General features: G+C 35.8%; 2 protein-coding genes across 3 annotated transcripts; both read right to left on the bottom strand.

Annotated features, from left to right (window-relative positions):
- Positions 1-3,294: 3,294 nt before the first annotated feature.
- rergla (RERG/RAS-like a) lies at positions 3,295-7,678 on the bottom strand. 2 transcript variants are annotated; one of them, XM_058773536.1, is made up of 5 exons: positions 7,272-7,678; positions 7,027-7,083; positions 6,600-6,673; positions 4,906-5,054; positions 3,295-4,333 (listed from the first exon to the last, which is right to left on the bottom strand). In XM_058773536.1, the coding sequence occupies exons 1-5, from the start codon at positions 7,321-7,323 to the stop codon at positions 4,048-4,050; spliced, it is 618 nt and encodes a 205-aa protein (XP_058629519.1). In that variant the 5' UTR covers positions 7,324-7,678; the 3' UTR covers positions 3,295-4,047. The 2 variants fall into 2 exon arrangements, with proteins under 2 accessions (XP_058629519.1, XP_058629518.1); XM_058773535.1 differs by having other exon boundaries at positions 3,295-4,336; positions 7,272-7,665.
- A 14,021-nt stretch (positions 7,679-21,699) lies between these two features.
- Positions 21,700-67,850, bottom strand: arhgef39 (Rho guanine nucleotide exchange factor (GEF) 39). Its single transcript, XM_058774092.1, is given in 11 exon segments — positions 21,700-22,532; positions 22,760-22,881; positions 23,944-24,070; positions 27,330-27,418; positions 34,965-35,194; positions 37,831-37,959; positions 40,707-40,769; positions 54,823-54,961; positions 58,577-58,697; positions 66,631-66,725; positions 67,455-67,850. Coding segments are annotated over 11 exon segments (1,305 nt in total). The 5' UTR covers positions 67,605-67,850; the 3' UTR covers positions 21,700-22,492.
- Between the last annotated feature and the right edge of the window lie 4,239 nt (positions 67,851-72,089).

Here is a 72,089-nt window from a genome sequence, read left to right as displayed (position 1 = left end):
ACATCAGTGTAGCCTAATATTTGTCACACTGTACAACAATAATTACTGTTTTTGCATTATTGTAAGGGGTAGGTTTAGGGTTGGGTAGGTGTAGACATTAAAAAAACTAAATCTGATAGGTAGAAATTGTAATTTATTGTTAGCTTCCGGTTTTTGCTGCATCCCTTCTAGCCACAAACAAATTACCTGGTTTTGTTCAACAATATTAAGATACTCTCAGTAGTTAAAATGTTGAAAAAATTAATGTTACTTTTTGAAAAATATGTTTAAAATGTTACACACTTACATGAGATGAAGATTAGTCATATTTGTAGCATAAAAAAAAGCTGCTATTACCAGAAACTGGTCGCCTTATGGGGCAGCCATTTTGAGATCACATGACCAGCTGAATACTACTAACTTTATTTCAGTAACACTCCTGTTATTGAACACTTTTGATTGCAGAACGAATCAATCATGTATATGAATATATGAAGTGAAAACATAAAAATGTAAATACATATATTTACATGTATTTAAACAAAAAATACTGAGTACTCCTTTAATTTACTGATTCAAAACTAACTATAGGCTATTAGCAAGAACAGTACATTTTCACTTTTTAAAGTGTAATATCATGAGAAACATAGACTAGAAACAGAAGTAGAGAATACTGTATGGCACAGGAATGAACCCCATCTTGAAGATGGAGAATGTGATTTTATAATTAAATATTTAAGACCCATTCACATCAAGAACAATAACTATAACGATAATAATATCATTTAAAAAAATCTATCTGAGGAATAAGAGTCCAAATCACAGCTAATGAACAATAAAAACATTGACAGCCAATCAGAATCCAAAGAGTGTTATCGTGAATGTGCCTTTAAGATTGTGCTTTGATGAGGCAAATATGAGAATCACTTTTATATCAGCACACCTGCTGCCAGCGAGTCGTCCGCTATGGAGGTAAAAGACAGTACTTCTATCTGTGATGGGTACACGGTCTGTTGCAGTTAGGTAATTTTGCGTGCCGACCCGGACTGTGATTTGTGTTGGTCAGGTGTTGAGGATCGGCTGGAGATCAGCGTTTGCCAAGAGCACTTGAAGCGGGATCACACGCGCGAGTTCACATCTGTGGCTTGAACAGCAAATCTCTCATAACCGGTCGCTTGATTCCCAGCAACACCTCTTTCTTTTGATGTTTCTGCTGCTCATCCTTCCACATGTTTGCACATGTAAACACACACCATTCATCCACTCCATGGCCTCTCCTCCACCTGTACCAGATGCTTTCAGTGCTGCTTTACTGGGTGAATGACAATACGAGAACATGGCGTGGTAAACAATATTATTCATAACGTCACAAATTTAAAAGAGCTTAAGGTGGGAGTTATGACAGCAGGTTTCTTTTCTTTTCTCCTTGTAGATAGTACAACAAAGAAAAATCAGAGTATTAAAGATGATCTAAAATGAGCTGCATTGTTAGATCTGAAAGCTGCGATTTACAAAGAAAAACCGAGGTGAGTTGATGCAATGCTTATCAAATTTGACGATTTGATGAAAAATTTCTATCAAACTTACATAGTCCTAACCTTACCCCTTATTTCAAAAAGTGAATACAGTGTTAAATTAGCTATTTAAATTTATAGCATTAAGCTAGTATATAGCCTACAAAATCAGGTGCTAAAAAAGAACCTGCGAATGTTTCAACACAGAAGGTAATGTGAGGTATTTCTGTACAACTAGTGACAGGTAGCAGAATGGTGTAAATAAAGACTTACAAACTAATTTTAAGCATTTCCCTCCTCAACTGTTTTTTGAATAAACAGGTTCCCTCATCCTAACTTGCACCATTGCCTATGTTGGGCCTAATTGAGCTACTCAAACAAACCCATTGCAATTCCTTTTGGTGTCACTAGGGGCGCTAAAATGGCGTCCATCTGCTGTATTACAGACTGGATACATTTGCCTCTGAAGGTCACTTCGGAGTGAGAACAATTATGGTTGCCATATTTTCAAACCAAAGTGCTCAAAAGTAAGCTTGACTTGAAAGTGCTTGAAAGTAAGTATTTTAAAACGTACAACAGATGAATACTACAAGTTTAACGCAAACTGTAACACTAAATTCTGATTGCTTGACAGGCCCAACAAAGCTGTCCGACTTGAAGAAAATAACGATAAGTTGAAAAACATGTTTAGATATTAATAGGAAGAAAGAACCATGGTTCATCTCCCCAAACGAAGAGGGAGTTTGCAAAACATGAGCTAAAAGTGAAATTCCCAGCATGTTTAGCTGTTCAAGAGTGTTTATCCAGGAATCAATACGTGATGACAAGACCCTCATCAGAAAGCACCTCGTGTTTCATATCTTCTTTTGAATCGATGCTGTACAAACAGCCATCTGCTCCTCTCCCCTATGTTGATAAAGGGGTTTCTCGTTAACGGCTTCTGCAGGTATGAGAACTAGAGAGACCCAATCCACAGTCTGGCTCTCAAATATTACTCAGCATAACTTGCTGTTGTTGGAAACCGTCATGCTGGATGTTGACCAGACTTCCAAAGGTTCAACAAAAGACACAAATAGCTTATTAACCATGGTTTTATTGTAGTAAAAGTGTAGTAACAATGTTTTTTTGGCGTATTGATTACCATTTGTATAACCACAGTTTTACTACAAATACCATTGTTAAACTATGGTTAGTGTAGCAAAATCATGGTTAATTTGTGGTTACCATGGTTTAACTATAGTAACCATGGTGTTTTTGGTTTAATTTGTAGTAAAACCATGGTTAATTTTCGTAAGGGTTGTCTTTGGCCTTGTCTTTCACCAAAACAATAAGTTTTGACCTATTGCCAGTGTGAGGAATGAACCAGACTGATATTTTACACCATCAATTTGCTACCTTTTTATAGTTTTAATAGTAAAAGTAAATGGTAGTGTGCAAGCATTCCATTAAAAAAGTAATTTCAGAAAGTAACTTGCAGTTTGTACAATATATCATGTACTATGCATCTGGTAATTTGTAAAACAAATTAGAACCAGCTAAATGACTCATCGTACGTTTTATTGGTGCTTTCCAAAACCTCAGTCTGTTCGTCATTATCTCTTCACTGTAATGTCAACTTGCTACCTGAAGCCATTCTGTTTCGTAACATTAAAGATAACGCCATTCTGGTGAACATTGCAGAAAAACTATTCAATACTGCATACCTATCACTTATTTTCTGGTCAGGCCAGTTGTTTCCCAATTTTGACTAAACGAATACCTTTAGATGTCCATGCCTACAAAAATGAAAAGATGCTTGGTCAAAATTGTCACATTTTAATGGACAGATGTTTTTGTTTTACAGGAATTTGAAGATATTTCAAAACCCATATATGTCATGACACGTCATTGCTTACGTCATACATGTAGAAAGTGATTAAATTACATCAAACAGAGAGTTTCTTATACTGCACAAACAAATTTTAAGTGAAACAAAAGAAACATTTGATCTGTGTACAAGCAAACCGATATTTCACAACCTCAGGGTTGACTTTGACTTGGCAGTTTCGCAAGTCCTCAATCTGAAATATCACCTTAGTGGTTTTTTAAATTTGACATTTAAACATCCTAAGAAGTGATTAAAGAAACATTTAAGGCAAAAAGCAGAGATGTGCAGCTATACACGGATTAGGATATTGTAATTTGCATTAATAAAATTAAACCCATTTTAAATGTTTTCCACCATGACATTAAATGTTGACAACTGACACATTATTTCATTGCCACAATGCAACGTCATTCTCATTAGTAATGAGAAATTATGAGGTAAATGTCATGAAAATATTGTTGCAATGCAAAATGGTTCTAAAACAGGCTTCATTTTCTTGAAGCCAAGAAAGTTTTTGTTTTCTTTTGACTTTAGGGTGAAAAATGTCCATGTTCTTGATAGGTTTCATGAGATTCACTCGGTAATGGCCAAGACAAGGCATTAACAATAAGCAGTGAGGAACTTCAGTATATAAACAAATTTGACGCATCTCAAACGCCAGTCCTGTAGCTATTGTCCAAGTTCATTTTAAACAGATTTCCGTCGTTTTCCGAAGACGTTATTGATGAGTTTGGCCATGGATTTCGAACCGCTAGGACGACGGCGGCGCTCCTTTGCCTTGCCTCCCAGACTGGCATTGCGCACGATCTTAGAGAACATGAGCACCACCTCCTGGTAGTGTTCAGCAGCAGACAACTCGTAAAACTGACATCGGGCCTCAGACGCCAACTTCTGGCCTTCTTCCCTGTCCACTTCCCGCATGTGGCACAAGTCTTGCTTATTGCCCACCAGGAAAATCACGGAGTCTGCGTCCCTGCTGTCACAAGGGTAAAAACATCACTGAAGATGTGTCACTATTTTCTACTTGCTAAAATATAGCTTTATCAGATATCTAAATTCCTTTGAATGCTATTTTTAATGCTTATCAGATTAAGATAAGCTTAATTTGAGTGGCTGATGTTCCTTTATGCATTTGGCTCTGTCTGGCAATGCTTAATTTACTATAACCAAAGTAAAAGGAGCAGAAAGAAAAGCCTGAAAGCATATAAATGATGAATACACAAATAAATGTCAATGTGAATAATCAATATTCCACTTATTTCTGCTATGAAGTGAATTTACCTCAAATGCATCTACTTAATCATTGAAATTTTCTCAATAGCCAAGGCTAAACTAAAAATAGATGTTTTTCAGTGAATCTCTGAGTCACCAGCCCATCAACACTGCCCACATACTCAATTCAACAATTCTCCTTAATGTGAACTGAAGCTGGTGAATTATGGACACCCACATAAGAGCAACACTCATATATGGACAGAAATAGACACATCTTCTGCTGCCTGAGGGTGTTGTTGTGAACAGCATGTACTCAAGAGTGGCCGCTACCTTTTAGATCCTCCCAGGTGAAGCTCTCGGATCAGGTGCACTATGGCTTTGGCCGTGAGGAAGGAGGTACGATCGCTGATGTCGTAAACGACCACAAAGCCATCGGCCCAGTGGATCTGCTCATTGAGTGTGGACTTCCCCTCGCATGGCTGCACAAAGAAATCACACATCCAAATATGTTTTACACAATGAATATAGTCCATAATCTATAATAACGCTTCCTCCGGTAAAAACGTCTATCCCCTGTTGTCCTCTCACATCAAAATCCACCAATATATTTCTTTAAAACTGTTTTGGAGTGTTTTTGCTTTTAAACGGTACTTGATCTGTGCATATTTCTCACCTGATTCAGAAAAGACAACTTTTTCACAGGAAATTGCAATATTATAGAGAGGAAGCAACGGTTTAAAGTTAAAAAGAGTCTTAATGATGGATTGGTTTCCTACAAACATGCAGCTTTTCACTTCACGAGACATTAATTGATGGACTGGGGTGTTATTGTGCATTTATTGCAGTGTTTTTATCAGCTATTTGGACTCTCATTCTGACGGCACCCATTGGTGAACAAGTGATGTAATGCTAAATTTCTCCAAGTCTGTTCCAATAAAGAAACAAACTCCTCTACATCTTGCATGGCAAGGTGGGTACATTTTCAGCAAATGTTCAATTTTGGGTGAATATTCCTTTAAATCCTCCAAAAATGGGCCCCATGCTGTTTTTAAAGAAAACCAGGGACAAGACCAAATCATTTTTCCTAGTAATCTACATTTATGCCACAAATACTGTCGATTAAGCTTAGCTTATATTAAACCAGCAATATGATTAAATGGGATTGTGAGGAAAACCAGGATAATCAACTGGACCCCCAAGAGGCACAGATGGTATCCAATCACATAATGGGCAACAGATTGATAATAATTGATTTTATCCAAGAGTAAAACACACTCATCCTCCAAGACTGTATTTACCTCATTGTAACCACATTAACAATATATATATATATATATATATATATATATATATATATATATATATACATATATATATACATATATATATATATATATATATATATATATATATATATATATATATATATATAAGGCTCAGGAAGGGAAAAAAAAAGTATTTTAAAATGCGCACTTTATCTCATATTACCTCACTCTTGTGTGGTTATATAAGGGTTATTTCCAAATAATAATATAAGTGTTCAGGGTTAATATAGCCTTACAGTCCTGAGCAGGGCTGACTGGTGCATTATATACTGCTAGCGGTGTCTGGAGCTTGCGGAAAGATTATATAAGGCAGCGAGACCTACAACTCTGCAATACTCATTAACGCCAGTAAAACAGATGATACTGGCTTTCTTCTGGATACACACTAATAGTTAGTAGGGTTAACCCTTTTTGCTTTTGATGATGCCAAGGTCTCTGGAAAATGTCTAAACTAGTCAAGTCTACGAATTGGTCTGCTTACAGTAAAATCCATATACATATACTACAACAGACATAAGCAATGAAATTCAGTCTACATGTATAAACAGGCAAAGGTTAAGTAATCTTAAAGAAAGATCATTGGAATATGTACAGTTAGTCATGCTCACTTTAGCCCACTAAACCATATGGTGCTTTATGAAGGTACTGCCTTGATTACTACTACATTAGTATAATTACAGTTGCATATTATCCACATACCTGTGAACATGGGTCATACAGTTCGAGATTAAGCTGTCTTCCATCAATAGACATGCGCTTTCTGTAGATGCACTCTGTAAAGGCAAGAACAGATCACATCAGATACAAAAAAATTCCTGCACATACAGTAAACTGATTCACTGGCAGCTGTGTGTAGCCTACTTGGCACTGCACCCATTAGTGCCATTGCCCTTGTAGAGCATATTGCTGGGTGGTCTCACAGACATCCAGATATTAAAACAAGCAGTCAAAATTTCACAAAAGCAGATTATTGAACTTTTCAGAGACTGATTTTGCAAACAAACATGTGGTTACCCACCATATACCTCATCAGTCCTGCACACTTCTCCAACCCTATAAATAGACCCTCTCTGAACAACAATAGTAAAAATGCAGCAATATGAAAACAATATCACAAATAGCCTACCTGATGATGACGCATATTCTCCAATAAATCGCCTGGTTAGAAAGCGAACAATAAGTGCTGCAAACGTAGAGAAGAAAACAAAATATGAAGCATACTCTTTTTTTGTAATTTGCGCTGCATGCATTGATAAAATACGGATATTTATCGTTTTGTTTTTTTTAAATATAGGCTAGTACAAAAATGCATAAATATGAATAGGCCTATATATACATATATTTAGATACAAAGTATAAAAATAGACATACCTGATTTCCCGACACCCTCGGATCCCAGAACTGCAACTTTTATGTCATTCATTATGATTCGTAGAAACGCTTCAAGTTCGCGAAGGAATGAAACTCAAACGCGTCGACTGTGTTTAACGCATGCACCACATTTCAGTTGCTGTGCGGGACGCTTTTAAAAACAGTGGAGACTGAAAGCAAGAACGGACTGATGCATCCTCTGGTCGTTCAGAGCCGTGTTGATCAGGTGTTTGTCAGACAGACTCTGTCTCTCTAACTCTGCTCTCAGCTCGAGCATTCACAGGATACTGACGTCGCGGTGACGCAAACTGTAGCTGGAGCCAAAACATCGCAGGATCTGAGTGTATGTGGACGGCTGAAAGAGGCTGCGCTTTGTTGCCAGTTTGCTGTACCATTTGATTCATGGTTGTAGCTACTCACCATTTTGTTCTTGTCTGAAATATGCGGCAACCATTATGCTATACTATTATGAAAAAATAAACACATCCCATAAACATTGAAAAGGCTATATACAACAACAAAAATCACTTTTAAATAATAATGAATGCACACTCAACAAACAGTAAGAGTGGTCACACTTTATATTAGGTGGCCTTAACTGCTATGTACTTACATCAAAAAATAAGTACAATGTACTTATTGTGTTCATATTGTATTGCAAAACACTTTTGCTGCTATTAAGGTGGGATACAGGTAAGGTTAGGGGCAGGTTTGGTGGTATGGGTAGGTTTAAGGGTGGGTTAAGGTGTGAGGGATGGGTCAACAGTGTAATTATAAATGTAATTACAGAAATTAATTACAGATGTAATAACATATAGGTATTTTTAAATGTAAGTACAATGTAAAAACATGTGTGTACACAATAAGTGCATTGTACCAAATTATTAATTTAAATGCAAGTACATAGTAGTTAATGCCACCTAATATAAAGTGGGACCGTAAGAGTTTTATAAAGTCATATATAGGCCTATGTGTGGAGCATTGGCTGTTGTCAGACTCCTTGTGCAAACAAAAATCTCACTGTATTATAACAATTAATGGCAAAATGGATGTTTGGAAATGCAAACTGGTATTTCCCACTGACACACTACAGCAAAAGATAGAAATAACTGACTTAAAACCATTTTTTAGCTGGTGAAAATAGTGTTCTAATAATTTTGGCCACCACTGTGTATATAGTAAACAATATATAGCCTACACTTAGAATAATAGATTTAATAAAAATTGAATTGATTTATTAAAAATTCAAAAGATGACACCTTATTTATAAGTCAGATGAATCATTATAATAAATATATACAATATATAGCAAACAATAAGGGTTTTATATAGGCTATTTTGAATAATGGATTAAAATAAATATGAATCAGATAAATCACTGATATTATTGTAAATATAGTCTACATTATATATATCATATATATAATAAGGGTTTTATACATTTCGAATAATGGATTTAATAAAACAAAAAAGGTCACACTTTAAACTGACTATTAACTACAACTTCCCATCAATGAACTCTTAATTTAACGTTTAGTAATAGTTAGTCAGGTAGTTGTTAAGTTTAGGTATGGGGTTGGATTAAGGGATCTAAAATATGGTCATGCCCAATTAGCCATTATTATGCGCCAAAAATATTTAGTCAAAGTGTGAATGCAAGAATAGTTTCAATGATTCAATGGCAAACAGCTTCACTAATTGTGAGGTCTGTGCAGTAGGTGGGTGTTGTTTGGACCTTCACTGATTGAGTGTATATGTGGATCTGTTACATAAGATGGTCCCCCACATAATGACTCACACATTATAAACAACATTTAGCAGCCGAATGTGGTTTAAAGCATATCTGCCACATTATCTCATACAGAAGTTTGCTTATCAACAAGTTGACCTGATGGGTTGAGAAACAAATGCATATTAATTGCATCTGAGTTCCAGTGTTGGCACAGCTGCTGTTTGTTGTATGTCTGAAAGAGTGGCTCTGCAAGGCCAAGTGGATCACTTATCAAGAGCTATTATACCAGCAACATAATCAGTGATAGCAGAGCCTGGATGTTATTACAGGCTGTTGTATCAACAGATTCATGATTGGAGCAAAGCACACTCAGAAATGCTCCTTGTGTTTATCTGTGATATAGGAGGAAATGAGATGTTGACTACATATGGTCGTATATACCAGTCATTCTTAAGAAAGATCCTTCATTATTAAAGGGCACCTATTGTGCAAAATTTACTTTTACATGTTGTTTGGACATAAGTTTGTGTTGGCAGTGTGTGTACACAGCCACCCTATAATGATAAAAATCCACCCGCTCCTTTTTTTAAACCCCATAAATCATAAGTAGTGTCTCAGAACAAGCCGTTCGCAGAATCCGTAAAATGTGACATCACATTTTACAAGCCCCGCCCACGACTGTTGACAGACACTGCTGTATTTGCAGAGACTCCGCCCTGAGTGAGCCGCAAACACACAATCCGCCACGTTTATCTTCAAGAGCATTTAAAAGCAGCATTCAAGTAAGAAATGTCTTCTTAGTAGAGCTACAGAAATGATTCATTCAAGAGCGGTGAGTGATTTTCTGTTTTTATTTTATTGGGTCATATTAGACAGCAGTAGGTATTGTATATTACACTGCTGTCACTTAATACTCAGGTCTAATATAAACATGCAATATCTTTCCCAGACATAAACGACTGTGTTTTGTAGCTTATGAGTGTTTTTAACATAAACTTGTGTATTTGACAGTTCAAGCGCAATAAGACATGAAAGAGAGGTTTAGTTAGATAAATAAATTATCTGTGGGGTATTTTGAGCTGAAACTTCACAGACACATTCTGGAGACACCTGAGACTTATATCACATCTTATAAAAAGGGACATAATAAGAACCCTTTAAGAGATAAAACAGAAAAAAATACTTTGAGTAATTAAGATTGTGGCTTTGAAACTAATTACAAAGACATTGCTTAAACCTGAAATAAATCAATGTTAACAAAATTTTGCACTTGAAAGGGCAAGGTCAGTGATTATTATAGGAATGGATGGATGCCATTACATTGTTTTCCTGTTCTATGAACTATCACTTTTTAAAGCAATCTTTTTTTCTATATATAAAAAATGGGGCGTAGGGCTTTGATTGCCAGAGTTTCTCGTGTTCTTTCCGTGGAGCATTATTCAAAGTGGATTATACCTGAATCTGGTACATTTAATTCTTCTCAGGTTGAAATATGTAAAAATGACTTAAGGCCAATCAGCTGCAGTCCGCCTGGAAACCTCTCAAAACAAAGTTGTGCTGTTTATCTTCAAGAGTGCACATATAGGACACAAAATAGGGACCTGTTTGTGATTTATAATGCTTTGTTTGCTATTTGAACAGAACATCTTGTTAAAGCTGTTGTCACGACTGGGCTATGAAATATCATTGGCTACTTTGGTGTTGCAACACATTGGCTTAACCAGAAAAACATTTTATTTTGACAGGCACTAATGTACAGGATTAGTTTGTACATTCTGGTTATATTCAGTATGAAAAGCTAGCCAACCACTTTCCTAACTTGCAAAATAAACATGATGTTATGATTATCTCTAAAGTCTGCACAGAATTAGAAAATAAGAAAGCTTACAGATTAACTATTAAAAAATAAATAAAAATATATAGTTGAATAAATGAATTTGAACAACATGTATTACTTCTGGTTCATTTGTCACACTGGAAATAAAAAGTTAAGTTGTTGAGTGCATCGCATTGTACGTTGATATAATATTTCACACAGAAAAGCATAGTTTGGAAAATATAGTCCCCCGGCTATTGTATGCATACAAAAAAAATGTGCATACTGGACAAGTATACAAACTGCAGCATGCTATTCCCAACATAGCCTGCTTTTAATTAGACTCATCTAGCAAGGACTGACAAGAGGTGAGAGTTAAGGCCATTGCACAGAGTCCGAAATTTTCGACCAAATTAAACAGGATAAAACAAACAAAAAAGGAAATTAAGGTTAATGTGCAAAACATGCAAATCCAGACTTGAGAAGAGTAACTGCAGTATACTTCTAGGTGAGGAAGCTCTCGGAGAATGTCTGAGGCTTTCGTTTGGTTTGGCCAGAACTTGAAAGCACGGCTCTAAAGTAAAAATATCTGAGAGGAAAAATGGCAATTCATAGTAGCAGAGGCATTTTAGCTCTGCGGATATTTTTCAAACTAATCCACGTAGACAGTGAAGCTCAGGAGGCCAAAAATACAGCATAAAAGTGAAGGAGAGGGAGGATGAGGAATTGAACACTTTCTGTATCCTTCATTGGCTTTTGATCAGTCTCATTTCTTTTGAGAGAAACCCTTTGACTGATCTATGACTTCATTTTCATCTAGCCGGGAGCTGGAATTACTCTTCCCCCCAAAAATCAATATTTATCTATTACATTTCCAAGATTTTGCTTTCCATTGTGTCTTATAGGGAACAGAGCGATTCCTTCACTGAGGGGAATTAATGTGTGTAGAATTTGACTGAATATATCCTGTGCATTTCCTCTGGATCTACAGGGATCAGATTCGATCAGGAAGGAACGGGTTGCTATTACAGACTACTCAAAACAAGCAAAAATGATCTGAGAGGGAGAGAGTGATCTAAAAATGTCAAAACGTACAAAGCCAAACCGACGCTAATTAAAAAGAAATTCACCACTAGAAATGAAAGACAAATACTCAGTCTGAGTTAAGCAAGAAGAAAGAAGGCAACATATTTAAAACAGGCTTTCTGTCACGTGCGGAATTCTCAAAGGCTGCGTGTCTCTCATAGCAACAGGCTGATATGCCATAAATGGAATCACTTTCACCAAAAGCGAAGCAATATCTGTAACATTTTCCAGTTGACCAGTCAGCCCTGACAAGCCCATTTCATATCTAGGTTGGCTCGTGTCAAAGAGATAAATATTTATGCTCAGCTGATGTTCCTTATTTATGCACTTTACAATTGTGAATAGAGATTTTCTAAAGAAAGTCAGCTCTAAACATTTATCAGTTTCCAATGACATCTATACACACCTCATATAAAATAAAGGAATAAAAAGAAAAAATATTTATAGCGATGCTTGATCTTGAAGGGTCAGACAAGTGAAAAAACTGACATAATGCTCTGCAATACAGGATTAATAATAGATGCAAACTTGAATGGTGACAAAATATATTACAATGTTATGTATATTAGGCCTACATATTACTATAACTGTACTAGTAACTAGATTTTTACATGTTCTAAATAAATTGTGGGTGATTCTTATCAGTGTTGTTATTAACTAAAACTATGAAAAATTAAGTTACTTCATTCATTGAAATAAAGCTGAAATAAAATAGGTTTACACTGAAGTACTAACATTACTAAAAATAAAATAAAAACACTAAATAGTATGCCAAAAAGCACAGTCAAAATATTAATAAATAAATAAATAAAGTAGGCATTGTTATTATTATTTTTAAAAGCATGTTTAATGTTTACTGCGCCTAGTTTAAAGAGCCTAGATGTCGCTTCAGTGCAACTCTAGGGTTTTTTTTTTTTTTGTCCAATAGTTGGAAATTGCATAATGCTCCTAAATGGGCTGCATGAGTTGACAATTATAAAAGAAGCAGGCCTACATATAGCAATAATTATTTTATTTTGTAGCTGTATATATGGATACTAACTTAAAATGTGACTTCAATTACTATTAACTGACTGAATCAATTAAAGACACATTAAAAATACATTCAAAGGAAGATATAAGACATTGTAACCGTTTTGCCCACCTTAACGGTTCCTTCTTTTAACATTGTCAACGAAAGACGTTTTATGGGGTGGATAGCAATTTCATAGCCAATGTGTTAACAGAGGCCAGCACACAATGACCTGTGAGATTGAATTTAAAGATCAATCCACGATGACGCTCATGTGCACCTGCTTTTCATACAGAGCGCCATGCAGTGTAATACACAAAAATCCATTTGGTCCAAATGTCACGGCTCTATTCTTTCCTCTCAGCACAGGGAATCAAAAAGGTTACTGGTAGAAGAAAACAGAAAATATTACATTAAATCTTATGGACACAACAGACAATATTTGGGCATTTTATAAAATTTAAACTGTAATTTTATAAACATAAAAGGGCAAAAATGTTTTTTATTTTCCACTTTCTGTTACACCCAAATAACAACTCAAACCACGGTTGCAAAATCACTCAATGAAGCCTGTATTTGAACAGAAGCCACAAAACCAACTCATACCCAAACAATACACCCAGCCGGCCTACACAAACAAATGTGGATGTTAATCTTGCTCACTTAATCTTGAGAAAAACAGGCTGTACGCCATTACAAACATTAGTAAAAATAGCATGAGGGGTTAGGACTGGAAAGTGAGATGTCTGTTTATGCTCGATGATTTCAACATTATATAACCGTTCTTACACAGAATGTCAAAAAATGCTAGGAAGTGACGATAAAGGAAACAGGAAACTCAATTTATGAAGATGAGCAGACTGAATAGTGGGTTATAGCTTCCTAATAATTCATAATACCATATAACTATTAAGCTATCAATAAGCTACACATTTAGGAGATTCGATTCTGTTTAGAGTTCAATAACACAGGCATTTGGTTGCACAGCAATTACAATAAAAAATACCACGATTTCACATCATGCTTTGTAAAAAACACTTCACAGTAATAATGCAAAGCACTAGACAGTCATTACCACACTCAAGACGCACTGTGACATAACCAGCTTCACAAACCACACATGACTCATCTGATGTTTTTTAGACACCGACTACTCAACAAAACATGGGAGAGACAGGTCTTGCAATATTTGGATGGGCTTTCATTGCCAGACCAGGGTTGCTTCTTACTGGCTCCAATTGATATGATTCGCCTAATGCATCAGTAGCAATGCAGTAGCAATGCAGAATAATCCAGTCTGATATATAAAAATTGTGCTTATCTGCAATATCACAAGATCATTCACAAAGGCAGGGCATTTTGCCATCATAACCTATTTTTGAGTACTATTCATCAAACCTTTCTCCAAACAGAACTCCCTACAGACTACAGCTGAGAACAATCCTCCCGTCTCCCAGATGATATGTGGCATATTGTATGAAAGCAGTGTCCATTTTAAAAGGGGAAAATTATATATTTTTTAATTTCACTGCATACACTGGTAAAACTGATGTGTTAGATTTACTTAAAATATATATGCACCATTTTTGCATCACACTTTTTAAGCCCAACTTGGAACAATTTTACTTAAAATAAACAAGATAATCTTTGTTATATGAACTTAAATATTTGAGTTCACTCAATATTCTTTACTTAAAACATGCAACATGATATAATCTACTAAGTAATTTCAAGTTGTGTTAACTTAACATTTAAACTAATTTATATTAAAAACATAATTAATTGAGTTGAACCAAAATAACATTTTAACTTATATTAGATCTTCAGTCATTGGTCTACTGCACTGCTACATTTCACTCAGTCATGGTTTCTACAATTTATTTAATGCAGCACTGGGAAAAAAAAAAACATGCTATTAAAGCATGTGGTTCACTTACAAAGATGTAAGTAAGCAAATAGTGTGTTATCTATTTAAGATAATATGTCCACTCAATATAATTATTACCCAAAATGAACACATAGACCTCAATACTTGGGACACAACACACAATGACGGTAACAATCAGTGGATAGTGTCTGAGTATGAATGAGTCATTTTTCAGTAGAAAATGAACTCCAGATGTCTCAAAACAGTAAGTTATTAAACCTAACAACAAAAGCAACCATAAAATAGTGTAAATACAACTCGAAAACAGTGAAAGATTTAACCTTTTTAATTATTCATGCCCCAGTGCATGATGGGAAAAACGGGATCATAACTTAAATCCTTGTAAACATAACAAATCTAAGTAAAATATACTTATAAATTCAAACTTTAATTTCTACAAGCTTAAATTGAGTAATAATATAGAATCTACTTTTTTAAATTTTTATTATTGCCTGAACTAAATTATTTAATATAGAAATTACATTTGTTTTTATGTAGTATTTACTTCAGCACAAAATCATTTTTCTCAGTGTACATTGTCTCTTCTAAGATTAAAATGACAAAAAGTCCTCTTGATATAATACAATGACTATATTTATTTATTCTTTGTGCTTTCTGCCAATATTATAAATAAAGAAATAAATTAAACAAAAATTAAATTAAATATATAAAAAAAGGAATAATTTGCCATTCTAAACCTACAGCTATCATTTGGGAAAAAATGCTTCATTAACTCCAGGCTGACCTCTAATCTACATAGTGTTAAACAGTGACATATTTACAAAAACACACATATTTTTACACCTATTGTAGTTAAATTTGATTTGACATCAGGTTGTGCAGAATTAACATGAAAAAAGTAAGTAAATACATAATCAATTAAAAGAAAAAATCTAATTCAATGTGTGGAATTATCTATAATTACTTTATAATTATTATTTTCAGTTTTACACACATTATTGCATAACTATGCACGAATAGGAGCAGTGGCATTCAGAGCAAAAGAGCTCCAGATACTGATATAAAAGTTTCTGTATACATTTAGCTGTGCAGTGACGCAAAATGTAGGCCATATTAAACTAAAGTCTTGTAAATGTTACTATTATAGAAGAAAATGTTAGATTACCTTATCAAATGGGCCAAGGCCAACATATACAGTACTAACAGTCACTGGTCATGTTTAAACTATCACATGAAGCATTTCCAACAGCCACGAATCACTACTTTGAAGTCTAACGCCAAAATTATGCAACTGAGTTTTGTAATTATGAATAGGCCAGGGCTGAATGCTACAATCGCAGTATATAACATTCTATTTTAATTATAGCTATTGGGTAAACAAATAAACATAATAAAAAACCTAAACCTTAAACCTCTGAAAATAACTTTGAAGATGTGACCTCAATATGCTATGATCTAAAAGTGACTCTTGACCTACCTTTTGACTCTTTTGATGCTCCAGCGAAGCATTGTGGGATATCTGTATCACAGAGTTCGTGCAGTACTGGCACACGTCATCACAGGCTTGCTGGAAAGGTCAACCGCTGTGATAATCTGCAAGACGGCTAGACACTGCATTCAAGCTGTTACCATGACCTCAATATTTAGACATGACTGCAGACAAACAGTGAATGTGTGCTTCTATGAAAGTGTTTGCATGAATCGAAAAATACGTATCAAATACAACAAAAAAATTCAATGTGAATTCAATAAATACAGAAATTTAACTAGATTTTGACATTCTGAAGAAAATTGTTTGTTCTGGATGGTTACACAAGTTTGATCATTTATGTACAGTCAAATAAATCAAAACACAGAAAATAAATATTGATTGGAATTATTTTATGAATTGTAAATATTAAGTTATTTTACAATCTTACCTGCATATTAACTTAAAGCTTCGACTAAGAAAAAATTCATTATATAATTTACAAATCAATTGGTTAAGCAACAAGATGAACAATGCACCAACATTACAGTAATATTAATACTTATGTCTGATTTAATTTTCAATACAATCGATAATTGGAATGCAAGTTGCACCGGTTGCATTTGACCACTGAATTCCCTGATTGGCCAATCAGAATCAATCATTCTTTATAGTACTAAATAGTATTTTATAATCAAAATAACTCATTTCTGGTTTCAGTGCTATTAATTTAAATGCATAGAGCATGCTCTTGTTTTCAGGGAGATCCATGTAATTTATGCAGTGTCATGCATGCAATAACATCGGACCAAAGGGGTACTTGGGTCAAACCCGAAATTACTTGACGTGAGTATCCATAATATCAATTAATTTTGCTGCTGCCATGGCAACAAATGAGCAGTTTTGGTTTTATAACTACAATATTACATTTACAAAAAGGACCAGAGGGCTTCGGATTGAGACTAAGACAAATGGCGTTGCTGTTGGCTGCAGAAGTGGATCTGATCTGAGTGATGTTGCTTTGCTAAGGACTGGGTTATTAATAGAGAGGAACTGTGACAGAAACAAAATGTTCCTTTGACATGAATAAAAAAAGGTTAAATGAGAAGCCGGTGGTGGGCGAGGAAGTGGCCTGTCCAAGCGGATTACGTAAAAATTTACTGTATGATAGTGTTGAAAAAAATCCATCAGGAATAATATCACACATATGGATTTGAGGAGTTATTGTTTGCTGAAAACTAAGACAAAGAAACAAAAGGGGAGACAAGGGTTGAGTTATCACATAGTGCATGAAGAGACAGTAGGTCCTGCTTTTGTATTCTCCAGTACAAACAATGTAGGGGAGAGAGGGGTAAGCTGTGCCACTTTCACATAAGCCATCCCATAGACAAGAAAAAAAGCAAAAAAAAAAAAAAAATAGAAAATATAGAAATATAAATTCAAGAAAAAATTCCAGCTGCCATGTAGAAAGTTTACTTTACTTTGTAAAACAAAATGTATAAAACTCCAAAATCCAAACAAAACAAAGCAAAAAGAAAAACAAAACAACAGAATGACAAAACAACAAAAAAGATAATACTATGACATACAAACAAAACAAAAACTAAGCAAAAAATCTTAAATGTATAAAACTCTGACATACAAAAAAACAAAGAAAAACAAAAAGCAAAGCAAAATTGAAAAAATAAAATAAGCAAAGTAAAACAAAACAAAACAACAAAACAAAAGAATGACACAAACAACAAAGATAATACATTGACATACAAAGCAAAGCAAAAAACCTTAACTGACATCCAAACAAAACAAACAAAAAAAAAAGAAAAAAAAAAAAGACAAAAACAAAAAAAGTTACTTTGACATACAATTAAAACAAAAACAACCCAAAGCAAAAAGGAAGACAAAAATAAAGCAAAGCAAAACAAAAGAATGACGAAAACAATCAAAAACTAACACTTTGACATACAAACAACAAAAACAATTCCTTCTAATTATAGGCCAATGAATCACTATGAGAACAAAAAGACTCAGAGAACATTTAAAACAATCAATTTCAAGTCAAGAAAAATGACTTTGCTTGTATTCAACAAGTAAACAGCGCCAGACAGTCTGTCCCTCGTTTCTTCATGAGCTCCAAAACTGTAATGTAAGATCAGTTTGAAAAGCCAAAAATGTCTCCAAGACTATACTAAATAGTCTTAAAATCACCACTGAGCTCCTCAGACACATTTCACAAGAAAAGAATGGTAAGCACGCCAGTGTTTAATGCATCAGTCCTCGCGCATGAAATGCTCCAAAAGCAGAGGGATTGTCAGGGTCAACAGCACGTGTTGTTCTACCAGGGCCTTGTGTTTTAGTGCGTTAATGCACCATTTCCAAAACAGAAACAAGAGACCGGTGACTGTGTTTGACAATGAGGTACACCATAGTGAAATCGCAAATCATTCAGCCACTCTTTTAGTTGGTGTTGATTTAAGGTAAGATGCAAGTTTCAACCAAACAACATCCAACACGTGCTTGTGCACTGAACAAACAGCATAAACAGTACAAATGAATCACCAATGGCAAGAGAAAAGGCTGAGATTTCAAGTGGACATGCATGTAAATACATAGCAATATGTTAATGTACAAAATGTATAAATGTACAAAAAAAGTAAATGTACAAAAAAAAAAAAAGTTTATGTTCTACCTGCCATGCAGAAAATGTACTTTGATCTGCAAACAAAAGCACCAAAACAAAAAGAACAAAACAAATAAAAAAAGACTGAACAAAAGAAAAAAAGCATATGAAAAACAAATATTAAAAAAGCACAGCACAAAACAAAACAACAAACAGCAACATGCACTTCCACTTTAAACGCATCCTTTAATCTTGGTATTATTTTTGAATTATTTGCCCTGTTTATGGATGCCACAATGGATGCTGTTTGGTTGGAATTTACCTTAAATCAACAACTGCAAGAGCAAGGCATCAGATTTGTAGATATTTTGGAGAATCACGATGTGTTATTCGTGCATAGAGCCACAGTACATTTCTGAGCATAATTCAAACTTATTCAGTCACTGAAACACATTTTGCTTCCTCCATTTCTTAGACACTAAAAGGAAGGTCTGAAGTGCTTGAGTATTAAAAATGTATGCTTAGATCTCCTTCACGAGTGCAGATACATGAACCAGAGCAACATTACAAGCTAAAAGGTCTTTATTATAAGAAACCACAAAAAACTTTGGAACACTTTGCTGCTTTCATTTCAGAATCACAAAAAAGACACAGGCAGATCTTGTTCTTGACTTTCAAAAATAACAGTGTGAATCGTGTATCATAGTGACGTCACCAGAACATAATAACAGACAAGACTCCTGAAAAATGACTTACAGACTGAGCTGAAGTCTAAACAAGAACCTGTTCACTAGATTTTGGAGATTCTTTCCTGTACAAAACTCCTAGAAAGGAAGTAAAAAAATTCAAAGCACATGATAAAACTTACAGTAGTGATCCATTTGCCATTAAATTAATGCCATGCATTTGGAAGTAACACCTACAGCACTTTAAAAATGATATTTACTGTGCTTATTTGAGCAGACGTGCAAACAAAATCAAATCAGAACAAAAAAAAACAAACAAAAATAAAATGAAAAACAACAGCACAAAACAAAAACACAAAAACAAAAGGAAAACAAAATCAAAGCAAAACAAATCAAACTGGACAGCACAAAACCAAAACAGATGTTTATTGCACTTATATGAACAGGCACATGCAACAAAACAAAAGCGAAGCAAAACTAAACAAAAACAAAAAACTAATTAAAAAGAAAAGGACAGCACAAAACAAAATCACCGAACTAAACAAAAACTCCAAAACAAAAGAAAACTAAATTCAAAAGGAAAACAAACAAAAAAGACGTCACAAAACAAAACCCCAAACACAAAAGATATTTAATGCACTTAAATGAACAGACACAGGCTTGCAGGGACAGATCTCAAATTGTGTCACCAAACTGAGAAAGCATTGAGGTCAGCGAGCCCTCGTTGGCCTTAGCATCAGCCACCCCGTCCCCTTTCAACTCCAGTTACGGAGCAATTAAACAGGGCAGCCCTCCAGAAGAAGCATGCCAGAGACTCAGATAAGACCTGATTTACTGCCCAGTAGTCAAAAGGTAAGCCAGAGAACACGGAAATGTTATGTATTTCATTTTTCCCATTACTGCTTCTGTTCTCCTTAAGAAACCTAAAAGTACATGATGCTTATGGACGTCTTTGCTCTGGAGATCTGGCATGTGGAGGAAGAACAATCCATCATCAAGAACAAAATATAAGGTTTAAAAGTGCAGGGTAACATTTTATTACTTATAAAAATATCCTTCTTAATGCAGGGAAAAAATAGAACTCCAACTTTTTATTTAATACAAATATTTTCTTTAGACATTATAGGATCAGCATAACAATGGGCAAAAACAGATTTATTTTTAATTAATTTTAGAAAGCATTTCACAGATTTGATTATTATTAGTAATTAGAAATACGATTTTAAATTTTAGAAATAATTTTAATTCTGAATTACTTTTTTTTTTTTTAAACATATATTTCTGATTTATTTAACGACAATTTAATTTTTCTAATCCTAAAACTTTATTTTGAATTAATTTATTTTAAGATTATTTTCAAATTTAGATTAGGTTATGAATCCCAGATTTTCACTGTGGTCTCAGTCTGTAACCCTGCTACAATCCATCAAAAACACACTGAAACACATTGACCATGAATGGTATTCTGAATCCTCAACCACCTGCCAACAGAATGTAAGGCGGGAGAGAGAACAATCAGCAGAGAATCTGGCATCAGCTTCGAGCAAACGTGAAAAGATGAGGTGCAAATTGCGAAAATTGAGCCAAGTATTCAACCGGGTAATTGCTGGCAGTTTCAGAAATTAGATGTTGTTGCATCAGCTGCAACTGAGTGATCCAAATGTCTGTTTTGAAACCGTAAATGGACACTGTTTAGCATGCAGTGATGATAGAGGGCAAAATAAAGGTGAAAACAACAATGCATGAATTTCTTATCCGACATAAGTAACATCATACGAGTCTAAACATAGACAGGGTCAGCGCTCTCATCACCACCTGCATTCGATGGCCTACTTTATGAAATAACAACAAAAAGCAGTGTGCTGCCACCATGTGGCCAACTGAACTTTCATATTTCATACAGGACAGCAGGAACACTGATACTTTACTACAGACATTTCTGACTTTACCATGACCTGGAAATCAGTTTTCAAACTCCCTTATATTTCCAGGATTTTCATGAATGTGGGAACCAAGGCAATAACTATTAACAAATACTCTAAACATTAATTAACAAATATAGACCTAATAATACTTAAATATACCCATATTCCGATAAAAACCTACGACTGATGTTACAACGACTCTCTCTAACAGACTTCAATTCCAGACTTAAACTCTAGCATTGGATTCAATGCATGTGAGACTTGAGCGATCAGCAATGTTCCAGAAGAGGGCAGTGTTGACCAGAGCATGAACAGTTAAAACGAATCACTGCAAATCACTGAGCTTTTATTAATTCACATGCAAAATATAATATTGACCAGTGTAACAGAGTTAGAAACAATTACACCACTAAATTGATCTAACAGTAAAAGTTTAAGACAAGCAGACAAAAAAAAAAAAAATTATATATATATATATATTTGCATTAAGTATTGCAGAGTAGGCAATAATTAAAACATTCAGTATATATAAATACCAGTTTTCCCTTTTGTTCCAGTGTATAACAGAGCAAAATCTCATGCAAACCAAAAAATCATATTGCACTAAATTATTTCATATTAAAAATGTGCATTGCAAAAATAGCATTGCTTATATAGTGATGTATATTCAGAGTTGGTGACTAGATAAATATTCTGTTACTATACATGATGTTTTTGTGTGTGTGTATCTTTTGTTAGATTTTGACCATTATTGGTGATAACTGAGTGATTCTGCATTGAATTACACTTTAAATAGTAAGACATCTCAGTATAAAAACCTTTAAAATGTGAACAGTAAATGCTTAAATGCTTAAAAGCAATAAGCCTGCATTGCACCATATTCTTTGGCATATGGAAAAAAATGCAGTATTGCATTGAATTCATCCTAAATCACCTCTGCTCCTTCCATCTGTGGGCAGATCTTTCAGCTGTTTTCAGAACATGAACCTCCTCACAGTATGACGCAGCTTGATCCTGAAGACTCCTGTGGTCTGCATTAACAATGTGAGCATTATTATGCTATTCAAATTTCTATTGCAGGTACATGTTTTATATATACACACAGCATAAAAAGACTTTCTTCAGACCATCAAAGGCAATCGTCACAGAAGCTGTGTATTGCAAATGTTAGGTAAATAATGTACTGGTTAAGACAACAGAGATGGAACAGTATTGTTCTATCAGAGTCTGATAACATGAAATGATGCAGTAAAACTACCTCGCAGCAGGAGCTTCATTAGACTTCTGCCTCTTGGTGGCGCTGTAGCCGCTTTCCCCTGTTGAAGGGATGGAGCTGCTGCTATGACCCTCTCTGTGTTCCCGAACCTCTTCATCCAACATCTGCATTAGAGAAACCAAAGATGTTTAAGTGCATGAAAAGTGAAAACATATACAATATAAATTAATATAAATAAAAATTATATAACATTTAAATAAGTATAAATTATATGATTAGATTAACAATGAAAACTGATTTTTGTAATGAATTTATATTAATTCTAAAATTTCACAATTTTGTTTAAACGATTAGTGGCCTAGAAATAATGAATTTTGCATTATTACATTATTTATTTCCATATTCTTTTTTCCCACACTATTTATAAATATTTGATATTTCTTCCTTTATAAACAACAGTGTATTTTCCAATATATATATATATATATATATATATATATATATATATATATATATATATATATATATATATATATATATATATATATATATATATAAAAATTAGATTAAGAACAGTGGCGTACAAAAGTCTGAAAATCAGGGAAATCTGAAAATTTTGTTCAACCAAAAATGAACATTTTTTTTTTCATTTACTCACCCTCCAGTTGTTCCAAACCTTTAAGAGTTTATTTCTTCTGTTGAGCACAAGCATACACACACACACACAAAACTATACATTTTATACATACAATATATTTTATACTTAACTATATGCTATACACTATATATTTTGAAGAATGCTGGTAACCAACAAGGCTGGTGACCAGTTGACGGTAGCCATTGACTTCTAGAGTATGGGAAAAATACTAGTCAATGGCTACCATCAACTGATTGGTTACCAGCATTCTACAAAATATCTTATTTTGTGCTCAACAAAATAAAGAAACATACAGGTTTGGAACAACTAGAGGGTGAGTAAATGATGACAAAATTTTCATTTTTAGGTGATTTATCCCTTCAAACCAGGAAAAAAATAATATGTTTTAGGATTTCAAACATACATAAATATTAAATTACATACATATCATTAAATTAGAAAAATTACATATTTATAAAAAAAAAGAAAGCCTCAGACTTTAGAATAGCCTATGCATAATTTAATTGACTAATAACATTAGTTAAGAACTTTAACATTAATTGTAATTAAACTTGAAGCAACAACCCACCATGGTTCTTTTTATTCCACGTGTTTGCTGCAGCTCTGGAGTGTTCTGACTGTCTGGAACTGATCTGATTGGCTTCCTACGCAGCTCGTCTCTCCTGTGCACCGCTGTATTCTTTGACTTCAGCTGCCTGGGATGGAAAACGAGACCATCTGTCATCAACTGAACCAGGGAAGACATTAAGATCAGTCATTTAAACAGGAATCAAGAAGCTGGAGTATGAAACTACATCATTAGCTCCTCTTTCATGTCATACCTGATGCTAATCTTGACATTTTAATACAGATGACAAACTCAGACCACCTCTTCAAGCTCCAACTCGTGTTACACTGAGACGTGTTATATTTGTACCTTGTATAAAAAATGTTCCAGCTCATGACTGCGGTTTTGAGATGAAATCCAAAAAAGTATCAACTACTTTCACAAACTGAATTTGAACATGTTATTTGCATTTTTAGCTATTTTTTGGTATGACTGTGTATAATTTTGCTGCGTTAGAGGTATAGTTTAGCCAAAAATATTTTTTTAAATGACCTTTAACCACAAAAAATATAAATATAAAGCAGCTTAATTTCCCCCCTTAAAATGTATAAAGTATGTGGGGCTGAAATTACAGGACAAAATAACACTACTTGTTATAAAAAAAAAAAAATTATTTAACATTTAAATTATAATTTAGACACACATATGAATTGTAGGGTTAAGAAAGTGGCATAAAAAATGTGTCCAACAGAAACAAAAAAGTATGAGAAATATAAAAAAAAAGTAAAAATAAATAAATAAAATAATGCATATTACATGCATTATTGATTAATGCAAAAAATAAAATATAAATAAACAGATATTTTCACTATGGTATTTGACTCGTGGACCAAGAGTACATAATCTTTTTATGATTCAATATCAATCAGTAGAAGAATGATAATTCAAAAAGTCTTAAAAAGAAAAATAAAAATATTAAAAAAAGGAATAAAAACAACACACCGTCTTAATATTATCATTATTAGTTAGTCTTTCTTTTAATATTATTTTAAGAAAGAAAGAAAATGAGAGAAAGTGACAAGTGTTTGAATCCGGGAAAGAGTAACTAAATCAAAACTAGGAGAATACACAGCAACTCAAAAATGTTCTGAATTATAGTCCTCTAAAACACACTGATCATTTTTGATCCAACACAGGAGACACTGTGTCTATAGCGCAGGATATTTGTGTGTGTTTTTTTCTGATGACATGAAAGGGAAGTATTTGGTTTGTATAGGAGACGTCTATCTGACCATAGAGTTGAGCGGATCTGCCTTGATATGAGATGCTCAGTTTTGTCATAAGGCTCCAGCCGCTTTCACCTCATGTCATCGAAACCATCGATTGCAAACTGATTGAGTCCCCTGGCCAACAACTAGTATTGGTGTGTATCTGCATATATGTGTGTGTGAAACCTAAACCACGTTCATCTCGTATAACAATATTCCTCAATGAGAAAAAAACCCATCACAAATATTACAATTAAAACCACTCAGATGGAAAATATATTATACTAACTTATTTGAATCCCCGATTTAGTGATGCTGATTTCTAGGCATATGGCAAAGGAAATTGGAGGGAATGATGTGCTCTTAAGTTTCAGACGGCCTTAAGGGCCTCGATATGTTTGTGATCTTGCTTCAAGTCAATAATCAGTGGCATTAAGATTACTGGTATGCAACAACTGAAAATAAGCTCATGGATTGTATTTCCCAACCACAAGCAATAGCAAAAACATAATACTGTATCAATAACGGGAATCTGATAGCATTTCATGAAAGGAAACGATTACATTTGCATTACAGATAATCATGGAGGGGAACGAATAGAATCAGCAAGGCAATTTTAAGTCATGTGACACGGATCGGTGACATGGCTTGTGTCAAATATGAAGGTAATTAAAAAAGGACACAAGAGTAATGGATCCCACAATTAAAGGGGGCAAATGATGATACATTTTGCTTGATCTTTTGAAATACCATAAAACTCTATTAAACATTCAATTAAACAGTTGAGTCAACAAATTGTATTTAAACATACTGTTTAAACTTTCAGAACTCAAAGAGCATTCATTGAAACTAAACTGCAATAATGACTGTTTGAGGCCTTGTGTAGCACCTACAGCTCTGCAAACCCAGGAGTTTAAGATTTATATTTAAGATGCTCCCTGATTTTTTTCAGTCCAATCTTAACAGTTTATGCGCAGATTGTTTTGTGAACCTGTTCTATTAAACGTGTTGAAGGATTGGATGCTTAAAAATTATATTGGGCCTGCGAGCAAGTAATAAATGAGTGAAGCAAAGTAATATAATAAAAAAGGACTTGTTTAATTATACATGTCAGAGAGGAGGAAAACAGCCTAAGAATAATGGAAAACTTAAATTAGGTTTCTGGACCTCAAGGAAAAAAAATAAAATAAAATGAGGACAAAATGTATACTGAACATACATCTGTCTCTTAGGCATAACGGTCAACACATGACGCATTTTAATGAACAATTCACATTATTAAAGCAATGACTTGAATACACCACTTCTATGTAATTTTCTAAATTAAAAATAATTTAGATTTTTTTTTAAGGCAGCAAACAGTCAAAAATGTCAAGGTAATACAGCTGTCTAGATAATATAAAAAGTTGAATTCAAAGAAAACAAAAAGAATATACATGCATTTTAAAAAATAAAAATAAAAATGAGGGTAAAATGTATAATATGCATGTGATAATTTTTTTAAATGTTTAAATATTAAAATAATAATAATAATAATGATTACTAATAAAAATAATAATTAAAGGGTAGGACTTACAGAAAAATACACAATCATCAGAATATTAATTACAAAATGTCCAAAAAAAAAAAAGTACCGGACTCCATTTTACAAGTAGAACAGCTTTCTTTTTCCCAAACACATAGTGTTCCCCCTCATACAGTAGCAATCACCTCTGACCTCAGCCACCACAACCTGTCCAGCTCGGTCTCTAATTGTGCTCCCCTGGGCCTGTAGGTTGGGCAGAAGGCCACATGTGAGGAGCTCTCCACTATGAAGATGGCATGAGGTGACAGTCTGTCCCTCCCAATCACTCAGACAGTGCTAAACTAATTAGCCTAGCCTTGAGAGCTGGGACTGTCCCCTGTGACGAGCTCGCCCCATGTCAACCATCGCCCTGCCCTCAGGTCCTATGAGAGAGTAACGGGCACTGATGTTATGCTAACACTGACTACAGCGTAAAAGGCTGATGATTATGAGCTGTGTTGATGTTTTAACTTCAAAACCTAGGTGGAGTGACTTTTTAGGGCTGGTCACCTAAAAAGTTTAGTTTTTTTTAGGAGCTGATTTTTGAGTATGCCCGTGTAGACAGATCAACTCACCCAACAGTCAAGCAGAGGCTACGGTACCAATCGTTAATGTCCCCCTGATCATCGGACATTAAAAGCAGTTTGGCCCTGGCGAAGGTCAACTAGAAGAGAGAAAATATTCAGTTAGAGGAGGAGATTGAGAGTTTATGTATGATAGAAACTGGTGAAGGATACTGAAAAGCAGTGATTTTGGTGGGACCATTTGTCGACTGATCAAACATTTGTCTCTTAGGCATAAGGATCAATGAAAGATGCTCATATCATATAATAATTTATCCAGAAATGCATTAAAAATGCAATACACCTCTTCTATGATGGCCATGATTTTTAATTTCTCAATTAAAAATAACTTTTGATAAACTCAAGCACAATATCAGGTAAGTCCTGATATTATAATGAAGAAAAAAAAAAAGCTTCATTAAAAGAATTACAATTTTTAAAAAGTTGGCCTTATGTATTTTAACAAAACTCCTCAATATTTGAAAAATGTTTGTCAACCACATGAAAGTCAAGTCAACACACATGCAGAACGAAAGGTTTACAATACCATACACACACACACACACAGTATCTCACAGAAGTGAGTACACCCCTCACATTTTTGTAAATATTTTATTATATCTTTTCATGTGACAACACTGAAGAAATGACACTTTGCTACAATGTAAAGTAGCGAGTGTACAGCTTGTATAACAGTGTAAATTTGCTGTCCCCTCAAAATAACTCAACACACATCCATTAATGTCTAAACCGCTGGCCACAAAAGTGAGTACACCCCAGGGCTCGCAAAATTTCAAAATCCCTGGTAGCCCTTCGGGCAGGTACTCTTCAGATTTTGGTAGCCCGAAAATTAATTTAACTAGCCCAAATTAAAAAATTACTATTTTATTTGATTTTTTAAAAAAAATTTAAATATAGAAAATCAGATAGGAGTTTAAATGTCAATCAAAAATATTTTCAATACACAAATATCAACTAATATGAAGGAAGGAATTTTATTTCACTATTTACATGGTATCTGCAGAATTTAAAAAAATATATTTAAGGAAATTTATGACCCATTTTAAGAGCTGCATAAGTAAAATGAACACAGAATGAGCGGGGTTGGACAATGTCTATGGTAACATACAGTTTTGAGCCATAAAATTAGATGATTTACAGTTCAGATACAGGTTTTCACAAAAACAAAAATCTTATACAACAGTGTTTCAGGCTATAGACAGTTTTTATGAAAAGGGATAAATCAAGCATATAAATTATGTTAATTTAAAACGTATAAATATTACTGTCTTAATTGTTTAGATTTTTAGAAGGCACATCGATTTCTTTCTCATTTACAACTCTGTGTTTGATGCGTAAAAACATGAGTTGATATTTGCATTGATCTGACCATAAACAATAAGAAAGGCTATTTGGAAATGCAAATTCATTCTCTGCCATGAAGTGGCGCTTTAGGAGCGCTGAAATATTGCGGTTTCCCCGGAAACGCTGTACACAAAGCAGCTCCGCGCTCATAAACGCTGCTTTATCAGGAATTATAGGTAAAATGAAATTAAAATGCCAACGACACGTTTCTGAGGACAGTCAGTTACCTTCAGATACATTCACATAAAGACATCCGCGCCGCGTTTTGACTTGATTTATTCAATGACATCGTTGCCTTTTGAAGTTTAATCCTGCTGTATCGCGACTCATGTCTTTCCGTCCCCAACTGTAAGACCTCTTGAAATTATAATTAAGACATTTCTTATACCATTTAATGCATTTAAAACTTTTTATGGCCTTAATTTTGATACAACTCACTTTCAGAGTTTTTAAGGACCCGCGGGAGATCTGTATTCAAGGTAGCCCGTTGGGCAGGGCAGTGATATATTTTGGCAGCCCGACTGGAAAACACAATAGCCCCGGGACGTCGGGCTAGCGATTTTGCGAGCCCTGTACCCCTAAGTGAAAATGTCCAAATTGGGCCCAATTAGCCATTTTCTCTCCCCGGTGTCATGTGACTCGTTAGTGTTACAAGGTCTCAGGTGTGAATGGGGAGCAGGTGTGTTAAATTTGGTGTTATCGCTCTCACTCTCATACTGGTCACTGGAAGTTCAACATGGCACCTCATGGCAAAGAACTCTCTGAGGATCTGAAAAAAAGAATTGTTGCTCTACATAACGATGGTGTAGTAGGCTATAAGAAGATTGCCAAGACCCTGAAACTGAGCTGCAGCACGGTGGCCAAGACCATACAGCAGTTTAACAGGACAGGTTCCACCCAGAACAGGCCTCGCCATGGTCGACCAAAGAAGTTGAGTGCACGTGCTCAGCGTCATATCCAGAGGTTGTGTTTGGGAAATAGACGTATGAATGCAGCCAGCATTGCTGCAGAGGTTGAAGGGGTGGGGGGGTCAGCCTGTCAGTGCTCAGACCATACGCCGCACACTGCATCAAATTGGTCTGCATGGCTGTCATCCCAGAAGGAAGCCTAAAGATGATGCACAAGAAAGCCTGCAAACAGTTTGCTGAAGACAAGCAGACTAAGGACATGGATTACTGGAACCATGTCCTGTGGTCTGATGAGACCAAGATAAACTGGTGTCTTGCCTACAGTCAAGCATGGTGGTGGGAGTGTCATGGTCTGGGGCTGCATGAGCGCCAACATGTACTGTGACATACTGAAGCAGAGCATGATCCCCTCCCTGCTATTCCAACATGATAACGACCCCAAACACACCTCCAAGACGACCACTGCCTTGCTAAAGAAGCTGAGGGTAAAGGTGATGGACTGGTCAAGACATTTATTTATTTATTTTTTTTATATTTATATATATTGACAGAAAAACACAGAATTGTTGACATTTTTACAGATTTATTAAAAAAGAAAAACTGAAATATCACATGGTCCTAAGTATTCAGACCCTTTGCTCAGTATTTAGAAGCAGCACCCTTTTGAGCTAATACAGCCGTGAGTCTTTTTGGGAAAGATGCAACAAGTTTTTCACACCTGGATTTGGGGATCCTCTGCCATTCCTCCTTGCAGATCCTCTCCAGTTCTGTCAGGTTGGATGGTAAACGTTGGTGGACAGCCATTTTTAGGTCTCTCCAGAGATGCTCAATTGGGTTTTAGTCAGGGCTCTGGCTGGGCCATTCAAGAACAGTCACGGAGTTGTTGTGAAGCCACTCCTTCGTTATTTTAGCTGTGTGCTTAGGGTCATTGTCTTGTTGGAAGGTAAACCTTCGGCCCAGTCTGAGGTCCTGAGCACTCTGGAGAAGGTTTTCGTCCAGGATATCCCTGTACTTGGCTGCATTCATCTTTCCCTCGATTGCAACCAGTCGTCCTGTCCCTGCAGCTGAAAAACACCCCCACAGCATAATGCTGCCACCACCATGCTTCACTGTTGGGACTGTATTGGACAGGTGATGAGCAGTGCCTGGTTTTCTCCACACATACCGCTTAGAATTAAGGCCAAAAAGTTCTATCTTGGTCTCATCAGACCAGAGAATCTTATTTCTCACCATCTTGGAGTTCTTCCATGCGGGCTTTCATGTGTCTTGCACTGAGGAGAGGCTTCCGTCGGGCCACTCTGCCATAAAGCCCCCACTGGTGGAGGGCTGCAGTGATGGTTGACTTTCTACAACTTTCTCCCATCTCCCGACTGCATCTCTGGAGCTCAGCCACAGTGATCTTTGGGTTCTTCTTTACCTCTCTCACCAAGACTCTTCTCCCCCGATAGCTCAGTTTGGCCGGACGGCCAGCTCTAGGAATGGTTCTGGTCGTCCCCAACGTCTTCCATTTAAGGATTATGGAGGCCACTGTGCTCTTAGGAACCTTAAGTGCAGCAGAAATTTTTTTGTAACCTTGGCCAGATCTGTGCCTTGCCACAATTCTGTCTCTGAGCTCTTCAGGCAGTTCCTTTGACCTCATGATTCTCATTTGCTCTGACATGCACTGTGAGCTGTAAGGTCTTATATAGACAGGTGTGTGACTTTCCTAATCAAGTCCAATCAGTATAATCAAACACAGCTGGACTCAAATGAAGGTGTAGAACCATCTCAAGGATGATCAGAAGAAATGGACAGCACCTGAGTTAAATATATGAGTGTCACAACAAAGGGTCTGAATACTTAGGACCATGTGATATTTCAGTTTTTCATTTTTAATAAATCTGCAAAAATGTCAACAATTCTGTGTTTTTCTGTCAATATGGGGTGCTGTGTGTACATTAATGAGGAAAAAAAAATGAACAAATGATTTTAGCAAATGGCTGCAATATAACAAGGAGTGAAACATTTAAGGGGTCTGAATACTTTCCGTACCCACTGTGTGTGTGTGTGTGTGTATATATATATATATATATATATATATATATATATATTTTTTTTTTAAAGAAAAATGTTACGTATATATTAAATATATTTATATATTATATAATTTATATGAATATAAATATGTACACGTAAATACATGTAAATATTTTCAAAATATATGCTGTATGTGTGTGCCTTTATATATACACACACATCATAAATATACACAGTACACACACATATATTATGTAAACAAAAACTTATTTTGGAAGCGATTCATCGTTTGACAGCACTAATATGTATGTATATATGTGTGTGTGTATATATATATATATATATATATATATATATATATATATATATATATATATATATATATATATATATATATACACACACATACATATATATACACACACACACACACACACACACACACACAAACATACATATATGTGATAATGAAATTATATTGCCTTTTACTGAAACGTCTCGAGAATGGTAAAATGTCTTTTAAAAAACCAACATATATGTTGTTGTGCACATAATTCCTTTGGATCACTAGAGGGCGTCCATGAACTAGTTTGTTAGCCTTGCCTCCAGTGTTTACATGGACCATGGTCTCAAAATCTCAAACATTTGTGATCTTATGATTCACAGCACTGACTTCAGTTCTTCAGGCATATAGCCTATAGATGTAAAGGACGAACAGCCCCAATTAAGCATTTTAAAGGCTTAAACTGGCCTTAAAATGAAGATGAATTTTAACGCATAGCATTGAAGGTGAGACAACTTACTCCACCTCACAAAACATTAAAGAACATCGTCAATAACATTAGTAAATAATTTAATGCGTTTAATGATTTGATTTTCAATCTGATGCGAAATAGGTCACGAAAACGAGAACCATGAAGGAGCTGCAGAGGAAGCAACATGTTCTCCACTCGAGCCCAAAGGCGCACAGATGTGCCAGTTGATGCTCTCAGCTGCTAATTTGGCAATGATCTGCACTTGGAGGACAAGTTTTCTGAGCTCGGCCCACGTTCTCCGCCTCCCGTCAGATGGCTCATCCTTGAGTCAACAGCAATTACCATCACTCATCCGCACTGAGGAGACTTTACTGCTAGATTACACATGTCAAACAAGACAACGGGAACCATCCAACCCCAAACAAAGGCAAAGGCTTTATCCTCAGAATAATTACAACGGGGACCCATTAGAGTGGATTATAATTGGGGCCTTGAAAATATTAAATGACCTTTCACATTTACCTGAGGCCGCCGGAGTGGAGGAAACGGCAGCAGTTACCGACAGCATATCAATAATCAGGCCTAATCTTTATTACGACTGGGGACGGAATGGTAATGATGAGCAGAGCCGGGTCTTTAATGGACACCTGGTAAAAAGTAATGACGCTCCGGTTATATTTTAAGGAGGCGGGGGGGCTGGCACACTCGTTTCTCATTAGGTATTAAATAGATTAAGATTTCAAATGTACCATCATCAAAAGTATTATCTAATTACCGAGTTCAGTGAGCGAGGCATAGCGGAGCGCAATATTAGGGGTCCGCCGCATGGGGGGACGGGTGGCCTGATTTATGCACAAATAGATTCCACTTCTATTGCGATGCGGTAATTAGGGATTTGTCAGGAAATCTGACCCTCTTAGGTAGAAATTACTTTGTATAATATGAACGGCGGAGCACGGAGCCTCTTCGACGCACATAATTTCACTTGATTATTTATACATCAAAGGGAATCGGTCATGGATGCAGAATAATATTCAAGGAGGTGGAGGAAGAAAGACGGGGAGCCGCGAGAGGAAGATGGAGAGACGAAAAGGGAGGGGGATGTGAAGATGGGAAATGCGAGAGAAAGAGAAAAGGAGGGAAGAAATTATCCGTATACAAACACTCTCTCATCTAGACAAATGGATAGGGGAGAGGGAGCCAAAATTTTCATAGCGCATTTTCCTCTACTACTACTACTTTCAAACTTTGCATATAGATTGCCATGGCATTTCCAGCTGTCAAATTTAATTTTGCTTTAATTCTTCACGGCCCGTCCGGGGAGGGGCCAGAGAGTGCTGACAGCCTCTTTCCCCTTCGGTCCAGGTGGGAGGCGGGTGGAACCGGGATCAATAATGTGTCCTTATGAGAAATTACACCTAATGCTATTGAGTATGCATTTGAGGCCTCTGTGGGATAACAGGCTAATGAAATGCCATTTCTAGCCATTAGATAATATGCAGCCTCGGCCTCGGCCCAGGCGGGGGAGAGGAGAGGAGTGCGGAGCACCTGACAGGGTTTCGGGAAGATGCATTCAGCGGCCGAGCGCAAGAGATGGATCTGTGATCTAATCTGATGGAGTGATGCGAGCGCCTTCCCACACTTCTTTAGAGCAGGTGGCCCAACTGCCCAACGCAATGCTGTAAAGTATTATATCCTCCTACATCTTTAAGTTGTATTTATGTAGTTAATGAGTATGTATCATAAATAATTGTATATTAGTTCTCAGATTTATGCTATTTTATAACCAACTAAACCACGTGGAATAAATCCCTTTGTGGTGTACGATACATTCGTCTGAATGTTTCATGAGAGTGCGGAGATCGTTTAGACATAATTTGTCACACAGCGGCAGCACAGAGACCTGGAAAGAGATCAAGCCATGTGGAGACATTAAAACTTGAGGCCTTATGAGGAACTCGAGTAATTAGCACAAGAAGGGGAATGATAAATTGATCATTTTTGCTAACTTGCAGATAAAGTCATTCTGAGAACAATAAGTGTGGGGAGGGACATACGGTTAAAATATATTTGATGGATTTGAAGAGTGCCTATGAGGAATTTTAATAGATAAAAGTGTGTTATACTCCACAGATTGCCAAAAAACACTTGGGGTTGTAAGAATGCATTGATCCACCAATGAAAATTTAATGTATCGATTACAGAATCTAAAAATCAATTATAATTACTAGAATAATATCCAATGTACTGTGCATTCAATCATTTTAAGTTCACCCAAATCCCCAGTCTACTTCTGGCGTGGACACATGAGTGGAATGGAGATGAAATGTTAGTATTTTTAATAAAACAATTTTTGCCAATTATCCGTCAAAATGCAAAGACAATCATACGCATGCCAATAGTAAGCTGATTTCTTAGAAAAGTGTCAACATGCCATTGACTCGTGCAGCGTGACTTTTAGTGAAGTTAGTGGGTCAGGAACAACACACTTCAAATTTATGAATATCCATGAAAATAAAAAAAGAATCATACCAAAATATGTGAGCTGAATTATGAACAAGAATAAATCCATCTGAACTATAAACATAGCTATTTTAACTTACACTAATAAGGCCCCCCTGGCTTTTGGTGTGGCCGAAGACTTTATCCACTGTGCACTCCTTTAATGGGTAGATTCGCTGGCAGGCAAACTTATCCCCATTGGTAGGATGTATGGGACTGCACGGTTTGGCCTGGAGCAGGATGTCAGAGAACAGGTAAAACATCTTGGGTTTTGCCTCCGTGCCTTTAGGGGGCACTGTCTTTAACCAGCCTTCCCGAATGTACCACCTCCCTACGATGAGAATAGATAACAGACAAATGGATGAAGGACTTACCTATTGTCTACCTAAAAAGTCAATTTCAAGCAGAGAATAAAAAGCAGCAGGTTTACATGACTTGAGACGGAAAAGAGACAACCAATCTCCCTTCTCAGTGATTGGCAGTTGTATGATGGAAAGTAAATTAGATGCTGACATTTGGATAGATAAGATGAAATTTCATTCCTGCTACTGATTCCTTAATTGCCCCAGTGAACCTTGTGATTGCAGCTCTGGCGATAGCAAGAGCGCGGAGCTCAAAATGGATGCTCTGAGCGACAGACAAGCACTCTATGATTAGCAGAGGGGTCAAGTAGGGGTCAAACCGCTTTTTAAAAATGCCACAGGTTTAATATGAGGCAACAACGAAGACACATTCTGTGATACTCCAGGGCGACATGTGCAGATTGGATTTAATGGTTTCTTTGGCTTCTTTAAATTGGTTACATGCATTTACACGGTCAAGTTCTATCTGGATCATGCAGGATAGTCACGCCTGCCGATTTCGGTTGCACATCCACAATGCTAACAAGTGTACAAACTCAATAACAAGACATCCAGTGCCAAAAACATCAAGTTGTCCACAGGTATAACGGTAAAGAACCCCCGCTTCTGTTTAATGTGAATCTGTATGCCTCAAATACCCGTCACTGGTTTGGACTGACATATCCTAGGAAGGCTTCATCGGCTCAGTTCAAAGAGCAGGAACTTGGAGATCCCCCTCTTCATGTTGAACGCTTTCAACTTTCCCTGTCAAAGAGCACCTCTGCCCAGCTACAAAGGACCTAGTGGTTTGCAGGGTGCTAAAGGTTGCACTACAAAGCGGCCGGGGTCCTCCTGATGTGACCATGCCAAAGACCCAGAGACACATAAAAGCATTTCTCGATTTGAAAGTGATGGAATGGCAAGTCAGATCATTGTTAATTTTGAGAAGGCTTTGTTGGATAGGTTACCCTTTCATGTCAGTTAAAAGGGGATTCAGGTGTTCATCTACAGTATTCAAAGCCCAGGAGCCCTCTTTTTAAAGTTTTGTTCTGATTCAGGTTACTCGATTGTATGAACAATTGTGACTTTAAGGCTGAAAAATATTCTACTATGCAAGCAATACAAGCTTTACAATTACACAATGCTGGATTCATCGCTGCAAGTAGGAGTAATCGGTCTTCTATATTCGTAGTACATTCGCGTCATGTCGGAATAGCCGTAATTATGGGATGTAAAGTCTGAACATACAGAGTACACAAGTTGTAATTTCTATGTTGACATCTGAATCCTTTATCCAAGTCAGAATCATGTAATTATGGTAATTGGTAAATCAGTTGTCTCTTTTAGGCCAACAACTGTTATGGCAGAGCATTACAAATTACCTGAATAATAACACAACTGGATTAATGGCACAGATATTTGAATGTAACTTTATTGCCCCCTTGAGTAGCACACTTTCAACGTATAAGCTGATGATTTTACTGGTTGGTGATTTGTTTCTGGCAGAAATCATCTGCACTTAACTGACCAATTAATATCCTCATATGTAGCGTCATCCAAGGGGCATGGAACGGTCTCATCTTTCTCTCTTTGTCTTTCTATTACGCTCTGTAGGCCAGATAGTTTCGGCTTGGCCCTTGGAAAGCTGTGGTGGCGGCAACGTCCTGCTGAGGACTCCAAGGAAACAGACAGTCTGTCTGCCGTATCAATGTCCCATTGATTCAAGCTTTGCGTCTGAGAATTACACTGCCCTTATCTCCAAGCCGGCCACTTAATATTGTTCAGGGGCTCCGAAGCGTCTCAACTGTCAAGCATCACTTTCGTTAGGGCACATCTGAGGAAACCGAGGGGTTGGGTGAGATAAGCTAGGATGGCCTGGTTCGGTTCGGCCTTCTGAAGTCAGAAAAAGTGCAAGTGGAAGAAAAGAAGCCTTACTGGACAAGAGAAAGGACCTCGGTAGAATTCTAGAGTCCTGGAAAAACAGGATGAGAGGGTTTTTTTTACACTCTTCCTACATCCGGCGCTGTGTGAAATGAGCCCAGTGCTCGTTGGGTATTCATCGCCAGCCTTCCAACCACCTTTGTGCACACACACACTCTCTCTCGCTCCCTTTCTCCCAGCTTCCTTTTTATCTGCCGGCCCACAAGATGAGGAGAGGCGCTAATTGGTCCTGGGGGAGATTGGCAGGCCAAGGCATTCACGACAAGGCCCTCTCTGTCTTTTTCTCTCTCTCCCCCTTCCTTCTCCATCTCCTTCTCTTTTGTTTCACACGTGGGCATTCTCCCTTGGGATAAATAAGAAGGAAGAAAGGACCTCCACTCCACAAGTAGCACAAGAGAAGAAAGATGGAAAGAACTGACTTAAGGCACACTTCCCTTCCATTACCAATTAGCCGTGAGAACTTGTCGATAAATTTAGTTAATTCTCTCGTCGGAGACTGCGATTGTGGCTGGTGAAAACAAAACCTCCCGCTATCGCCTCTATTGATTATGGGCAAACAGCTGGGTCTCTTTTAAACAAGACTACTTTTCCACACTCTTCCACCTGACCTCCTTCATCCGCTTAACTCTCTGGCTCTCCACGGAGCTCTGGGAGATAAAAAGAATGGAAGATCACAGTCTCTAACCTGGAGTCAGGATTCTGGTCTTTCGGCCCTTCAGCTGTTTCTGGACTCTGCGCAGCTGCAGGTGGTTCTCATGGCTGCGAGCGTTGTCCTGGATCTGCTGGGCGACCTCTGAGACGGCTTTCACTGCCTCTGCACCGAAAGGGCACATGGCATAAAACAGCGAAAGGGACTGAATGGACACAACCAAACTCTAAACACAACACTAAAAATTCTTCCTTATGCCAAGCACACAATGAAAGACCGAAGCATTTCACACTGCCTACATTTAAAGACACAGTTTATAAGTTTTCTGTCATTTTGGTAAACACTTCACATGAAGATCACTGTTATGTGCTTGGAGGAAGTGCATTCCACTTCGTAATGCACTTATTGCAGCTCTCAGGTTAGTCGGTACACCTGAAACCAGATTTCAAACCATTTTTTGACGTCAAAAAGTGACGAGCTTCAGTCTTGTGTGTTTGGCATTAGTTTTAGCGTTTGTTCACAGATACATTGAGTAATGAACATGTTCAAATGCATAATTTTTTTGTGTACTAATAGCATTAATCTAACGCAAATCTATGATTTATTGTAAATAACAATATATGCACTTCTTTGTAGAGTGTTAAATCATTACCATAACTGTATAATTTGATAATTCCACAAAAAAGAACACACAGTTCATTACAGTAATATGAACAAGAGTGTAACCTATTTATGCAATTTTGAACTTATTACGAGCGTCAAACAAGTAATACAACAGCGTGACACACTAATAAGTGCACACCCATAGGCGTTCATGCATTATGCAGACTGCATTATTGCATATGATAATAACAGTTTGTTTTTGGCCTCCACACAATGTTTGATTTCACCATCAACCCCCTGGAGAAAGATGAGGGTGCATTAACACATCCAAACACCACTGATTGGGTGAAGACCTTGCCATAGGATGTTGTGCTAGCCATCAAAAGCACAAGGCCTTCATACTTCATCTGAAACTTTTGTATTTCTGTTTGCCTGATAAACACGGTTTCTGTACAAAACAGATTTCTGTGGTTCATTGGTTTATTGGAAGCAAGCTGTGCAACATAAAAGCTTCAAAACGTGATCTAAATAATATAGAGTGAACTCGTTTTCAGAGTTTCAGATGGTACTTTCTTAGTTTGCAACTAAAATTTTTGAGAAAACATTTCGCCAATTACCGTGCCTGGAATTCATTAACTAATGTAGACATCATCAACTCATTAAGAAGAAAAAAGAAACACAAACAAGCAGATGGATACTAATTTTAAACCCAGCTTTGGTCTCATTGACTCTAACAATTCAGACAATGAACAGCGCTCGGGGCGTTTGCCTCATAGTAAAATAATCACAGCCTAATTGAGTCGCTTATCTTTAGAACAATTACAAGCAAAACCAAACAAAGTGACTGTTTAGAGATGACTGGGCCTCTCTCTGTACGTCTCTCAGTCCTTCCCTTTTAAGAAAACCCTCTCTATAATTGTGTTTCAACAGAGCTACGGCTGATGCATTATTAATACCATCTCATTCCACATTCTACGAACACTTTCTCTCTGTCTTTTTATTTTAGACATTCAGTATGTTTAAACAGAACTCGGTCCGAGGAGTTCTCGAGTGTTAACTTTTTTTAATTAACCTTTGACAGTCTTCGCGAACGGGTTGAGGAGATACTTGGCTGTAGGGAAATGCAGAAGTTAGCGCTCCAAAACGTACGCGATTGACGAACGCTGCAATTATGATAATTAAAACAGTGGTGTTTTGCTGCATACGTGAGCATGTGTGATGAGAAAAATAAAAAGAGCAATAAAAGGGGGATGGTGAAATCAACACAAAAAGAAAACTGGGAAACAACAACAAAGCCTCTTGTGAGTTTCACTGCCAGTTTGCTTAATCAGATACAATATAATTTGTCTGGGGTTGTTTTTAAATAATTCCCTTTACAATATGCCTAGGCCGATTGAGGAAACTTTTTCTATTTCTCTCTCTTCCTCTCCAAAAAAAAAAACAAAAAAAGCTAGTGAGCTTAAAAAGCCGCTCTAATGAGAAGAGGAAGAGGCAATGGAGGGGCAAATCTGGATATGTACCTTCATCTTAGAATCAGGGGCTGTTTTAATTTGTAAGCAAAAGCAGCAAGCAACCAATGAGATTTTAATTGATACACATAAATAATTCCTTGTGTACACTGGCTCTTAAGTCGGATTTGCTGTTTATTTGACGATAGAAATGAGTCATTATCGGGGCTTCTGTTGATGCCGGAGATTTTATTTATTTATATTTTGCATGGTTGATATCCTCTGATCTGGTCCCTATTAATTATGTCAAAATCCACATCGAGAATTTAGACTCACGTTAAGCTTTGCCGTACTTTCATCCTCGGCGAGCAAAGCCACCCGGTGACAATAACAACGCGTGAGCGCTACAACAGGGGCCCAGAGTTGTTCTTTGTCACCCTAACAAAGACAAGGGAGGCTGTCTTTTCGGCTGCCAGCTTAAAAACTTTTTTCCCTTTAAGACGCAGGTTTGTTTTGGCACCGTATGAAACGATTTCAGCATTTGCACCTTCTTCAACAGGCCATGGTATCCTCCGCAATGCTTATCTCCGCAAAGCACCTCATCATCACAAACACGTTGAGTGATCTCTTTTTAGGTTGCTCTGTAAGTGACAAACTAGAGTGGAAAGCAAATTTGACAAGCATAACAAGTGTGACTTTGGGTGAATGTGATTCCGCAGCTTGATACAGATCCTGACAATAAACAGATAATAAAAAAAATAAAAAAAATCTAGACAGGCTAAACCCATCAACATTTTTGTCACAGAGCGCTAACAGGATAAGAGAGTGTTTGTCGAATTGCGAGACGGCAGTGCCTCTTACTTGAAAGCTGCTGAAACTCCGGGTTGTCTGGACCGGTGTTCTCTGTCAAGTCCCTCAAAAATGCTTGTACCTAAAAAAGCAACAAATAAACAAAACACGGCACAGGCTTAATGCAACGTTTCTATAAATACACCCTTAAAGCGTAAGAGAAAACCGATCTCGGCGTGTCAGGGTAAGCAGGTCGGACAAGCGCTGTCAACGTAAGACGACTTCACTCGCATTAAGATGCGTTTAAGAAAAAAAAGCTTTTCTTTTTGAGAAGGAATAAAGAGCCATTCAGCCTACAAAATTACACTAATGTGCCATATTTCTGCTTTCTCCGGAACAGATTTTGTGCTATTTAGCGGCACAATGAGGATGAGGAAAGGATTTAAAAATAGAGGCAGAAAAATGAGAAAGTACTTTCTTCTGTCCGGGTCACACAAACAAGTGCACGGGGTCAAACTTTATATTCACCTCTGTTCAGAAAAAAAATTAAATATTGATTATTGTGGTATTCTCCCCTGATGACACAAAAAGGTTATAAATGGCTGGGCAAATCAAGGGCCCAATTAAGGAAATGACCCCTATTGCAAGGTGAGGGCCAAATTGAGAGAGGAGAAAATTTGGTGGTAATTCATTTCATGTTTCAGGGATGGAGATAAAGATAGAGCGAGTCTTAATGCCAGAGATTACAGTTCACTTAAGCAGAACTCCAGCGACTAGAGACATCAAAGGCCTCTTTCAAATGAGAAGGCTCTCAGAAAAAGTTCGACTCTGTGGTATCGTCACAATTGGGAATACGATTCTCTACAGTTTTCTGTACTTTGATTGCAGTGGAACTTGAAAAGTTTTGGAGGGAGCGCATTACCATTACACAGGTGTATGCAGGCAATTAATGTAGCAATCAAATATGCATTACGGCAAAAACCATGAAACTTTATCATATGCATTCATTAAGCGTAATGAAAGCCATTTATTTAATGCTAGAAGCTTGATCAATTGTATTCAAAATAAAAATACAGCCAAAAAAGGAAATTGATATGAGAAAAACAAATAAAATAATAATATGACAGTGGTTACTACCATTTTACTTCTATAATATGATATTAAAATGAAAAAAAGAAATAATAATAATTCTGGCTAATGCAGATAAGCCAATGATTATTTTCATGTAATGCACTGATGTTAATTATATTCTAGAATATATTGTTAAAATAAATAAAAATGAAAATATGAATAAAACACGACTATTATTTATATTCAATTATTTTATTATATTATATTTAAGCATCACTGTTAAAATGTACAATAGGAAAAATTAAATAAATTTTGAATTAATTTCGATACTTGCTATAAATTACATTTAACAGTGATATTAAACTATTTGCTTTAAAAAAAAATCACTTTAAGTGAATGATATAACGTCAAAATAAGTAAAAATACAAATAAAACACTAGACACAATTATTATATTATAACATTTATTTTAAGAGACTGCTAGAATCTATATCTATAATTATCTAGCGGCTAGATAATTCAAAGACAATGTTAAAAAATAATAATAATAGTAGAAATTAAAAATCCAATATTGGCCATTACATATCTATGGATGATACAATAAAAAGTAAATAACTTATATATATCATGCATCCCTGTATTTAACAATAATAATAACAATAATAATAATGGCAAGACTATATCTTCTCTCTATATGAAAAATGGGTGTACCAGTTAACATTATCCAATGGCCCATGTGGTCTAGGTGATGTCACTGAAAAAGGTAAGTAATTACTACAGTAATTTGATACAGTACTACTTCAGCCAAAAATGCTTCACAATAAGACTGATTTTGACTTCAAAAATACATTTCAGTGCTCACAAAACATTCTCAGCAATTCTGGCACCAAATTCCACGACACGTCCACCATTTCAGATGTTGTCAGATAAACTGGGGCATCTTTAGTCTGTCTTAAACGTCCTCTCAACTGCACCATGGCATCTTTCTTTGGTGACTCCCCCGCGGGCTGAAAAGTTAAGCTCGAATATTCCCGTTCCCCGAGAGCCGTGCTAAGCGGCGTAGCAGAGGCCTTTCTAATTGGAGGAGTGTGAAGTGAAGATCGTTGCAGCCGTAGTCTCTTTTTCCCTGCGGCCATGTCGAAATTATGTAAACAGTGGTGGCAGCCGCCAAGACACCCATGTCACCCATCACCTGTGACAACCACAGAGGGGGGGTAGAGGAGCACATCCTTTAAACTCCACTTCTGACGAGAGATTTTAAAAGGTTGAGACTACAAGGCCAAACAGAGAGAGAGAGAGAAGGAAACGTCTGACTCCTCCTTTTCGGCCCTCCCTCCCTCTCAGGAGTTTAGAGGTGATTTGATAAACAGTTTCAGGCAAAACAGTCAGTTAGAGTACAGGATGTGTATTTATTCACAGCAGGGCTTGTGGGATATCCTGCAAAGCTTCTCATATTAAAAGCTGAAGCTGAAAAATCCCGGCATGTGCATGCTCATTTATTCAATCATTATTTATGATAATTTTGCCATATGCAAGCGTTAGATGTCCTCATCTGATTACATTTTAGATCCCTGTTCTTATGAAATATATTAAAGATTTAAAGATCTAATATTTAACAAAATCCATTGCAAAGAAAATCTGATAAACTCATGTCTGATAAAAAAAAAAAGAATTTATTTGAGTTTGTATGTAGTTTGTTCAAATATAAATTAAATTTAAAAATTAAAAAAGGGCTGCTGACTGACTGAACATGATCCAATACTTAGCAAGGATGCACCAGTATTAAAATGTTGATATCGATAAGCTGAAAATAATAATGAATTAATTAATTAATTAATAAATAAATAAATGAATATTATTGATTTATGTATATATATACACATATACATACATACATACACATTCATGGCCAAAAATATCGGCACCCTTGGTAAATATGATCAAAGAAGGCTGTGAAAATTTATCTGCATTGTTAATCCTTTTGATATTTTATTAAAAAAATAAATAAAAAAAATTTAACCTTTCATTGGATAATAAGAATTTAAAATAGGGGGAAATATCATTATGAAATAAATGTTTTTCTCAAATACACATTGGACACAATTATTGGCACCCCTAGAAATTCCTATGAGTAAAATATCTCTGAAGTATATTCCCATTCATATTCACAATTTTGAGCACTCCAGGGTGATTATGAACATGAAATTATCCAGCCATGGCTTCCTGTTTCACAGAAATATAAATAGGAGGGAAAACAAAGCCCAAATTCTCTTAATCATCTGTCACAATGAGAAAAACCAAAGAATATATTTCTGATGAGTAGCAAAAGATGATTGAGCTTCACAAATTAGTGAAGTGGCTTTAAGAAAAGAGCTAGAGCAGTGGAAATTCCCATTTCCACCATCAGGGCAATAATTAAGAATTTCCAATCAACATAAAATGTTACGAAACTGCCTGGAAGAGGACGTGTGTCTATATCGTCCTAATGCACGGTGAGAAGGAGAGTTTGAGTGGCTAAAGACTCTCCAAGGACCACAGCTGGAGAACTGCAGAAAATAGTTGCGTCTCGGGGTCAGAAAACCTTAAAAAAAAAAAAATTGTCAAACAGCACCCACATGTTGTTTGGAAGGGTTTCAAGAAGATTTCTCCTAGCTCATCCAAACACAATCTCCAGCATATTCAGTTATCAGACACGACTGGAACTTCAAATGGGACTGGCTTCTATGGTCAGATGAAACAAAAAAATGAGCTTTTTAGCAGCAAACACTCAAGATGGGTTTGGTGAACACAGGGATAAAAAGTACCCCATGTGTACAATGAAATATACTGCTGTATTTTTGATGTTGTGGGCCTATATTTCTGCTGGAGGTCCTGGACATCTTGTTTAGACACATGGCATCACTGATTCTATCAAATACCAACAGATAAAAAAAATCAATAAGTGACTGACTCTGTTAGAAATCTTATAATGGGCCATGTTTGGATCTTCCAACCGTACAATAATCCAAACACAATCCTCAAAAACAAAAATGGGCACAAAACCAAGCTTCTACTGTGGCCATTCCAGTCCTCTGTCCTGAACCCTATAGAAAATGAGTGGGTGAACTGAAGAGTAGAAGCATCAACATGGAGCTGGGAATCTAAAGGGTCTGGAATGATTCTGGAATCGCTCATACTCATTTTTTTGTTTCATCTGACCATAGAAGCCAGTCCCATTTGAAGTTCCAGTCGTGTCTGATAACTGAATATGCCGGAGGTTGTGTTTTGAATGGTCTCTGATCTCTTGTCAGGTGTTTAGCGCTGTTAAACTGGCAAATGGAGGTTTCAAAAAGTATTGAATAAAAGGGTGCCTTTAATTGAGGCCAATGTGTATTAGAGAAAAACGTTTATTTCATAATGATATTTCCCCCCATTTTAAATTCTTATTATCCAATGAAAGGTTAGATTTTTGTGAATTTTTTTAATAAAAGATCAAAAGAATTAACAATGCAGATTAATTTTCACAGCCTTCTTTGATCATATTTACCAAGGGTGCCGATATTTTTGGCCATGACTGTGTGTATATATATATTATATATATACACAGTATATATAAAAAATGGCTGTTAACTGACAAATTGATGATATTAATATTTTCAAATCTGTATGACATTTTTTTCTTTTGTGACTTTCACTGTATGAACAAAGAAAGAAAAAAAATACTAAGACATTTCTAAAATTATCTTCCTCTATGTTCCACAGAAGAAAGACAGTCGTGCAGGTTTAAAACAACATAAGGGTGAGTAAACGATGACTGAATTTTTATTTGGGGGTGAAATATGGCTTTAAATAAATGTTACAAACGCAGCTAATATCGGCTGATAATACACCACTATTACCTGGCTGAAAGTAACATGAAACCCGAAAAGCCATGGAAAAGAGATAATGCACAGTCCATCACTGCTGAGGAGGAGATGTCAAATGCTCTGTCACCACCTAAAAGTACTTCTGCCAAATGGGTGCTCCCTTAATCTATTGGTTCAGGGGGGCACGATGACCTTGGACTTCATTGACAACTGCCATTGATTTCTGTCTGTGAGTGTTTCGCTCTTCGTTCTCCCTGCTCCTTCTATCAGGTCAGGACCTAAACGCATCGTTTAAAGCAGACATATGGGTGCCAGGGCAAAATGCTCCCAGCAATCACTTGGGAGGAAATGAGACTGTTTCATGTATGAGGACATTACAAGTTGAACTTCGGCAGAGAGGGCTGTGCATATGAGCGCATAACACCAGATATGAATCCATACTACATCATACATCATCTCTAGACTTTCCTTTATGTGACCCTGGAACACAAAACCATTAAGGGTCATTTTTTTGAAGCTTTCCAACGATGTATTGTTTGTTAGGATAGGACAATATTTGACTGAGATACAACTATTTGAAAATCTGGAAAATATTGAGAAAATCGCCTTTAAAGTTATCCAAATTAAGTTCCAAGTAATGCATATTACTAATCAAAAATTAAGTTTTGTTATATTTACGGTAGGAAATTTACAAAATATCTGATGATAATGATAATAATAATGTCTTGGCAAAAATAGAAATATTAAATTAAATTAGATAAATGTAAAGATAATATAATTTCTTGATCAAATCTTCAGAAAAAAAAAAAAAACCTTCTCTACGGCCTACAAACAGCCTAAATGAAACCTAACTAAACAGGCTTTCTGAACATGGGAAAAACTAGAGCAGTAGCGTATTACTCATTAGAAATGAAAGAAAAGAGCAAACCAAACAAGCCCCAATTAAGCCTCCTTCTATTAAAAGGCACTTAAAAAGAGAAATAATCTCACTTCTTTTTCTTCTTGTCTCATCTTGTAGTAACAAATACATTACAGGCATTATCAGCCACGAATGCCCTTATTAGAGGCGTAGGGGGGGAAAGAAATCTAATTAAAGCAGCAGAGTAACAAAAAAGGGAACGGCCTAATGAGCATTATTAAAGCACATTCCAAATAATGTAAACGGAACTCGCTCGTTTAGCTGCCCTGTCCCACTCATTAGTGTGCAAAGCAAAGAGAAGATAACGAGACAATAACGTAATCTGAACCGTATTTATAACAGTTCAGATATTCTAATGAAGAGGAGCGCTAGAAAGCGTCGCTGGCCTAGTTACCGGTGCGGACGCCTTGCCGCGCTAATTCCTTTGTAATATGCAGATGAAACGAGCTTCACGTTTTCATTCTCTTCCTCCGGCCCCCCCGCCGCAGCAGATACGTCAGGTCAGCCGGTAGTTACGCGTACATGTCAGCAAAGAGAGGAGAGGGAGGAAATATCTGTCTAATTATTTGTCGTTATATACATGCATTAAGGATTCAAATTCCTAATTAAGAGACAACAGCCACTGTCAGGCTCCTGCATGGGTTATTGAACACGGTGTTGGCTGTTGCATAATTACTGCTCTTTAATGGCTGCAGACGTATGAGCACATCGCCTCTGAAGCCCCCAAGATGTCGCCAACTTCTGCAAATAAATTATAGCACAAATGATAACAAAATGCATTTTGTGTTCACAGTACAATGGGATTGGATGAACACTGTGGCTTTTCCTGAGGTGCGATGAAAGTCACGTGACTTAGGTTTTTGATTGCATTTGGGTTTCATGCAAAAATGAAAATTCTGTCATCACGTTGTTTCAAATATGTATAACATTTTTTCCATTTTGATAATTTTTTGAACAACTGTTTTTGTCTATATCATGAACGTTCATGGGGTCAAAAAACAACACTGGAGCCCACTGACTTTCATCACATATGCTGTTGATTATTGAGTATGTTTTACATGAAAATAATTCAGTGTGTTACTTGGAATAAAATAAAATAAACTATTTTTAGTAAGTGTGCACACATGGAAACAAATCTCTGCGGCTTACAGAAAGAAAATATTATTTCAGTTTTTCTACTTTGAAATTTCCCATTTAATTCAATGTGTTATTTGCTGTTTGTTATAATAAAAAAAATAAAATAAAATAAAACTAAATAAAATAATCTGGATCTACTATCATAAGCAAAACAACAAAGAATTTGCTCTGTTTTTAGTTTGCACACAAAAACAAAACAAAATTACTTCAAAATTTCACGCTTAATTTAGTGCGTTACTTGCCATTTTTATTGTAATTGTCAAATTTACTTGCGATTTCTGGGTGAAAACTGTTTCTACACCATTTTTTTTTTCAGTGTACATGAAAAAAAATGATTTTTTTCAAAATATCTTCTTACAGGTAAGGAACAACATGAGGATGACCAAATAATGATGTGATTTTCATTTCTGCATAAACAATCCCTTTAAAAGTCCTCTATCAATCATAATACTAAGTTACAGCATTCTTGAAATAGTAACCCACAAACAAGTCATCTTGATTGGATCCAAAGCAAATGTAATCATTTCCAGTACATTAAAACTGCTAATTGGACTCCAATAAATTTCCCTCTGAACTGATATGTGCTCAGAAAACATGCTATGCACACAAACAATGATCTTAATAAACAAAATAACAAGCTTAGATGTATATACCACCAAAGCCGAGTATGACAAGCAGTTAGAGAAAAGTTTTACGAGTTTTCACCGCACTTTGACTGTTCCCAAGTGCCTGAACCTAATTAACAAAAGACAAGACATAAAGTAGATTGTCTGATAGCTTCCAAGAATTTCAATAAGTCTTTTCTGCTTGAGAACCGAGCATTGTAGAAGGCAATCACTACCTGAGGTCAACATATCAAGGACGACGAGATGAGGGTAATGTTATATTTAGGGGATCAATACCAGTTCTGAGAGTAAATATATTAAATAAAAAGCGCTTTTACAAGACTGAAGAATCCTGTAGTGCTCGTCCTAGTCCTTCAAGTCTCCAGCTGAATCGAAACAAGTGAGCTTTAGCATTACCCATTTGAACAGATCAAAGAAGAGAGGAGGTGAGTTCACCCGAGGTCTTGTCTTAAGACTAAACCATAGATATGGAGGATGTGACCTCTCAACTTCCATGTAAAAGCGACGTCTCAATAGCACAGAAACCACGATTAGGAGGACAGCGCTACAAAGCTGCTTTTAAATGAGTTCAATCAACACCTTTGCAAACAAACACAAACGGCGAGAAAACCTTCTGAACTCCTCATTATGTTATGTTTGAAGCACCGATTGAATTGAACCCATCTGCTGTGTAAGCACAGGCCCATATAACAGCCCTGACACTATCGGCTACATAATGGCTCGGCTCCATTAACACGAGTCCTCCTCCGCTTTTTGAGGCTCTCTGCATGTAAAAGAGACGCGGCCATGACCTTCTGACCCGCTCCGAGCGACGAGTTCCATCACAAAGCGAAGGATTAACCTCTTATATGGCACTTCTCTATGTCGATGTTGAGAACGTACAAATCCATTATAGAGCTGTACAAGTGTGTTAAAAAACACGCCGTTTTAATACTATAAGGTTTAAACCACCTAGAACTAATACTAGACAATCAAATTCATGGTCGGGTATATGGACAGGAAGATTTCATATAATCCAAATACAAACTGGGCTTTCCTTTTGAAATGTAATCAGTTACAGTGTAATTTACAATACTTCTTTACAGTATGATGCATCTACGAATTATAAACACCTTTTAATTCCAATTTATTTTTTTGTATTTAGTCTGAATATGAATTAAGAAAGCAAACAGGATGCAGAATTGCAATGCAGGAAGTAGAATTAAAATGAACTGAAATTCAAATAACAGTCATTTTAAATAGAAAATCAAAGTGTCAAATAAAGTTTTGAATATAGTGTAAAAAACAAACAAAAAAAACTTTACTGCAAAAAAAACTCTAATTGCCTGTCTATCTGTCTATTGCAAATAGATAGAACGATAGATAGACAGATAGAATGATGGACAGACAGACAGACAGAATGAAAGATACAACTATAGACTAATAGAACGATAGACAGACAGATAGAATGACCAACAGAATGATAGATAGAACGATATATAGAATGATGCAAGACAGATAGAATGACAGATAAAATAGACAAAACAGAACAGAGAAAAGATCAGCAAGAAAGATCAACAGAACAATGGATAGACAAAGATGGATAGGCTGAACGATACATAGAGCAAAAACAGATAGAAGGAAAGACAGAATTACAGAATACTAGACTAGACATCACTAAAAGTGATAGAACAGACAGACAGAAAAAAGACAGAATGATGGATAGACCGATAAAATTATAAACAGAACAATAGATAGAATGATGGATAGACAGAATAATAGATAGAGAGAATTATATAATGATAGAACTATAGACAGATAGAATGATACATAAAAAAGACAGACAGAATGAAAGATAGAATGAAAGAACGTGGATATAATGATGGATATAAATAGAAAGAATGATAGAACGGTGATGATAGGTAGGCCGATAGAACAAAACAGACGGATAGAAGGATAGAGAGAATGATGGACTGGTAAATAGAATGATACACAGAATGAAAGACAGAGAGAATTAAAGATAGAATGACAGAATGCTAGACAGAACAATGGATAGAACTATAGATAGAATGACAATGATGAATAGAAAGAAGAATGATGGTTAGACATAACTCTGGATAGACTGACAGAACGACAGATAGAACGATAGACAGACAGACAGATAGATAGAACGATAGACAGACAGACATATAGATAGACAGATAGATAGAACGATAGACAGAACGATAGACAGACAGATAGAAAGACAGACAGACAGATAGAACGATAGACAAATAGATAGAATGATAGACAGATAGATAGAACGATAGACAGACAGATAGAATGATAGACGGATAGATAGAACGATAGACAGACAGATAGAACGACAGACGGATAGATAGAACGATAGATAGACAGATGAAAAGCTATTTTTATACGGTCACTTTCAATTCACTTTTACCATTTAAAATAACTAGTTTTAATGTTTTATTTTACATTCATTGAGACAAAATTTCTAGAATTTTAATAATGCCCATAACACAGAAATAATTATCTGCTTATTGACTTCATTCATCTGTCTGACGCTAGACAAATTGACCAAAATATCCATCTGTAGTCAGGAAGACCACAGGGAGTAGAAGAGTTGAGAGGAGAGGGACACAACGTGAATTTCTTCTCGGCAGCTGCAGTAAATGGCGTTTAATAATAGGAATGATTTTATCCTCCCTCCCAACAGTCCTGCTCCACGTCTTAAGTAGCCACCATGATCCACACACAGCCAGCCTCGCCATCCATCATCCTCCAGCCCAATAAGTGACAACAATTTCCTCCCGAGTCCCCGTTAAGAGGCGGTACTCCTGATTATCTGCACTCTCCGAGAATGGAGCTCTTCTGCCGTGCCACTTAGGATCATCATACAATTACGCGCCCCCCGTGCGTCCTCGCTTTCCGAGAGCGGAGAGGCAGAATCGATGGGGGGACAATAGGAAACACAGTGATCAGGGCCTGAGAGGATGAGATCAGATCAAGGGCGTCTTTGAACATGCTGATTGAGATGTCAGCGCTCGGCAGTTTCGAGGGAAATTAGAGGATATCTCTGTGATAACTGGGTGGAGAAAATTCAGGGTGCGACACAAAGTCCTATGGTTTTCCGGCGGGACAAAAACAGTGAGAAAATACCTTATATTCGTTCAAAAGGCATCTTTTGAATCCGGTGTTAAGTGATCTTAAAACAAGTGGTCAGTGCTCAAAACAGGTATAAATGGAGTACAAAATGTTATGTGGTCAAATCACACACATCACATTTAAAAAGCAGAGTGAATGTGACTACACTGCATAAAAATAATGCATTCTAGAGGAATGACTCATCCACTGCACTACTTTGCCGGTTTCATTTGCTTTCAAAAGAAAACAACTAGCGGTCCAAAAAAATCTGAAAAAGTGTAAAAATACTGTACACTACTGTTTAAATGTTTGGGGTCTTTAAGATTTTTAAAAATGTTTTGAAAGAAGTCACTTATGGTCACCAAGGCTGCATTTATTTGATCAAAAATTCAGTAAAATCAGTAATATTGTGAAATATTACAATTTAAAACAACTGTTTCCTATTTAAATATTTTTAAATGTTATTTATTCCTGTGAGGTCAAAGCTGAATTTTCAGCAGCCATTAATCTGGAAATCATTCTAATATGCTGATTTTGTGCACATCGCTTATCGATGTTAAAACCAGCTGTGCTGCTTAATATTTTTGTGGAAACGGTGATAAAAAATTTCAGCATTCTTTGACAAATAGAAATTTCAAAACAACAACCTTATACGAAAAATAAAAATATTTTGTGACATTATAAATGTCTTTACTGTTAGTTTTGATCAAGTTAGCACATCCATGCTGAATTATAATATTCATTAAAAATAATAATAATTAAAAAAAATGAACGCACACTACTCAATAATAGTCTACTTGAGAGCAACAATGTGCCAGCTCTTCCCTTTTAACTTTTTGTTCAAAATTAACATGACTTTATGCATTTAATTTTAAAGGGATAGTTCACCCAAAAATGAAATAATGTCATTATTCATGTTGTTCCAAACCCATAAGACCTTTGTTCATCTTCGGAACACAAAGATGTAAGATAAGATATTTTTGATGAAATCCGAGAGCTTTCTGACCCTGCATAGACAGCAACACAACTGACACGTTCAAGGCCCAGAAAGGTAGTAAAGACATCATTAAAATAGTCCATGTGACATCAGTGGTTCAACCGCAATGTTACGAATTTACGAGAATACTTTTTGTGCGCAAAGAAAACTAAAATAACTTTGTTCAACAATTTCTACTCTTCCATGTAAGTCTTTGATGCGTGTCCATAACAATAAAATTAAGGTTGAACCACAGACAGACTATTTTAACGCTGTGCTTACTACCTTAAACGTGTCAGCTGTGTCGCTGTCTATGGAGGGTCAGAAAGCTCTCGGATTTCATCAAAAATATCTTAATTTGTGTTCCGAAGATGAACAAAGGTCTTATGGGTTTGGAACAACATGAATAATGACATGATTTCATTTCTGGGTGAACTATTCCTTTAAGTCCATAAAGTCTGGGGAAGTCGCTTCATTTTTAAAATACTGCATGTTGGCATTTAGCTTGGTGTTTGCATTTATCTCAATGTTTGCATTGAGAAATATAATTACAATGCATCACATTTTGATCTTTTTTGGTTTACTTTTTGTGCTTTCTCAACAAGCATGAATCACTGACAAAGTAAGTGATGTATATTAATTAACATAAACTTTCCTTGATAAAACATTGGTCAAAGGACACTACAGGAGTAAAATCATGATCAAATCACCCAAAACGGATGCACAAAGACACATAAAGAGGGCCTGTAAACAAACAGGATTGCCATTTTGCATATGGCACCACCAATGAATGAAAACTATGACAGGTGGGCGCTAGCTGAGGAATGTTCTTATGAAGAATAAATATAAAGACATAATTATTGTCATAGCAAGAATGACATTGTGTTTGTCTTCTTTCATGTTGGAAACTACATTTAATAAGTAGGAGTGACATAAAAGCCTAATTAAGATGGACTCGAGCAGCTTGATAAAGGAATGCCATGTAATTTTCTCTGGCTCTTAAGCATGTTCTAGTTCATTTCGCACCCTGTTACACTAATTAACGGCTGAGATCACGACCGCATGAAATTACAGCCAACAAAATCGGCGGCTTAACAAAAGGGATTTTGACAGTTCTTGGACAGTCTGAAGGCAGGTGTGAGCACGACATCAAACAATAATTACGTCTGTCATTGAGAGGCTCGGTACGCGCCGTGCACTGACTCCTCCAAAGCGAAGAAATACGGATGGAGAATTCAAGCATGAAAACCGTAACCCGGTGGTGACAGCTTTCTGTTATCATGCCATCAAATGATTCCCAAAATCCTTCTTTAAAGTAAATCCACATAGTGTGATCAACAAAATGTGAAGTTGTAGAGTGATTTGACAGCTGAGCAGAAGACTGTGAAGTAGACTGGCCTGTGTCAGAAGATACTGATGCATAACCAAAACGCTTTACATTCCTATCAAGAACTGACTGCATTTCAATGCTGCCATCGTGTTGATGCTGTCGATCCCATAATCTCCTCACCAAAGCAGATGGTTTAAACTTTAAATACACAAAAAACATCCGCTGACCAATCCATCTCATTTACTTGAAAATTCAATGGCTGAGGTACTCTGACATTTATTGAGATTAGAGGAAAACTTTGCACGTCAATTGCAATAAGTGGTTGAGGAGTCCATTAAACAGCACAAAATCAAAACATCTTTTGGTGAAGTGTGTCCTTTATGCACCGCTACCATCACCAAATGGATAAATAAAGTAGAAATATATAATAAATATAAGTAATAAAGTTTTTCACAAACACACAAAAATCTGCTATGAAATGATTCTCCTTTTCAGCTAGGGATGCACTATAATGCATAATATGAAAAAACGATTTTAACACTGATAATTTAACACTGTTTTTTTTACACAAATAATAACTTTTAGTACATTTTAATCTTGAAGTGAGCATTAGATATGGGTAAATGTTATCCAAATATTGAAATAAAAGAAAATAGCATGCACAATTAGATATTCTAAACCGGTTAATAAACGATAATATAAAATAAAAATGTTGCCCGATGACAACCGATAAATAAAAAAAAAAAAGATAAATAACCGATAAATAAATAACATTGATAAATACATTTTAAAACTCCATACTTCTTTGTATATATATATATATATATGAAACACTTGAAACAAAAAAAAAATTTGTTTAAATGCATAAAGTTAATTTAGACATCACAGCATTATACTGTATGGTATGAAAAGTGGATATTATTTTTGAGATTCGCTAAAGATTAAAGTGTTAAAGTGTTATTAAATTATTAGTGTTTTTACATAAATAATACATTTAAGTAAGCACTAGATTATACCAAAACAGATTTAAACAAATGTAGTGTAAATGAGCATGCGCAATTAAATATCTAATACTGGCCAATAACCGATAAATAAAAAAATAAAAAAACTAATATCTGCTGATAACCAATAACTGTTGAATCTAAAGTTCAAATACTGTCACATGTGTACTTGAGGACTTACTGCTGGATGCGCTGAAGAGGAAGCGTTAGCAAATCCTCAAGTTTCTGCTGCTTGAACTCAGGCCTGGACTCCTGGAGCTTTTTAAACCGTCTGAAGGCTTTGCTTTTCTTCACCTGAACCTGAGAAGGAAATGAACCATGAATCAAAGATCTGCTTCCATGAAAACAACTTGATACAACAGTAGAGCACATTTGATAATGCTAGCGATAACACTGTTTACCTCCCACCAACAGTATCACCCCCGTAAGATGATGCATGTGGCATGATGTCTATTGAATTGTGCATTCAGTCTCGCTTGTGCCTCAATCTCACTCATGCACAACGAGACATCTCTGTTTTCTTTTATCACAAGCTGTCTTCTGAATAGAGGCAACCCTGGTTACATTATTAAATATACATTCACACAAACTATGTCAGTCTAATGGCAGACAGAGTCTGCATTAGCATAGCAAAATATCACTTAAAATTTGTTTGGAATTGTGCTTCCCTCTGAGAAAAGCATAAGTTGGTGCTACTTTTTTGTGCTAAGTAAATAATAAATAAACATATCAAGTACACAAAACAATCCATCATCTTCAAACGGCGCATACCGTGTACAACACCTGCTCGGCTAACATTTATGGCCGAAGCAGCTGGGGTCTCCCTCTGAGAAACACAGCAACATTAAATCACTGCATGTTGGACATGCTGTGAGAGGAATCCTTTATTTTTTTTGTTATCAACATTTTTATTTATTTTTTATACATAACATCCAAAATAAAAAAAAAAAATAAAAAATAAAAAAAAAAAATAAAAAATAAAAACAACAACAGACACATACTCAATATCTCAAAGTCCAATCAAAGGGAGGGAAAGAGGGAAAGGCAAGAAAAACACAAAAGTCACTCCTTTATACAGTCACGTATATCAAAAAGAAAGCACTGCCAAGCATCGATGGTAGAAGGCTTGGCCCCATTGATTCGTGCTGTTGTACATTCACAAGCCACTATGTGCAGGAGACTACGGATCCAATATGTTTTTCCACACATGTGCGGTGTAAACCAGTTTTGTATTATTGTCTTCTTCGCAGCTGTAAAACCAGCAAACATCATTCTCTTTTGCATTGAGGTTATACAGAGATCAGAATCATCATTAAGAAGACACAAACTTGGATTAACAGACCAATCCATTTGCAATAAGGATGATAAAACCAGGTTTACATGTGTCCATAGACTGATGACGACAGGACATTCCCAAAACATATGCAGAAAAGTACCTGATGATGTAGTATTACATATATGGCAGTTGAGATTCGGTTGTAGTTTCATTTTAAATCTTTTGTAAGGAGTTATGTATGCTCTATGAATGACTTTGAAGTGAATAAGACGATGAGCCAGATTTTTAGATGTTAAACTGAGATTAGACCACACTCTCTCCCAGTCGACAGATAAATTAAGGTCAGATAATTCCCTATTCCAAATAGTTTGAATAGAAAGAGGTTTTGTAACGCAATCAATAATCTTATTATATATTAAAGAAACTGAATCCTTTATTTAGGACAGCCAAAAAATTAAAAATAAAAAAATTCTCAGAATGAATCCTGTCAAATCCTGAAAGCTTTCCACATTTTAAATAATAGCCAAGTCATCAAAACAATATTAAAATTCTATTATTAAAAAAACAAAAAAACAATATAGTTTTAAATAAAAATTAATATATTTTGCCTGAATAAAAAAACATAAAAAATGTAAATCTATTTAATAAGCGAATTTAAGCATTTTAAAATGATAATGTACACCATGAAAAATATATTGATTTTAAGAGTTGCTAAAGATTTGATATTATTTGCATTTTAAAATAATAGGTAAGCCATCAAAACAATATTAAATATCAAAATTCTATTCTTAAAAAATAATATAATTTTAAATAAAATGAATGTATTTTGTCTGAATAAAAAGAACAAAACATTAAAAATTTAAATCTATTTAACAAGTGAATATAAGCATCTCAAAATTATATTGTACAGCATGAAAAGAGCATTCATTTTGAGAGTTGCTAATGATTTAAATTTGTTAGTATTTTTAAAGATTAACCTTTCTATTTATCTATTACAAGATTCCTATTAAACATAGCAGGATATTTTAATATTAAAAAAGAACAGTTATTTTAAATTGTAATAATATTTAATATATTTGATTTTCATCTATATTTGATCAAAAATATATATTTACACCAATAAAAAATAAATAAATAGATAAAAATCCACACTGGCCAATAACTTACATGGTACAGATATATTGTGCATTTCTAAAATAATGAAAAAAACTATTTTAACAGATTAAAGCGTCACATTATATATTATCAAATACGTTCAGTCAAGGTTAAAAAGGTACTAAAAAGGAAATTAAAAATGTCAAATTAACATGTATGAACAACATGTAAAAAGAGTCACTGGTTGAGAAAATGTTGAGATCTTGGTCTAGATTGCTATTCTCTTAATCAGTTTCATGAGACGGTGGACTTTGAAGGACAAACCAGCCATGTTTGAATCATGTGACATGGCGAACACACCAGTCCATGTTCCAGCAATTACAGCCATGTAGGCCTAGCGGAGGAATCAATGCTAACTTAAACAGCTCAGTCTGCAATCAATGAGAACCAGTCAATTGGCCACAGACGTATTCCTCCTCTTAATTAAGACATTAATATCTGTGAGGCTCCAGGCTTCCCCTCAGATAAATAAAACCAGATGTTAGCACGCGGCTTGGGAGAGCTTTGCTGCGAGGCTAACACTAAGGCTAAAACGTATACTCGGTATCAGACACTATTACTAGCATAGCACGAAGCACGTTAATATGCCCCCTCAGTTCACCGCAAGCACACAGAATACAGAAGTTAGCATTAGCCAGGCATGCCAATGATTCTTTAACCACTAACTGATTTGGTCTAACAAGGAATCAGTCATCCGTACACTTGGGTACAGGTGCCTTGCCGAGGGAGGAGCTAATTAGCAAAGAGAGAGACTCCCCATCGCACTTTTTTCCGGCCGACTGATGGAGGCTGCCCACTTAAGTCAGGCGTAATGAGATGGTAGTGTTGGACCTAATGGTACCGCTGGGCTTTGCCTGGAGAGATCTGTTTGCACAGAGTGTCATCCATAAGCCTTAATCAGGTAGGTGACTCCATTTTTTTTCACCGTTCCAAACGTCAATCATTCTGAATGGTGATCTTTGAGTTACTGACCCGACATTGTGTCTTCTCTTCTTTTTTTCCCCCACAAGGTTGAGCCGAGCAATGTGGTAGGGTGAAAAAAGGCTCCATAGATGAGGAATCGTACAATGATTTAATAGGTTTGGACTAATTAGAAGTAGAGCATGACATACTGTCAATCCTGCGCATTACCATAGATCTATAATGAATACATATTCATGATTTCATATCGATAGACGTAGCCACTGGCTTTTGTGTAAGGAGGTGACCTCTATCCAGGTAATAAGGCCATTTGTTTTCATAGCAGGTAAAAAACTTAAACTACCTTCAAATAGCAATTTATAATAAAAAGAGAAGGAACATGACAATCGGTAAAATTTAATATTACCTTTAATTTACAGCCATGTTCATGCAGGCATTACTCAAGGCCGTACAACATAAAGAGTCACACTTGTTAGTATGGTTGTCAATGCCAAATGCTGAACATGTGAACAGAAGTGAAAAGGGGGTCAAGTCTAACATAAGAAACATTAAACTTAACTTACCACAAGGACTTTTTTAGCAGTCTGAATGTTGTCAACGTACACACTGTACAACTGCAGATGAGTGCAAAACTCCTCAAACCCAATGCCAAACCTTCCCAGTTCTAGATGAGTGAGAAGGGTTCTGTTAAAAAAGTAAGAAGTAAAAACATGATTTGCTTTATGCGGTGTAATTTAAGCAGGCTTCATTGAATTTATCATTCCTCAAATGTGCTGTAAAATAAAATAAAAATAAATAATATAAAATAAATGATAAATAATATAAATCATATACAATAAAATAAAAATATTATAAATATAAAATATAAAATATAAATTATATACAATAGAGAAGTAAATATTTTTAATTAGAACACTATATTAATTAATAATTCAATTCATTATATTTAATAATTAATTCAATAACAAAATTAGATAAATCTACAAGTAATAAATATATATTTTTATTTAGAAATACTTTTCAATTTTATAAAAATACAAGCACACACATTAATAAATTAATTAAATAATGCACTTGTTAGTAATTAGTAGTAATAAACAATATTTTATTTTAAAATGTATATATATATATATATATATATATATATATATATATATATATATAGACGTATAGATATACAGATAGATATTTCCATTAATTGTTTTTCTATATAATAAAAATAGATTTTTTAAAAAATGAAAACATTGTAGATTATTTAATGCATTAATGAATGAAATAATACATTTAATATTATAATGAATTCATTATATTCTATTCAACTAAAAAATTTTTTTTTTTTCCTGTCGTGAAATTGCACAATTACATATTAAATCATACTTTCAAAGAACCATCATACTGTGTCAAATCATCAACAATTAAGTACTGTTAACTCAAAAAACAAATAACAGGGCCCACTTTCACGTTACCCTACCCTGCAGTCTTGCCAGCGCACTCCAAACGCAATGATAACCCTGATACTGTTTTGGAAATCAAGGCACTTCTTGTCACAAATAATGAGGGGGGTTAGTTCAGAGGCAAACGTATTTGCGAAAGGAAGTGTTTTTAGTCAGATTTGTGTGGTGTCATGCGAGGGCCCCTCCCTGTGGGTGACATACTTATTTGAGACAAGGGTGCTGAGGCTAGCGCCCAAGGGCAAGCGTGCGGCGCTTTGTAGCGGGAACGCACTCATTGCGAAACCAGGAACAAAACAAGGTGTTCAAGAGGAATGGAAGAGTTGGTGCTCTGGCTGTCAGGCACATTAGGGTGACATGGGTATAATTCAAGGGTGAGGGTGTTGACACTTGTGAGGGAGCTTATTATCCAAACTAGGCGAGGTAGATACCGCTTAGACCAAACAGAAATACAGGTACGGATACACGCACACACTCTCCCTAATGATGTTCCCTGAAACTTTGCGTTTTATACATGCTGGAAGAAGGAGCATTTTGCGGTTGAAGTTGATTTAAATAGATTTTAATGAAGTTGCAAGCCAAGGTAGCCTCTGTTCGTAATCAGGAGATGCTACAGCAGCCGAGAGAGTTCTAACGAGGGCAAAGGGCGGGAAAAATAGTGTTTCCTTTTTCCTCCTCACAGCCAGAGGCTATTATGATAAATATGAAATTACGACTTACATTTTTTATGCTCTTTTTTAGGGCAATTAAATTCTCTGGCCGTCAGGAAGATGACAAAGATAACATTAGCATTCCTCCTGCGTCACGTTAATCTACATTAATTCTTAGCGGTTGCGACATCTGGGCTGGGCACAGACTCAACCAAACAATGGAGGCCTATGTGGCTTCATTTGCGGGAAGCGAGAACCGAGGAATACTAATTATCGTTGATGAATAGTTAGCAGCGACACAAACGCTTGTAAAAACACAAATATGTACAGGACCCAAAAGCATCGTTCGGTTTGTAGGGAGACTCCCTCCTCCCTTCAATAGCGACAAGGACCCTCTTCCTTCATTTCGGATCCCATTTGATCTATTTCCACACCAAATTTACTGTCATTAAGAAACCCCCAAGACGCACTCGTTCAGAATATTTCTCTCTCAAATGCGTTTTTGATTCTGTGCTACTTAAGTGACAGCCCTTTTTAAGTTGGTGATCACTGTTACGGTGCATTCTAGGATAATTGGGTTCTTTCCACTATTGCCTTATTCCCCTCATCAGGTAAACAGTCATAATTCTGATGAATGGCAGCAGTGTGACAATATATTCAAGTTTTGTTTGTTTGTTTGTTTGCTTGTTCAGCAGTGTTTAATGAATTCAGAATGTATTTAAGTCTTTACCAACCCAAGAGTATCATGTGATGTACAAAGAATGAACTTCAAACCAACTGCACGCTATTCTTTTAAACTTAAATATAGCAGACAGATATTTTTACTGTCGCCTTTGAGGCTGCCATCATTTTGAAGGGTTTTATGGAAAACTGGGAATGATTGGTTTGCATTGTCCTCGGGTTATATAATCACTCCAAATATCTCAAAACTCATAAGACTGTATAAAATAAAATAAAAATAATAAAACTACAATTAGTTGAAATAATACATCAGAAATTTAAAATTCAATTCTTTTAAAAGCATAAAAATGTAGAAAACAATTTAAAAAATAATTTTCTCCATAAAATGTACAAATAAAATAAATTAAAATTAAAACAAAAATGTTCTCATCCTCATGTTGTTCCAAACATGCATGACTGGCTTTCTTCCGTGGAACACAAAAGGAGAAGTTTTGAAAAATGTCCAGGCTGCTCTTTTCCATACAATGAAAGAGGAAGGTGGCCAAGGGGCAGTCAAGCTCCACAAAAAAAAAAAAATACCATTAAAGTAGTGCTTCTGATGTTATTCAAGTTTGTGTGAAAAGAGTCCTAAAAGTTATTATTTACCAAAAACATATTGCTATGAAACTGGTAGCTGCGGTCACCATCAGTTTTGGGGGTAACGGATTACAAGTAATCGGATTACTTTTTTTCAAGTAACTAGTAAAGTAATGCATTACTTTCAAATTCACTTTTTCAAATAAGGCTTATTAATTTCACTTTTGGTGTGAAAGGGCCTTTAAAGCTACCAAAAATATAACTTTTGAGATTTTTGTTATTAAAAATAAATAAGCATCAGCTCAGGCGACAAAAAGTAACACAAAAGTAACGTAATGCATTACTTTTCAAAAAGTAACTAAGTAACGGTTACTTTTTTGTAAAGCAATATTGTAATGCATTACTTTTATCAGTAACTTTCACCATTCACTTTCATTGTATGGAAAAGAGCAGCTTGGACAGCCTGCTAAATAGCTCAAATAGATTTTGTAAGACATGAAAAGGAGTAAAAATGTAGGTTAAAATCTATTTTTTTCCCTACTATAAAGTGCACATTGTGTATGATAAAAAAAAAAAAAAAAATCTACGGCTCACCTCCTGTCCTTGTTCTCTGTTTTTCCGTGCTACAACTAGTCCAAGATAAAAAGTGATGATTTCAGCTAAGGATTCAAATAACCTTCAGCAGCCAGCGCAGATATCAACATGCATCTGAAGAAGCTTCCTGATAACGATGTGGTTTTGGAGTACGCGAGCACTTTATTCGTTTTAATCAGTCAGGCACTGCTGTCTGTTCACAGATCTAAATTGAGAGACTGCCATTACGCTTCACCCGGCACTTCAATAACCGATTCTAATGATGATATATGGTAACCGAGCACCGATTTATCCAATACATCGGGCTCTGAAACTCAGCCCTCCATCTTCATTCAGCCACTGTTTGTAGAGAGGCCCGTCAATCAGGCATTGATGGGAGCCTCGGGGACCCACAGTGATTCATTATTCAGACAATTTTATGATTCTCAATCAACAGGCCCTTGATGAGGCCCTCAAAGGCAGTCAGTATTTCCCCTTCCAGTCGTTTGGTAATATGTACACAACAAAACCACCCTGTATTAACTTATACGAAAATTTTGGCCATTTCAGGACTAATGAAATCTCCTCACTAGGTTTTTCCTGTTAGATAACATCTCTCTGAGCTTGTCAGGTAAATTTTCTAAGATTGATCAGGTTGTTAAATATATCAAAGACTGCTCACCTGCACTGAGGAGCAATGATCTCTGTAACGCAAGCTTGAAGGTCTTAATAAAAAGCTGGAAGCGTGTTCGCTTGCAGGCTATTGGACATTAGGAGAGGCATTCTGCTTTTTTAGTTTTGTTTTCAGATGTGGTACATCAAAACACAAAACGCTTCTTGAGAGCTCTGTGCCATAGATAGCCTCAGATAAAATTAACAAGAACAGGCTTCTTGACACCTGTGAGTTAATTTGTTGTTAGTCTGCCCAGCCCGCATGGGCAGATCAATGCCGACTGCTCTTCAGGCCAGTTTTTCTGATGTATTATTTCATCTTCTGCACCTCGTTTCCAGCGGCTCTGGCTTTTCATTTGCTCAAGCTGTCATAAATGCCCCTCAAGCAGAGTGTCTAATCGTCTGTATGCGGAAGAGTCACAGCTGGGTTTCATGACTTAGCATGACCATTCTACCACCGGTAAAAAACAAAGACATTATCAAAGTCATCATGGAATTTCATATTATTGTAGACTATACCAAAGCAAAATTTCGATTTTCTTTTTTTTCCCATCTAATATTTATATTCTATTTAAGCTTTATTTCAGTTACAAAAGACAATTTTTAAAGAATTTTACAATAACAACACTGATGTATTGATATTTATTTTAAGAAAATGTAAAAGTTTCGGCCAAAAAAAAAAAAAAGGACTTGTAATAAAATATTAGATCTAAATTAGTGCTGTCAAAACGATTAATCGCATCCAAAATACAAGTTTTTGTTTACATAATATATGTGTGTGTACTGTGTATTTTTATTATGCATACAGTGGGGAAAAAAATTATTTGATCCCCTGCTGATTTTGTACGTTTGCCCACTGACAAAGAAATGATCAGTCTATAATTTTAATGGTAGGTTTATTTGAACAGTGAGAGACAGAATAACAACAAAAAAATCCTAGTTATAAAATGATTTTGCATTTTAATGAGTGAAATAAGTATTTGACCCCTTCGCAAAACATGACTTAGTACTTGGTGGCAAAACCCTTGTTGGCAATCACAGAGGTCAGACGTTTCTTGTAGTTGGCCACCAGGTTTGCACACATCTCAGGAGGGATTTTGTCCCACTCCTCTTTGCAGATTCTCTCCAAGTCATTAAGGTTTTGAGGCTGACATTTGGCAACTCGAACCTTCAGCTCCCTCCACAGATTTTCTATGGGATAAAGGTCTGGAGACTGGCTAGGCCACTCCAGGACCTTAATGTGCTTCTTCTTGAGCCACTCCTTTGTTGCCTTGGCCGTGTGTTTTGTGTTTTTCAAAGCCCTGGCTGGCTTCAATGCCCTGGCTCTGATGGTACATGGCCCCGTCCATCGTCCCTTTGATGCGGTGCAGTTGTCCTGTCCCCTTAGCAGAAAAAACACCCCCAAAGAATAATGTTTCCAACTCCATGTTTGACGGAGGGGATGGTGTTCTTGGGGTCATAGGCAGCATTCCTCCTCCTCCTCCTCCTCCAAACACGGCGAGTTGAGTTGATGCCAAAGAGCTTGATTTTGGTCTCATCTGACCACAACACACTCACCCAGTTCTCTTCTGAATCATTCAGATGTTCATTGGCAAACTTCAGACGGGCTGTACATGTGCTTTCTTGAGCAGAGGGACCTTGCGGGCACTGCAGGATTTCAGTCCTTCAAGGTGTGTTACCAGTTGTTTTCTTGGTGACTATGGTGCCAGCTGCCTTGAGATCCTCGACAAGATCCTCTCATGTAGTTCTGGGCTGATTCCTCACCATTTTTCATGATCATTGAAACTTCACGAGGTGAGATCTTGCATGGAGCCCCAGTCCGAGGGAGATTGTTATTTTGTTTTTTCTTCCATTTGCGAATAATTGCACCAACTTTTGTCACCTTGTCACCAAGCTGCTTGGCGATGGTCTTGTAGCCCATTCCAGCCTTGTGTAGGTCTACAATCTTGTCCCTGACATCCTTGGACAGCTCTTTGGTCTTGGCCATGGTGGAGAGTTTGGAATCTGATTGATTGATTGCTTCTGTGAACAGGTTTTCTTTTATACAGGTAACAAACTGAGATTAGGAGCACTACCTTTAAGAGAGTGCTCCTAATCTCAGCTCTTTACCTGTATAAAAGACACCTGGGAGCCAGAAATCTTGCTGATTGATAGGGGATCAAATACTTATTTCACTCATTAAAATGCAAATCAATTTATAACTTTTTTGAAATGCGTTTTTCTGGATTTTTTTGTTGTTATTCTGTCTTTCACTGTTCAAATAAACCTACCATTAAAATTATTGACTGATCCTTTCTTTGTCAGTGGGCAAACGTACAAAATCAGCAGGGGATCAAATAATTGATAATTCAAAAAATTATTTTGAAAATATTTGCATGTATTTACACGTATATATTTATATTCATAAAACGTATATTATATTTAAATATATTTAATACATAAACATAAAATTTTTCTTAAATATATACATGCATGTGTGTGTGTGTGTGTATATATATATATATATATATACACATAATAAATATACACAGTACATACACATATACTATGTAAACAAAAACGTTTATTTTGGATGCGATTAATCGTTTGACAGCACTAATGTAAATACAGTTTAACAGAGCTGCTGCTGTCTATGCGGTTAATATTAATCAAGGAATGTTGGTCCCCAAAAAACTGTTTTTAATTATTTTCAGATAAATACAGACTGTTTACTGGTTTCATTACCAGTAAAAAAAAAAAAAAATCCCTAAATAAATAAATGAAATAAATAATAATTTTTGAAAAATTAAAAAAACAAAAAAAAAAACATCTGGTAGGATAAAAAAAAAAAAACCATTATTTTAATTTAATTTTTTAATAATATAAAAATTATTATTGTTATTATATCAATAATATATTTTTAAATATTATTTTGTCTGAATTAAATGGCATTTTTGGTACTGACAATCACAAAACTTCCCATAGAGCATAATGTTAACAATGCCAAGGTTATGAGTTTGTTCTTAAAATACTGACATAAAGCTTGAACCAGCTTTGCATAAAAGCATTTGTCAAAAACATAAGAACAAAAAGTACATTACAACTATTGTCTGTTCCAACTAGTTGTGCAGCGCCGAAGCTATGGAAATCTTTACCTTTGCACATTCGCCAGCTGGATTCAATTTCCCATTTCAAAGCTCAGATAAAAACGTATTTGTTTAGATTAGAATAGCTTTTAATGATTTGCTTGTTTAATGTGTTGTTATAAAATGCAAGCATTATGTTTTGTTTTATATTGTACAGTGTCCTTGAGTGTCTTGAAAGGCGCCTGTAAATAAAAGGTATTATTATTATTATTATTATTATAATAACTACTGAAATGTTGGTATCGTAACGAGATCTTACAGGATAAAATCAGGTCCTGCACTAATGTTTTTCTATTGAATATCCAGTGTTACTCAGAAGTGCAAAAAACCTGACTGCTGCGCAAACTTGAAATGGGTTGCAAATGGTGTTTCATGCTGACTTTAAACCTTGTATTGAATAGCCTGATGCCTATAACTGGCGAATCAGCTACAGTAGTGTTGAAGTCAGGTGGAAAGATCCGTGAGTATCAGTAATGAACGCATGGTAATGAACACTTTCATTAAAAATACATGTTTAAAACATCAGTGATAGCAAACGCTTACTTTTATCAACACATAAGACTTGGAAAACACAAACGGCGGCCATTATGAACAGGCCACCATCACCTCTGATGGTAACCGTGGCAGGATAACGTGAAACACTCTGGAGAAAGTGCAGCTGTAAGCCTAAATCCAGCATCCGCATCGATTCGCAATCCAATTAAAGAGAATAACATAAGATAAGGCACACCAGGCAATCTCCAAGTTCTCAAACTTGATTCTCCTGTTAGACCCCAATTAATACTCCCCTACCCTCTCGTCCTTTTTAAACGGTATCAAAGCCAGCCACCCTCCGCCGTCTCTCTCCCCTGAGCGCGAATATTCACTTAATTATTTAAAGGATACTTACTGGTTTATTAAATGAATGGATTTAATTGAACTGAAGATGCTTTCTCTAATGTCCTGCCTGAGGGTTCCTTTGGCCTTCAAGATCTCCACAAAGTACTGGAGAAAAGGAAGAGACAGGAGGGAGAGAAAATTAAATTTTCAGACGCCACTCGTACATGACTCTTCATCTTACCGAGAGTGTCACCTCTCGTCGCACACCCTTGAGACAAAGCGAGAACAAATCTGTGGAGAACCAAGCATTTTGCAGCAATGACATCTCAATTACCTCCAACGGCTTAATATGAGCCGCATATCTAACACAACTTCACCAGAGGTGGGAGGCAACGTGGTTTGGTTTCTCAAAATAAGTCGTGTTTTAACGGTCAACCGTTTAATTAGCTGCAGCATTCGAAAACAATAAGACCGACGTGTGAGTTCAAATGCCAATTATTTTGATATACAACAAAATACACACAGAAATGGCACGGAAAACTCAGTGATCTTAAAGTAAAACTAATTAGCTGCAAAATAAAAAGCCTTGAACAGGTTATAAACTATGAATTTCAAAAGAATAGCCCTGTGATGGTGTCAAGGACCACTCAATGAATGGAAAACCTTGTGTTGTTGAAACAGTGAATAAAGCTCTCGAAGATAATTAGAATTTCAGATTTGTATTAATTGGGATATGCTGATGATCGACGCATCGCAACAAACACATTTTTCTGTTTCTATGACTAAATCCAGCCCTGACAAGTGATTCTCCATCAGTGTATTGTTTGATATCATACAAGATCAACCAATTCAGCCCATGGGCTTTTGTGCAATGTTGGACCTGTAGAGACTAACCGTGACGACTAGATCCAGCTGTTCGCAGTATCTTTGTTCACTCTGGACTAGCTCGCGGGCCGTGCGGCTCCTCTTCCTCTCCCAGCGGTCCCGCTGCTCCTGAATGCTGCGGATGCCCATGGGGGTGAACGGACTCGGAGCAAAACTCATGACCAACCAGGTGAGGGTGCTGACTCCAGATCAGTGTTACTACCTACAAAACAGAAAATCACTAAACAGACATCAAATTACTGGTTGTTGACCAAAATTAAAAATTTAAATGACGATCTACATGAAATCTACAAATTTATATTTAATATATATCTGAAGTTGAGTTATTAAAAAACTTAACTTTTAACTTTTTCTGATTTGATCAAATTATTTATTATATATTAATTTGTGTGTGTGTGTATAAATACAATATATACACACAATACATTGTAATATTATGCATAATATTTTCACATATAGTAACATTTTATATATAATAAATTTAGTATTTTTAAGAATTCATAATTTGACAATTTAATAATAATTGATAATTGCTTATTATAATTGTTTCATTGTTTATGATACAATTTATAGATTTGTATATAGTTTTAGATTGAACTAATATAAATGGAAAATATTTCAAATATATGAAATAAAATTATTTAGATTATTTTTATTATTTAATTTTTTTTAACCGAGCAAAATTTGAGTTTGCTCATATTCATATTTTAAAATAATTTATAATTTGATATAAAATAAGTGAAGTATGAGTTTTTTCTGATTTCATCAAATTCATTATATATTCATCTTTATGTATAAGAAATTATAATATATTAAATGTAGTTTAACAATGATTTTATTTAATTTGCATCTGCTCATATTAGTATTTTTAATAATTCATAATTTGATAAAATTGTATAATTTTTATTACTTTATTTTCACATATTGTAGTTGATACAACATAGAATTCTATACTTATTGAAATAAAAATAAACAAAAATATGTATACTATTCAATGATTTTAGAGCAGCGCAGCCTCACATCTTTTGTTGACTTCATTAATCAATGATCTTTTTTTTTTAATTTTTATTTTTTATAAAAGTACTTATTTAGCCAATTTCATCATTTACATTATTAGGGTGTTGAAAATCCATATTTTGACATTTGTAAATTACAATCAATACAGTCCAATAACTAAGCAAATGCCACTGGCTAAACAGACCTAGTATGAGGGACGACCAGCGATTCAATCCCCTATGAATTCGTAATGACAAACAAACAACATATGCAGAGGGTAAGACTCCAATTAAGAGAAGCCAACCCTACACACATCCCAGCAACACTGAACAACACACACTCTTGATCTATGACTTAGTGCATGCTTTCTCTCTCTCTCTCTCAGCTAAGTAAAGTCTCTCCATCATGACTCCCTCCCCCAGTCGGTGGTGCTGTCCCTCGACTCCAGGGTGTCCTCTCTGCACTGCCTCATTAGTGTCAGCTCTAATGGAGCATCAGGGCCAGAAAGAGGAACGAGACCAACACTTTAACAGCAATTAACCCTTGTTCCCTCCCGAGGGAGGCTGGCATCAGCCCTTCTATAACACACTGTAAACAAGGCAGCCCGATCAACCCAAAAAGACTAAGAGGTGTGCATACGAGTATCCATGAGGAGCGAAAGCACCAAAAAAATCCCATCCCATCTGCCTTTGTGGTGCCCGTCCCTTGTTTGTACAAAACCTCCATAAAACGTAAAATGCATCCCCTGAAGTTCCTCATGCCCCATGCAGCCTCTGCTAAGTGCTGCGTCTGAAGCCACGGTCCAATTTTACCAGCAACTTACTGTAAATTGCATCACTCTCGACACTCAAATAAGCAGTCAATTTCGAGAAATATTGCAGCATTTTAGGCCCAGTGAAGCCAATTAAAAGCCAGCTGAAGAGGACTGGGGTCAGGAGTACCTAGTTAAAAAGACTAAATATGGAGCAACCGGCAGGGTTTGTTTGCATATCTCAGCGCTTACATTAAACAAGACCACTTTCTTTTGTTCAGGATAAGGTTTTATGCATACATATGGAAAATTACACAGACAAACCCTGGTTTTCTTTACAACCACTCATGTATCTAAATATAAAGGTGTTGGGTAACACCTGCAAATAAAGTAGTGCAGCATCATCAGCATTGGCAAGTCCACAGATCTGCTTCCCAGAAGAGCCACATGGATGAGGGGTGGAGCTGGAGTGCATCCAAATATTCCCACTCACTGTTATTGCTCTGATGGTTTCGGTAAGATCTACAGTGCCATTATAACTGATATGATATTATACTTTTTGTTAATATTTAGAATTAGATTTTATTTTTTCATATTTTCTGTTTCTTTAATTTAATTTTTTTTTGTGGTTTTGTCATTTTATTTTTTATTATTTTTTATTTTATTTCATTTATTATTTTAGTTTATTCAGTGTAAGTCATTTTAGTACTTAAAAATGAGAAATGCTGCTTTGGCAACTACTGTAGCTGAAATAAAATAAGTTTATTATAATTTTTACTTAATTTAATGTTTATTTTATTTCAAGTAATGAAAAAAGGTTTATGGTTTTAGTTCTAGTTTTAGTTAACGAAAATGGGCATGAATTTAGACAAGTGTAAGACATTTGCGCCATTTTCACTTCAAATAATTCCTTTTTAAATACCTATAAGATTGAATATGTCAGATTCCAGGCTTTTAAATTAAAAATGAAAACAAGACCAAATAAGTTCCAATGAAAGCAAACTGATGTCATCATGATGACCTACAGCAAGTTTAACTCTACAAACAGCAACAACTAGCTGATTAAATATTTCAAAGCTAAGCCAAAGCATAAACATTTAGATTCCCTATAGAAATTTCCATGACTTAAGACACTCATTTCCATGATTTTTGCAGGCCAAAGAAATCACAATTTTACAAGATTTCCAGAAATTTTCCATCACTGGAATTATATAGTGTAGGCCTATATATAGTAAGTAATAGTAAAATTATTCTTATAGGTCTCAGTTTGACAAGTCATTGTTGAAAAAGATATAAAAAAAACAAATAGACCTAATAACCTAGCTGCATTTATTATTTATTCTTTTTTTTTTTGGTTTGTGTGTTTTTGCCGCAGGGGTGTACTTCTACAGTCTACATTTATTTCTTGTTTTATATATGGGGTCTTTGAGACTACAGATACAGTAATCTAACTTCAGCGAATGAAATATGATCTCATTGAGTAAGAAATTTTGTTTATAGCCTATAATCAGCTCTTCAAATTCACAAAAGCATCAAGTATCAATCTTTAGTATAAGTACAAACAAATATAGCCTACTTTAAACATACTTAGATTTAAGGGTCTCTTACATCCTAAAAAGAACCTGAGGGTTAAATAAATACATAGCTTTACTTGCTTTTTAGTTGACAAATGAAATTCCTTTTGACATTATGAATAATAAAAACTCTTTAATGTCAACAGGCAGGGAGTGACTGGCCTGCTGTTTTTTTAATGTGTTTGTGAAAGCAAAACTTTCAAAATCACAAAAGATCAAAAACACAGAATTTTGAATCCTAGTATTTGAATAACTATTTTCAAACCAGATTTTTAAAGTTATACACAAACATACGAGGTCACAATACGCAAAGACAGACTATTTTCATTGAGTCACCCGTGAATAAACGTAACGTTAGGAGACAATAATGCATATCAAGTATGACATATCTGAATTAACGTTACTCAAAAAGAATTTTGAACACTTTTTCGCATGACTGAACTCAAAAACATTGTAGAAGTAGCCTAACGTTACACTTGTCACGCGTTCTTGAGAATAAAACTAGACTGTAAAATGGGCTATAGCCTATATATCTAACTTCATGACCCAGTTATCATTCATAAAATCGTGTATAAAACGATATAGAACGTATAAACGCAAAAACATTCCATACCTGATGTCGTTCGTTCTTTTCAAATTGAATACAGGCGCTCTTTCGAAGTTCCGGGATTTCCTGCGCTCTGATTGGTGCTCACAAACATCGAAACTGAGCCGTCCCCCGTGACGTCATCGCGAAATTTAGCAGATTCAGCGCTAGGGGTCATTTCACCAAAAGCCTGCTTTTGTACCCATTGTGTCATAAGGATATAACTGTAAATAATTACATTTATTTAAAGGCGAGAAGAAAGCTAACATTAACAATTAAATGAATAATTATATAAACAATTCATCTTATTCCTCAAAGACAAACAAGTAGGCTAGGCCTACTTCATAGGATATATTATTTATATGTAATACTCATCTGTCTGACAGAGTGCGTAGAATGAAATGTATTCTTTAAATCGCCTTTTCAAAATAAAAGAGCACACAATTTATAGAATCAATGACCCTGAGAGATCTTAGTAGCTATTATTGACTGACCACAGGCATGTTTTATCCTCAAGATTAAAACTCTTGTGAGTGGATAGATTATTTATGACTTGCGTTCTTTTTGTTTGTTTATGATCATTAAGAACAAGATGGAGCACACATGAGAAACATTTTCTATCAAAACTCAAACTTATAGTATGTGCCTCCAGAAGTGTCTAAGGCATGTTAGGTGAATCCAATGGCTTCAAAGCGCAAAACAGAAAAGAAAAATACTAAATATATCTTCTAAATAAG

Source organism: Onychostoma macrolepis, chromosome 04, assembly GCF_012432095.1.
Source record: "Onychostoma macrolepis isolate SWU-2019 chromosome 04, ASM1243209v1, whole genome shotgun sequence".
NCBI lineage: Eukaryota > Metazoa > Chordata > Actinopteri > Cypriniformes > Cyprinidae > Onychostoma > Onychostoma macrolepis.
This window is presented reverse-complemented; position numbering and strand designations above follow the sequence as displayed.

Bases quoted from the DNA above. Each gene is read 5' to 3' on its own strand.
- rergla (XM_058773535.1), bottom strand. From the start codon at position 7,323: ATGAATGACATAAAAGTTGCAGTTCTGGGATCCGAGGGTGTCGGGAAA. The intron at 7,084-7,271 runs GTATGTCTATTT...CTACGTTTGCAG, and splicing joins CGAGGGTGTCGGGAAATCAG to CACTTATTGTTCGCTTTCTA. The intron at 5,055-6,599 runs GTATGTGGATAA...TTCTTTGTGCAG, and splicing joins TGTATGACCCATGTTCACAG to CCATGCGAGGGGAAGTCCAC.